The sequence below is a fragment of the Pan troglodytes genome, chromosome 6 (genome assembly GCF_028858775.2).
Source record: "Pan troglodytes isolate AG18354 chromosome 6, NHGRI_mPanTro3-v2.0_pri, whole genome shotgun sequence".
NCBI classification, from domain to species: Eukaryota; Metazoa; Chordata; class Mammalia; order Primates; family Hominidae; genus Pan; species Pan troglodytes.
Genome location: NC_072404.2, coordinates 110,674,807 through 110,729,976, shown reverse-complemented (window position 1 = coordinate 110,729,976; position 55,170 = coordinate 110,674,807). Strand labels below are relative to the sequence as shown.

The following is a 55,170-nucleotide window of genomic DNA, read 5'->3' as shown; positions in this document are numbered from 1 at the left end:
CCTTATTAGAGCAGGGGCAGCGCTGCACCCACCCGGGTCCCAGCTCCACACTTCCCTCTTCCTCCCCAGCCACCAGGATCAGCGTGGGGTGCAGCGCCTCCTGCGTGCAGAGGTCTGTGTGAATGTGCCTGGGTGTGCGCTGTGTACCTGGAGGTCTTTCTGCCTGCTGTCCCGTGGGGTACATTGTGGATTTAGGGGCGTTGTGCACCCGGGGAACCAGGGTGCTCAGGCACCCACGCAGTGGTGAGAAGATGGAGAGGTCTTGGCCTCCCTCTGCCCTTTTTAGCCTTTCAACTTCTGTCTCTTGATGTCTCTTCGCCTTCCCGGTGTTCTAGGGTTTCTGATTCCCTCTATCAGTTTCCGGGGACGAAGGCTCGGAGTCCCCTTCCCAGCCGCTCTTATAATGGAGAGAGGAGATTCCATTGAGGGGTGGCTCCTGGAGGAGGGGGACTTCAGGGCAGTGGGGGACCCCCGGACAGAGAACGGAGGTGCTGGGCGTGGGGTGGGGAGATAACTAAGCCAGCAACACCAGCATCACCACCACCAAAACCCGAGACACCACCATCCTCAGTCCCACTCCCCAGCCGGGACACAGGGCGGAGTCTCGCCAGTAGGGCTTGAGGCCACCCAGCTGCCCAGGGCGCACCCCGACCCCCGGCCCCGCCAGCAGGGCACGAGTCCGCTCCGGATCCGTCCCGGGTTTCTTCCGCGTCGCCGGGGTCTCCGCCCCTCGAAGCAGCCGCCGGAGCGTCGCCGGGGGAGCCACGCGTGCCACCCGAACCCCTGAACCGATGGGCGCCCCGGCCCGCGTCGCCAGCGGAGCTGCGGCGCTGCCCCAGCGCTGACCGACGTTAGAGTCGGGCTCCGACAGCGCGGCCGAGTCCCCGCGCGTCATCCTCCTTTGACTCTTGGGGGCTCCAAAGGGACCTCTCTCTTGGCACCGGGGGTGTCTGCGCCCGCCGCCCGCCCCGCTTGGCTTTGCGGCATCTCGGCCCTGGCTCCAGCTCCGGCTCCGGCGAGGTAGGGGGGCGGCCGGGCCTGGGGACTGGGGAGGGGGCTAGCGTGCTCCTCCACCGCAGAATGGGGCAGCAGAAGGCCACCGCCCCTCAGGGGGACCAAGCGGCTGCGCCCCCTTCTGCCCAGCCCCTCCCAGTCCGAAGACCCAGAAAACTGAGTCAGAGGCTGCGCTTCAGGTGTCCAGAAGCGCTCCCCCGCCCCCCTCTGTTGCCATGTCGCTCCCACCTGTCCCCAGGGTCCGGCGCCCAGGGGAAACCCCGCCAAGCAGATCGCTCCCTTTGCAATCTCCCTCTCCCCCAAGCCCAAGCCCCCAATCCGGGGTAGAGGCAGAGGGAAGACCCTCACTCGGGAAGACCCTGCAGGACAGCCCCCCTCCTCCACTACTGTGGCCCTCTGGGGCCCTCCCCCCACCCCCTTTGGCTGGGCCATCTTCCTCGGCCCCTGCCTCTGCCCACCCCCTAGGCCTTCTCTCCCGCCCCCACTTCATCGCCTCTCCCCTGTCTCTGTTTCCAAGGTTGTTCTCTTACAGCCTTTTTTCTGACTTTCTTTTCCCCTTGACCCCTTCCCCTCCACGGATCCCCGCCCCCCATACCCCGGGGCGAAGGGGGTGTGTCACGCTCCTTTCTATTTACAGTGTCCCAGGGGAGGGGGTGCGTGCTAGGATTTTTTTTTTTTTTTTTTTCATCTGCTGGGCCCAGAGTCACGAGGTGTCATGTCTGTGATTCGGTGTCGAAGCCTCCTCCCGCTTCCCTGCCTGTCCCCTGCGGCCGCATCTCCTGTCCGCTTTTGTCTGCTCTCTGCCTCCATTCCCGTCCTTTTCGCTCTCATCTTTGGGCGCTTTGTGCAGCTGCCTTCTTTGTCTCCGCCTCTCCGGCGACTGGGCTCTCCCTTCCCTCCCTCTCCTCCCTCCCCCAGTGTCAAGAAGCCATCGGCCTCAAGGGCATCGATATTTCAGGTGTGTGGGGTGTGGTGGGAGTGGGGTGCGGGTGGGTGGGCTCCCGGCATTCCCAGCTCTGACTCCGATCATGCCCAGCTATGACTCTGATCACCCCCTCCCCAAAGAGATCATTCATATTTATGAGATTTAAAGAATGTCCCCAAGGATGTGGGGATAGACATGAAGAGAGAAATGTTATTCCTCTTTTTTTTTTTTTTTTTTTTTTGACAGCGTTTCACTCTTGTTGCCCAGGCTGGAGTGCAATAGCGTGATCTCGGCTCACCACAATCTCGGCCTCCCGGGTTGAAGCGATTCTCCTGCCTCAGCCTCCTGAGTAGCTGGAATTACAGGAATGCGCCAGCACGCCCGGCTACTTTTGTATTTATTTTTATTTTTATTTTTTTAGTAGAGAGAGGGTTTCTCCATGTTGGTCAGGCTGGTCTCCAACTCCTGACCTCAGATGATCCGCCTCCCTTGGCTTCCCAAAGTGCTGGGATTATAGGCATGAGCCACCACACCCGGCCAAGAAATGCTGTCCCTCTTTTAGGAGGGCGCTTGGTCCAGGAGATACCTGGACTACATTTCTGACAGTGCCCTGGACTCACCAGCTGCCTCCGCCTCTGCCTAGACATCTGATGAGAGTTAAGAGTTCCATGGAGCCAGGCTGGAGGGTGCTGGACTGGAGGGTAGGAAGTGGTCACCATGTGAAGCAAGGGTTACAGGCTAGCCCACAGCTTTGGCTTGGCCTGGAGTCGCTGACCTGTTTTATTACTCACCTCCTCCAAGGTTTAAGGACCTGGGAACCTTTGTTCATGTCCCCCAAAATGGAACAGGGGTAGAGGTGGTGCCTGGATTGAAAGATGGGGGATGCATTGGAAAGTTCTTCCTTCCCCATGACTCTGGGAACTCCCCACGTCCACCCCTACCCTTACCTCCCACGACAAACAACCTTATCTGAGACGTATAAATGCCATTTGGAAAGGGTCTCCCCACTGTAAGCAAGGGAAGGAGACTGGAGTCAAATGTCTTGAATGAGTCAGGTGGGTTCCAGTCTACCGGTTGCTCACAACTTATCACCTTTGGGGGTAGTGAGGGTATTGCTGGAAGCACCACTGAACCACTAGCTTGCATTTTCCTGGGACCCATGAACAGCTGGTTCATGTTGCCTGGAGCTGCAGATGGAGTCAGGAGCTAACTTGCTCTTCTTTGGGACCCATTGTCCTCAGAGCGTGGTGCAAGAGGTCTGGGGCTTGGGCTGGTTCCAGGCATGGAGGCTTGTGTGTTGGCATAGGGATTGCTGACAGTGTGGGCCAGACAGTGAGGGAGTTCCTAGCAACCGCATCTCTGGTTCTTCATCAGTTTATCCCACCTGGGCCCTTCAACTCCTGTTCAAGGACCCAGTAGTTCCCCTCCTTGCTCTTCAGGCTGGGGTCAGAGATCCAGATACGCTAAAAACAGATCTTGGCCGGGCATGGTGGCTCACACCTAATATCCCAGCACTTTGGGAAGTGGAGGTGGGAGGATCACTTGAGCCCAGGAGTTCAAGACCAGCCTGGGCAAAATAGTGGGACCCCCATCTCTACAAAAAATTAAACATTTTAGAAAGTAGCCAGGTGTGGTGACACATGCCTGTAGTCCTAGCTACTCGGGAGGCTAAGGTGGGAGGATCGCTTGAGCCCAGGAGGTTGAGGCTGCAGTGAGCTACGATGATGCCATTGCACTCCGGCCTGGGTGACAGAGCGAGACCCCGACTCAAAAGAACAAAATAAAATAAACAAATAAGCAACAACAATAATAATAAGAGTTCTCGCCCCTGGCCTGGAAGCCAAGGAAACTTAACTTTTAGCCTGGCTCTGCCCAGACTGAGTCACCTCGGGCAAGGCTCTTAATCTCCTTGATTATGAAATGAATGGGTTGAACCTGATGGTCTCTAATGGCCCCAGCAGAGGATCTAAATCCTCTGAGCCTGGCTTCCTCCTCTCTGATAATTCTGGCTCCATATCCAGGTAATCTCCAGGTGTTGGAATCAGATGAGAAAGAATCAGAAAACAAAGAGGGAGATAGAACTCTTGTCTTGAAGCTTGGTTTGTATAGCAAGCATACCGCGTTTAGGCAAGCTCGGTTTATGGCTTGGAAGTGCAAACCACTCCTTGGTCCCACTGCTGTTCAACCTTCCCCAAACCTAGGTAAGACTTTTGTTAAAAAAAAAAAAAAAAAAAAAAAAATTCCAGTTAAGTCAATAAGTCAATATCACCCCCACAGAATAGCTGGTCTGTGTGCCCTTGGGATGTTGGTTAATGAGGCTTAACGTAGGTTATCTGAGGTGAGCATTATCATTGGCTGAAAGAGAGAGGGGGGATTTGATTGGTTGATTTGGCTGATCTGGAAGAGACAGGCCCAGAAATAGAAGTTGCTGGGACTTGGATAGGGGGCTTTCTCTTTCATTTTGGTGGAGCTCCGACAGAACACTTTTCAAACAATTCCTAGTCCTGGAGTGGACAGAGCCCAAGTCTCCCTATGGGGAAGAGGGGCAGAAGGAAGGAAAGGGGCGGGGGCGGGGGGCGTTGATTGGCTTAGAAAGAATGGTTTGACATTTTCTTCTTCTTCTTCTTCTTTTTTTTTTTTTTTTTTTCTTGAGACAGAGTCTCACTCTGTTGCCCAGGCTGGAGTGCAGTGGCTCAACCTCAGCTCAGGCTCACTACAACCTCCACCTCCTGGGTTCAAGTGACTTTTGTGCCTCAGCCTCCCTAGTAGCTGGGATTACAGGTGTCCACCACCATGCTTGGCTAATTTTTGTATTTTTGGTAGAGATGGGGTTTCATCACGCTGGCCAGGCTGGTCTCGAACTCCTGACCTCAGGTGATCTACCCGCCTCGGCTGAGCTGCCGTGCTAGGCTGGCTTGACATTTTCTAGTGGAGCTATCTATCTTGCTTATATTTGAATGTGTATGTCAAGAGGTGGAGGTGGGGGGACGGGGAACTGGGGCAGCAATATGGAGGATATTTGGGGTCTACACCCTCCCCCTTGGCCCTGGCTGGGATTGTAGCTGGTAGTGGCAGGAAATGGGGTGAGGGTGAGTCCTCCACTGTTCTCTGGGAACTTTCTTGTGGACAGAGGGGTGAGAGTGGGAGTTTCTTTCTCATGTTGTCCTTGCAGAGGTCTTAGAGAGGTGATGGGATCCTTGAAGGAGTGTGCCTCTTTTTTTTTTTTGACACAGGTTCTCTCTCTGTCACACAGGCTGGAGTGCGGTGGTGTGATCCCGGCTCACTGCAACCTTTGTCTCCTTGGCTCAAACGATCCTCCCACTTCAGCCTCAGAGCAGCTGGGACTACAGGCCCACTGCACCACCATGCCCGGCTAATTTTTTGTATAGACAGAGTCTCACTATATTGCCCAGGCTGTTCTTAAACTCCATGACTCAACCAATCCACCTGCCTTGGCCTCCCAAAGTGCTGGGAGTACAGGCATGAGTTTCCGTGTCCAGCCTTCTTCTTTTTTTTTTTTTTTAAAACTACCCCCAAGTGCCTTTTTTCTTTTGCCTGGGTCCCTGGATCTGGGGCTGGTCTATGGGGATCTCACAGGGTTCTAAGTTTCTGACTGTTAGGGAGCATCCCATAAGAGTGAGGTGGGTAGAGCTGAGATTTCTGGAAGCTGGTGGGAAACGGGAGGGAGCTGGGAGACCTCCACTCCCAGGGTCTGTGTGGACAGCAGAAAAGAAAGGGTGTGGGCCAGGTAGAGTGGCTCACACCTGTAATCCCAGCACTTTGGGAGGCCAAGGTAGGAGGATCTCGAACCCAGGAGTTCGAGACCAGCCTGGGCAACGTAGTGAGATCCCTATCTGTATTAAAAAAAAATAAGAAGAAGAAATGAAGAAAGGGGCCAATGTGGTGGCTCACACCTGTAATCCCAGCACTTTGGGAAGCTGAGGTAGGAGGATCACCTGAAGTCAGGAATTCAAGATCAGCCTGGACAACATGGTGAAGCTCCGTCTCTACTAAAAATACAAAAATTAGCCAGGCATGGTGGCACGTGCCTGTAGTCCCAGCAACTCAGGAGGTGAAGGCAGGAGAATAGTTTGAAGCGGGGAGGCAGAGGTTGCAGTGAGCCGAGATCGCGCCACTGCACTCCAGCCTGGGCGGCAGAACGAGACTCCGTCTCAAAAAATAAATAAATAAATAAGTAAATAAATAAATAAATAAATAAAAGAAAAAGAAAGGGTGTTTGTGTAGGAAGGGGCATTAGGACCGTTTGTGTGCAGGGGCCCAGATGTGGAAACAAAGGGGCTGATCCAGGTGCTGAATTCTCTTTTTTTTTCTGCAGGGTCATGAAGCTGGAAGCCAGCTATGGCACAGCCACCTCAGAGGTCCCTAAGCCGGAAAAGAAGACTGCCCGAGATGCAGAGCCAAGCTCTGAAACCCGGCCACAGGAGGTGGAGGCCGAGCCCAGGTCAGGATCGGGGCCTGAGGCTGAGGCTGAGCCCCTGGGGGCTGAGTCAGGGCCTGAGGCCAAGGCCGAGTTGTCGGGGGCCGATCCTGGGTCAGGATCGGGGCCTGAGGCTGAGGCCGAGCCATTGGACTTCGTGGTGGCCACGGAACGGGAGTTTGAGGAAGTGCTGGCCATCTCGGGGGGCATCTACGGCGGCCTGGACTACCTTCCTAGCCGCTACCACAGCTGGCTCCGGGACCCCGACCGCACGGTGGTGCTGGCCAAGCGCAACGGAGGCGTGGTGAGCCCGGGGGCAGGGCCCAGGTGACATGGGGTGAAGCCACCTGCGGGTGCGTGGATCTTAGGAAGAGGAGGATGAGAGCTTCTCCCCAGCCTTCCTCCGGAGGCTGAGGAAATAGAGCCTGCTTTGGGACCAAAGTGCAGGGCGTGCAGTGCGGATCCAGGGGCTATGTCAGTGAGGGTGGGGTGGAGGACTCCTAAAGCAGAGGAACCAGAGGGACAGGTGAGCGTTTGAAAGTTCGAGGATCCACCGGAGGAATTTCTGGGGGTAAAAGCAAAGGAGGTGGGGAGCAGGAGAGAGAGGGTAGGCTAGGGGTGGGAGCAGGAAGAGCTTAGAATTGGGCTGGGGGAGGAGCTAAAAGGAAGTGGGGCGTGGCAAACTCCCGGGGGAGGAGCCAAGGAAGGGGCGTGGTGAGCGGTCCGGAACTTGACACACTCGGAGCTGGAGCATCTCAAGAGGTGGAAGGGGCCGGGCGCGTCGGCTAACTCCTGTAACCCCAGCTCTTTGGGAGGCCGAGGCAGGAGGATCACTTGAGGCTAGGAGTTCCAGACCAGCCTGGGCAACATGCGAGACCCCTGTTTCCAAAAAATAAAAATAAATAAAAAGCCGAGAGTAGGGGTGCGTGCCTGTTGTCCCAGCTACTAGGAAGTCTTGGGGGTGGAGGGGATCGCTTGAGCCCAGGAGTTTGAGGCTGCAGTGAGCTGTGATCGCACCACTGCGCTCCAGCCTGGGTGAGGAGACCCTGTCCTAAATTTAAAATAAATAAAAATAAAAAGGTGGACGAAGCCCCGGCGAATGACTGTTCTGCCGGCTCTGTAATCTGAGGCCCAAGTGCCGTGCCACCCCAGGCCTGGCCTGGTGCCCGGGTGGTGACGCGGAGTGCTCAGCGTGTGGGAAGAGGAGAGCCCAGTGAACTGACAGCCCTGGCAGGGGCGCAGGCGGTGAGGGCCCCGCGCTAACGGCCTCGGTCCGCAGATCGCGCTGGAGTCGGTGAACGTGATCGACGCCGGGGAGACGGCGCTGGTGGAGGGGCTGCGCGTGGCGCCCTGGGAGCGCGGGAAGGGCGTGGCCGGGCTGCTGCAGCGCTTCTGCTCGCAGCTGGTCAAGAGACAGCACCCGGGGGTCAAGGTGGCACGGCTCACCCGGGACGACCAGCTGGGCCCCCGGGAGCTGAAGAAATACCGCCTAATCACCAAGCAGGTGAGAAGGACAGGGCGCTCGGATGGCTGGGCCTCTCTGCTGGGGCATACGGGGAGACCCTCCCCACCCCCAGCAGAACACGGGCTTGCTCTCTCTCTGGGCTTTACCGAGTGGCGCGGCCCATGAGCCTTGCCCTGGGACTCCCAGTCCTTACCAGACCCTTTGACCCAGGGGAAGTCAAACTCCCGACTCCCAGCCTGAAACCCTAGTCCTTACTTGCCAACTTCGGGGACCCTGCCTCCCCTAGGATCCTGCCTCTGCTCAGGGCCCCAAGCCATCTCCTCTGAGCCTTTGTCCTCCCTCTGCTCCTCCCCAATCCTACTGACTGATCGGCCTCCCTGGCTTTCACGTCCCTGGAGACCCGGGGACCCGTACCCTCAGTCCCTGGCTACTCCATACTGATCCCACCTCTTCTTGGGGATCCACGTACTGGGAGCCCGTGCCCCTGGTCCCTGTCTGGTACCCTTGAAACCCAGGCTTTCCCATACCCCACTCGGCCCGGAGCCCTCACGGTCGCTCCTCCAGAGGGACCCAGGTGGGAGCCCGTGGGCGCGAACGTGGGAGTGAAGATGCCTGCCGAGAGGCGCCGGGCTCGCCAGCCCTGCTGCGCCCCCCCTCCCCGCGCTCACTCGTGCCCCCCGCAGGGCATCCTTTTGGTCCGATTCAACGCGTCCGCGCTGCTGGCCGGGCTGGGCGCGCGGCTGGCGGCGCTGCGGACCTCTGGCACCTTCTCGCCGCTGCCCACCGAGGCCGTGTCCGAGGCAGGCGGCGACGTGGCACGCCTCCTGCTGTCGCCCTCCGTGCAGCGCGACGTGCTTCCAGGCGGGACCATCATCCAGGACTGGCAGCCCTACCGGCCTAGCGAAAGCAACCTGCGCCTGCTGGCGGCCAAGGGCCTGGAGTGGCGCGTGGACAGCCGCGCGCGCCCGCGCGTGCTCACGCTATGCACGCGCCCCTTCCCCATCCCGCACGGAGGGGACGGCACTTGGCGCTATCTCAACATCGACGCCTTCGGTAGCGACGGCGCGCAGGTGCAGAGCCAGCTGCTGTGGCACCTGCAGCGCCAGGCCCCACGCCTCGTCGGCCTCAACGTCATGTGCCAGCTCTTCCTGGAGCCCCAGCTGTGGTCACAGCTGGCTGACTTCTGCCAGGTCGGGCTGGGGCTGGAGCTGGTGAAGGGTTATACTGAACAGTACCTGTTGGAGGCCGACATCTGAGGCCTCTCCTCTGGCGGGGAGGGGGAAAAAGACCCGCCCCCTTCCGCAGTTTCCCCAGCCAGCCTCTTTCCTGTCATTTCCGACGCTGCGTCTCCTGGGAAGTCCCCTCTGACTCCTGCCCTCCTGCCCTTACCGGCGCAGGTCCCCCCACTCTGTCCCTTTTCCCCCTACTATCTTGCCTCTAGCTCCCCCAAACACCATTGCCCATTCCCTGACCTGAACTTGCGGACTATTAGGTGGGGGGTGGGGGTGGGGGCCTTGAGCTGCTGTTATCCACCCTCTGTTTTTCCAAAGAACTGGTCCCCGCACAGGCTTCAGAGTCCTTCCTTCCCTCTCCATCACCTCACCCGGGTCGTGAACTCCCCCTTTCCTGGCTTCTCCCTTCTGCCCCCTCGTGGGTGGAAGCACTCAGGAGTGTGTGGGATGCCCAGCCTCGTTCCCGAGCGCAGCCGCCCAATCCGCGTTTCTTTTCTTCCTTCTGCCCTTTCTAAAGCCCTAAAAACTGGTCCTGCATTGCCCTCCACACCCCAATCCCCTCCCCCTGCTCAAGCTTCTGGTGCCAGAGATCAGTGCCCTCTCCCCACTTCTCTCTAGCCCCTCATCCTCATCCTCTCTGGATCTCTACGACGCTTAACACCGCAGTGCCCATTTTTCTGTCCCTGTTTTCCTTCCCATCACCAGCCCAGTGTGCAATCCAGAGAGAGAGAGAGTGATACTGTAAAATGAAATGTATTTAGAATGCTCCCCCATTTGGGTCCTTGTTCATCTGGTGATGCACTTTCTGAGCCTGCCTCTCTCACTGGGGTTTCCTCCTGCTTTGCACAACGTTGCTATTTCGCAGGCTCCCCCGTGCCCCAGCTCACCCGAGCCGGGCGGGGGGGTGGTGGTGGTGGTGGTGTGTGTGTGGTGTGGTTCTAGCTGAAGAGTTTGGTACAGTGGAGGGCAGGTCCCTCAGCCTGGCATAGGGGCTGTCTCCTGGTTCCAACCAGGCAGCCTTCTAGTGCAACTGGAATTCCCACCTCCTGGTATTTCTGGACACCACTCCCTTTCTCTGGATCATTTATGCTTTTAGAACTTTGAGAGTCTTCTATTTAATTGCAAGTAGTAACAGCTGCATCTGCACAGCGCTGTCTCCAATACTGGTTCCCCACATCAAAGGCAGAGGGAGAAAACAGAAGGCTGGGAAAGATCAAAGTGACTTCTAAGTCATTCAAAGTAGCTAGGAGCCTCCCAGCGAATAGAACCCGGGTGTCCCAAGCCTAGAGCATGACCTAGAACTTCACTCTGTGGGATGATGTTAGCTTGAGCTTCTTGTTGGGCAATGCATAGGTGCTAGGAGAATGTTGACAGTGAGTTCGGGGTTCGCTGGGGATGGGATCCGAGATGTGGGCAGAGGTGGACACCAGCAGGTGGAAGAATGTGGACAAGGTGGGGAGTAGGGGCAGCCGCCGCTTCGCCACTTTCCGCAGCTCTGGTTTTGCTACTGTGCTGCTCTCCTTGGGTGCATCCTGTGCCTGGCCACGCTGCCACCCTCCTTGTCACGGTGACCACGATTGTATGACAATAAAATGGACCTTTTGGCCACCCTCTGTGTCTGTTTCACTTCCCAATGGGGAGAAATGAGACACATTATCTTCCCCTTTCCCCAGCAGCCTGTATCAGAGAGGATCTCTAAGCCCTGTGGCAATGGGGCTAATGACTTCCCGGGGAGAGGGGGGAGGTGGAGAGGGGTTCTGAGGAGGGCTGCTGGCTCTGCGCCCCTACCCCACCCCTGCCAAGCGGAGGAAAGAAGCCGCTGCTCAGGACCGAGGTGGGCAGCAGCACGGCCTCCTGACTCGCCCTGGGCCTCGCTTTTCCCTGGACCTGGGAGTCGGCTGCTACCCAAATTCTGTGAGTTCTTCTCCCAAGTCCCACTTGGCATCCAAGACCAACTTCCATCAGCCAGGATCCAGGCATCTAACCCCCAGTTCCAGACTTGCCCGTGGCCAGCCGGTATCGCTTTCCCCTTTTCTAGGTGGGCAACCCGTGGTGGGTGGAGGAGGTGGAGAGAGCCTGGGCACCGCCCCCGCGAAGCCTGCTCTGGATTGGCGGAGACTGCGATCCCCCAAAGTAACACACGGGGGCGCCAGGACGTGCGCGGACGCGGGCAAGGCAGCACAAGGTGGTTTTCGTCCGTGTGAGTGTGTCCGTGGGCGTCTTTGTGTGTCTGCGTTTCTGTACATGTGTGTACGAGTCAGGGGGTGTCTGGGTGGGATGGATTCGGGACAACGTGCCTGGTGTACCCCAGAATCAGGTACCTCAAGTGGTTTTTTTTCTGTTGCTTTTTGATGAGGACGATGCTTGATATGTTACTATGTGCGTGTGGACGGGGAGGCAGGCGACTTGTGTGTATTGTCGAGTGTGCACAGCGCAGCCTGTGAGTCCCTGCAACCGCGTCTTGGGTCTCTGAAGTCGCATTCCTTGAGGGTTTTGGCGCCCCTCCCTCCACCTGGTAAAAGGAATGAGTGAGAACACTTAGAGCACACCTCCATTGCCCTGCACACATCTCCAGCCTAGGTCTGGGTAACTGCTAGGCTAGGTGTGACATTGTGTTTGTGTAAGTGGGTGTGTCTCCGAATCTCAGTGTGATTCTGTAGGACAGTGTGTTATGTGTGTGACAGGTGGAAGTTGAAGGAGGCTGGTTCAGGATGACAGAAGTGGTTTTCTTTCTCTTGGTGGATACCACCTTGATGGTGTGTGTGTGTCTGTGTGTGTATTTGAGTGTGTGTGTGTGTGTGTGTGTGTGTTAGTCTCTCCAGTGGCTCTCTCTTCGTGTCTCTCCCCATCTCTGTCTCTTTCTCTCTCTCTTTCTTGGTGACTCATCTCTGCGGCGTTGCCCTCCCCCGCTTGCTGGGTCTCCCCTCCCCCACTCAGGAGTGGGTGGGGGTCTGAGGGCGAATGGGACCTCGGGACTAAAAATCAGGGTGGGCACCCCCTTCCCATCACTCATCATTCCAGACCCTCCCGTAGCCCCCAGCCCACCCCTCAGTCCCTTCCCCAGGACTCCCCAGCTCTGGGATGGAGAGAGGATAGGGCAAGAGTGTGTTCTAAATGGGGCAATTTTCAGGGGGCCTTCAGCATCTTCTGTAAGTTCAAAGTGGAGACCCCTTCCCCTCTCATAAAGTGCCCCCTCCCTGCCTGCCCCTCCACCATGGCTGACGCAGTTAAAGGCTGCAGAGGTGAGTCACCGGTTGGGGGGAGGGGGAGGAGAAGAGGGGAACGGTGAGCTTCGGGGTCCACAAGCCCCTGCTCTCTCTTTCTCTCCCAGACCTTCTCAGGGAAAAGACCCAGTGCTCTTCCCCACTCTCCTGGTTTTCCACATCTTCAGCTTGGAACCCTACGATGCTGGACCCCATCTTCTCCAGCTACCCTCTTGGAGGGAGATTTAGAAACAAATACAAAGAGAGATGGTGGATTCACACAAACAAGTCAGAACCAATACCAGGCATCCCCAACTAGGTCCCCATATGGGCTCTGCCTTTTCCAGCACTCTGTCTCTCCCAGTCTCTTCACTTCTCTTTCTTTTTCTACTGTCTCCCTCCTTTCCCTATCCCAAGAACCTGTGCCCAGTCCAGAAGCCCCTAGAGGCAGCAGGGTATGAAGGGCACAGCTCACCCCCAGTAGAGGCGAGTAGTGTGTGAATGAGCTGACCCAGGTAGGGAACTGGGATGGAGAGAGGCAGAAACAGAATGAGTCCAGAGACCATGCAGACAGAGTCAAGACCCAGATTGTGGAATCTCCAAGCCTTTTGTGCCCCAGGCATTCATATCCACCCCGCTCCCTCACGACAGGACGACTGGAGCCTTGGGGATGCTGATTTCTGAGAAACTCTCCTGGGCTTGTGAGCTTAAGTGGAGGAAGGAAGGGATGTGGAGTGGGGGCATGTGTGTGCTTACACACACATTGTTGTGTACCACCAAGCCAGGCACACTTTTTGGACACCAGCGGATGCCCAGAACTGGGTGTGCTCAAAGACTCCAAACTGCATGGGCATACAGGCATGCAGAAGAGATAAAAAAAAAAAAAAAAACAAACAAACAAAAAAAACAACCCAGCACACACACACGCGCGCGTGCACACACACCCACACCTGGAAGCAAACACAAACACAGCCACACAGACTGGAATAGAACATCACATAGTTAAATTGGAAACACTACCATGCCCATCCACTCTTGATCTGATTAAATACACAATTGCTTCCCCCCATTCCCTTTCTTTTTCTCCCCGCCCCGGCCATGTATCTCATTCATCTCCATACACACATAAACACACATGCACAAGCCATGTACATGTACACGCAGGTGTGTGTGCATACACAAGCCAACAGGCAAATACAGTTTCTCCAGGTGCCTGTCTTCTCTCATCTTGCAACTTGGTCTCTGATCCCCATCAGCCACTCAGTCAGCCCCCTTGGCTCCCTCCCTCCCCTCTCCCTTCTCTCTTGGATGGCTTCCCCTCCCCCTCTCCAGATGTCTGAGCCATCTCTCTCTGATTCATCCTCCTCAGGAAGGTAACGTGACCCCCTACCCATCCCACTGCTCTCTGTATCCAGGCTGGGAAGATGAAGGGGAGATGGGGGCGGGGAGAGGAAGGAGAGGAGGCCGTGGTTAGTTGTGCGTGGGGATGGGAGGCATTGCCTCGGGGTCTCCTACCCCCTCTTTTCCCTCCTTTCTTTGGAATCTCCACTGTCACCTTGGTTCTCAGTTTTTTTTCTCTCCTTTAGCCTGCTCCTTCTACCTGTTCCAGATCCCTTCATTCCTTCCTCCTCCCCTGCCCCCATCTCTTCTCTCTTTTCTCCCTCTCCACTCCTCCCCATTTCTTTCCCCGCAGAGCTGATGGGCTTTCTTCTGGGAAAGTCGAGCCACTGATGGAAGCGAGAAGCCACTGCTGGTTATAGAGAGAAAGCACGTGAGTGTGTGTGTAGGGAGGGGGAGGTTAGAAGGAGGGTCAGTGCCAGGAAGAGGTGAGGAGGGGGGCGAGGACCGTTTCTGAAAGAGTCTCTAAGACCCTGACAGACAGCCCTGACCTCGGTTTCCAGAGTCTCAGGGTGCGGGTGCCCTGCGTGTGCCCACGAGCACCCCTATGTCCGCAGTTCGTGTGTGTCTGGCGTGTGTCATTGTCATTCCCCCCTTCCCTGCCCACGCCCCCGCACCGCTCTCTGCCAGCACCGCAGCCCCCTCCAGGCTTCCTCCCTCCCTCCCCTTCATTCCTGCAGTGGCTGCCCCCCTTGCCACCCTCTCCTCTCCCCTGCCCCCTCCCCATTTCCGTCCTCCCCCCCACCCCCGCCCACGGCTGGTCTCCCTTCACCGGACCCAGCTCTCTGATGGATTCTCTTTGCGCAAATCTGTGCGTCATCGCCCCCTACCCCCGGAACCTCTAGCTGTCCAAGCCCCCAGCCCCAACCTCTCTGGCAGGAGATACGGTCGAAGGGGCTGGTGGCAGAGAGGGGCTATCTCTGACGTTGCAGGTCCCCCTCCCATCGCGTTCAAACCTTCCCTTTAAGCGGTGGAGAGAGCTGGAGTTGAGTCACCCCCCACCCCCCAACCTGCGCAACCCCCTCCCCACCTGCTCTGGTCTCGCCCTCCAAACGTCCTTGGGGGAGGGGAGCAGCAGGAGGGAAAGCGACTGGGGGAGTGTGGGAAGAGATGGGCCGAAGGGGGCACAGCGGGGGGCCTTGACACAAGCGGCAGTCAGGGGACAGAAGGACAGACACACCTTTTTCTCCAGACACAGCACGGGTCGTGAAACAGACACGACCCAGAGGCACACACATCCTCATTCTTTCCCTTTTCTCTTCCGACTCGGACCCTTCCCGATGGGATTACCAAAACCGCAAGATCCACCCATCTGCCCCTGTCAGGGGGCTGCCACCCGCACTGCTGATTCGCGGACAGCGCCCGCAGGCGTGCAGATCTGTCCCTCTGCACTCAGGTTCACGCCGTCCTTGGGCGCGTGGTCTCGGGGTGGGGAAACCGGCCCCCTGGTCGGCTCTTGAATCTTTATCCTTCCCCTCCCCAGTATTGATCTCCCACTGGTGCCCAGTCAGACGCTGGGACTACCCTTTTTCTATTCCACTCAGCAACGCGGGCTCCATCCAGCAGCTCCAAGTTGCTCTGCAACCCACCCTCCCGCCTTCCAGCGCCTCTGCCTCCACCCTTCCATTCATTCTCCCATTCATTCATTCATCCTTTTCTCCTCGTCCCTCCTTCATTCATTCATAGCCCCCCGCCCTGCCCGCTTCAGCATTTCATTCATTCATTCATTCATTCATTCATTTCCCGGAGCTCCGCTAGCGCACACCCCTTCAGCCGAAGGCCCCAGCGCGCAGGCGCAGGCCGGGAGAGGCAGGCACCCTCCAATCGTCGGGCGTCCTTCCTCCTCCGGGCGGCCGCCCGCTTCCCCATGAATGAACATTGACGTCAATGGGGCGGGGCGCGCCCACGTGACCCCGCGCTCTCCCCTTTATAAGGCGGTGGAGGCGCGGGCGCTGTCCAGCGTGCTGAAGCCGGAGCGAGCTAGCCGCCCGGAGCCGCGCCGACCCAGCTGAGCCCAGCCCACGGGACGCCAGACCTCGACCGTCGCTCCTACCCCGGCCACCGCTCGGAGCCGAGGCGGACGCGTCCCGATCTTCCCCTGTCCCCACCCTGCCCCGACCCTCCTCTCCACCTCTCGCGTCGTGACACCAGCTGGTAAATACTCCGCTGTTCGTCCCTCAAACCCTCGGCAGCCAGCCGTGGGCGTGAGGGAGGGTTCTCTCTCCTCTCGATGGGGGTGTTGCAAACACAGCGGGGAGCCCCCTGGTAAGGGTCCCCGGTAAACGGGGGAGTCGCAGCTTTTTCTCTTGCTGAAGTCGCCCACGCACCATCCGGGGAGTCCTATGGGGAGGGAGCACAGATTTTTTTTCCCCCATATTGCTGCTGCTTAGTACGTGGGCGATGGCAGTGAGATGGCTCAGGGAAGGGGGCGAGGAGGCCCTGGGTAAGCGAGGGCTTCGGGGGTTATTTTCCCATTTACACGGCTCCAGAGATCGGCACAACATCTTCCTCCTTTGCTCCTAAACGTTCCTCTTCTGGGTAAGGTTTGGGGGATCAGGGAAGCCCCGGGTTTCCTGCTGAAAGGTGGGGGAAGGGAACGTAGACCTAGAGAGGGGAATTCTTACAGAAATCCTCTTTTTTTGATCCCTTCTATTTTTCAGTCTCCGGCAGCCTCTTGGTCATGAAAGCCCTCAGATTGTCGGCTTCCGCCCTCTTCTGCCTTCTGCTGATCAACGGGTTAGGGGCAGCACCCCCTGGTCGCCCTGAGGCGCAGCCTCCTCCTCTCAGCTCTGAGCATAAAGAGCCGGTAGCCGGGGACGCAGTGCCCGGGCCAAAGGATGGCAGCGCCCCAGAGGCCCGAGGCGCTCGGAATTCCGAGCCGCAGGACGAGGGAGAGCTTTTCCAGGGCGTGGATCCCCGGGCGCTGGCCGCGGTGCTGCTGCAGGCACTCGACCGTCCCGCCTCACCCCCGGCACCAAGCGGCTCCCAGCAGGGGCCGGAGGAAGAAGCAGCTGAAGCTCTGCTGACCGAGACCGTGCGCAGCCAGACCCACAGCCTCCCGGCGCCGGAGAGCCCGGAGCCCGCGGCTCCGCCTCGCCCTCAGACTCCGGAGAATGGGCCCGAGGCGAGCGATCCCTCCGAGGAGCTCGAGGCGCTAGCGTCCCTGCTCCAGGAACTGCGAGATTTCAGTCCAAGTAGCGCCAAGCGCCAGCAGGAGACGGCGGCAGCAGAGACGGAAACCCGCACGCACACGCTGACCCGAGTGAATCTGGAGAGCCCGGGGCCAGAGCGCGTATGGCGCGCTTCCTGGGGAGAGTTCCAGGCGCGTGTCCCGGAGCGCGCGCCCCTGCCGCCCCCGGCCCCCTCTCAATTCCAGGCGCGTATGCCCGACAGCGGGCCCCTTCCCGAAACCCACAAGTTCGGGGAAGGAGTGTCCTCCCCCAAAACACACCTAGGCGAGGCATTGGCACCCCTGTCCAAGGCGTACCAAGGCCTGGCCGCCCCGTTCCCCAAGGCGCGCCGACCGGAGAGCGCACTCCTGGGCGGCTCCGAGGCGGGCGAGCGCCTTCTCCAGCAAGGGCTGGCGCAGGTGGAGGCCGGGCGGCGGCAGGCGGAGGCCACGCGGCAGGCCGCGGCGCAGGAAGAGCGGCTGGCCGACCTCGCCTCGGACCTGCTGCTCCAGTATTTGCTGCAGGGCGGGGCCCGGCAGCGCGGCCTCGGGGGTCGGGGGCTGCAGGAGGCGGCGGAGGAGCGAGAGAGTGCAAGGGAGGAGGAGGAGGCGGAGCAGGAGAGACGCGGCGGGGAGGAGAGGGTGGGGGAAGAGGATGAGGAGGCGGCGGAGGCGGAGGCAGAGGCGGAGGAGGCGGAGAGGGCGCGGCAGAACGCGCTCCTGTTCGCGGAGGAGGAGGACGGGGAAGCCGGCGCCGAGGACAAGCGCTCCCAGGAGGAGACGCCGGGCCACCGGCGGAAGGAGGCCGAGGGGACAGAGGAGGGCGAGGAGGAGGAGGACGACGAGGAGATGGATCCGCAGACGATCGACAGCCTCATTGAGCTGTCCACCAAACTCCACCTGCCAGCGGACGACGTGGTCAGCATCATCGAGGAGGTGGAGGAGAAGCGGAAGCGGAAGAAGAACGCCCCTCCCGAGCCCGTGCCGCCCCCCCGTGCCGCCCCCGCCCCCACCCACGTCCGCTCCCCGCAGCCCCCGCCCCCCGCCCCCGCTCCCGCACGAGACGAGCTGCCGGACTGGAACGAGGTGCTCCCGCCCTGGGATCGGGAGGAGGACGAGGTGTACCCGCCAGGGCTGTACCACCCTTTCCCCAACTACATCCGGCCGCGGACACTGCAGCCGCCCTCGGCCTTGCGCCGCCGCCACTACCACCACGCCTTGCCGCCTTCGCGTCACTATCCCGGCCGGGAGGCCCAGGCGCGGCGCGCGCAGGAGGAGGCGGAGGCGGAGGAGCGCCGGCTGCAGGAGCAGGAGGAGCTGGAGAATTACATCGAGCACGTGCTGCTCCGGCGCCCGTGACTGCCCTTCCCGGCGGCGCCCCCCTCCGTGTTGCCCGCTCCCCCTCGGTGTTTGCATGCGCCCCGGCCCTGCCCCTTGGCCCTGCCCCCGTCCCCGGGCTGCGTCGGGACCTGCCAGACCCCGCTCCCGGGTCCTCAGCCCGAACTCCCAGAGCTCACCCGCGGGTGACCGGGGACCAGCCCAGGAGGGCGGGTGGTTTGTGCGAGTTCCCTTCCCACGCGGGGCCCCGGCCCCATCAAGTCCCTCTGGGGACGTCCCCGTCGGAAACCGGAAAAAGCAGTTCCAGTTAATTGTGTGAAGTGTGTCTGTCTCCAGCCCTTCGGGCCTCCCACGAGCCCCTCCAGCCTCTCCAAGTCGCTGTGAATTGACCCCTTCTTTCCTTTCTCTGTTGTAAATACCCCTCACGGAGGAAATAGTTTTGCTAAGAAATAAAAGTGACTATTTTATTAGGACTTTGTTCTCGGTTATTCACCCGTCCCCTTGGGCCTGTGTGGTCCTTCCCAAGGGGCGGTGAGGGAAGCGCCAGCCACAGTCCCCATCTCCTCCTGCTTCCTGCCCCCAAACTAAGGCGAGGGGTAAGTGGGGAAAGTCCTCAAACTGTTTCTAGAGGAGAAGAATGTGGCTCGCACCCATTAAGAAACCCGAAATTCCACTTCCAGCTTGGGGGCTGGTGGTAAAGTCATCTTTCCCCAGGGCTTGACAGAGAGAGGCCCAGCGGAATGCAATAAAAGAGCCAATTGTCTGCGATCAGTCCAGCGACCTCTGGTTCAAAACAAAAAGGCGACCCGCAGAAGGTGCCACAACTCTGGGTGCCAGTGGGCTCCTTTTTCCCAAGATCCTGGGGCCGCGCGGGTAATGCCGGAGTTTCCTGTGTTCACCCACCCACCTCCCTCCACTGATCCCTACATTCCTGGTCCTAGGTACTTTGCAAGAAATGCGGGGAGGAGGGAGTGGCAGCCACAGAGACATGCTGGCTAAAGCCACTTCTTAACTTTTTTTTTTTTTTTTTTTTGAGACAGGGTCTCACTCTGTTGCCCAGGCTGGAGTGCAGTGGTGCAATCACAGCTCACTGCAACCTCGACTTCCTGGGCTCAGGTGATCCTCCTACCCCAACCTCCTGAGTAGCTGGGACTACAGGTGTGCACCATTATGCCCAGCTAATGTTTGCATTTTTTGTAGGGATGGGGTTTTGCCAGGTTGCTCAGCTGGTCTGGAACTCCTGGGCTCCAGCGACCTCCCCACCTTGGCCTCCCATCTTAAGCCTTTTCTAATCGCAGGTACTTGTGAACTGATTCAAATAAAACTAAACTGGGCAAACGAAATCACCCACAACAGACCCGCATCCTGAAGAGTTGCTCCTCCTTCCATAAAGGCAGCTCAGGGAGTTGGGGGCAGCCCGTTTGGAGACGCATTGGGCATAAAAATCCGTTTAAGGTAGGGTGGCCAGATAAAATACAGGAAATGAAATCTGAAATTCCAGATACACAACAGATGCAGTTTTAGAGTTAAGTGTGTCCCAAACACTGCATGCAACACATTTATCCCTAAAATGATTTGTTGTGTATTTGGAATTCTCATTTAACAGCGTGCTCTCCGTTTCTTCCCAAGGCTGGCAGGATCCCCTTGGCCTCCCGATGATGCCAGCAGCCCTGCCTTCCTTCACAGAGCCCGAGGCCAGCAAAGTCCAGAAATGCTTTTCCTTTTATTTCAGAAGAAAGGACATAAAGGCAGACACTTCCTCCTCCCCCTCCCCGCCCCTCCCAGCTCCTGCCTCACCCAGAACTGGAGTGAAAGAAGGCCAGGGCCAGGACCAGGGTCCCATAAAGCTCGCCCTTCCCCCAACCCTTCCTTCCCTCAAAGTGGCAAGGTTAGAAAAAAATTAACTATGTTGTTCCTCCCTGGCACTGGATAAAGGCCCCACTGCAGCCAAGGAGAAAGAGGGGGGTCCAGGCTCCCCTCCCAGGCAGAGAAGCTGCCTGGCTGGCTAGGGGGAGGGTGGAGGTAGGTTATGGGACAGAGAGGACGAGAAGTGCCCTGAACACCTTTTCCCTTTAACCTGACATATTTATATATTTACAGTTATTAGGGAGGGAAGGACGTCTGGGGTGACATCAGTTCTGCAAAGGCAGGGAATAAAAGCCAAATAGCACCCCCATCTGGGTCACATTTTCCTGCCTCCTAGCTTCTAAAACCTTCAGTGGGAAAAGGGGAAAGTGGAGGTAGGGGGTGGAGGGAGGGAATGTTTGAAGGGCCTGAGCCCACAGCTCACTCCGAAAGGTGAGGCAGCAGAGGAGGGGCAGCCGAGTCCCACCAAGAACAGGGCCCTGGGCAGAGGAGAAGCAGCCGTTCCCGCCACGCTGCCAGGACCCCATCGCCACACCCCAGCCCAGCAGGGGCTATGCCAAACCCATCTCCTCCAGCACACTCCGCGGCGACTCATCCTCCTAAGGCAGAGACAGACAGAGGGTGACGCAGAGACACCAGGAGAGGCCGACAGGGTGGGCAAGACAGCAGTCACGAGGAAGAGTCAGACGGGGGAGGCACAGACACGGGGGAGGGGGAGAGAAGCCAATGTGAGCCCAAGGCCGGACCAGTGAGCCCTTTATGGGGCGCCCACCAGCCTCCCAGGGCCAGCCCCAGAGCCAGCCAACAGTGGCAGGGGGGGTCCAGGTTGAGTCCGTCACCACCCAGAGAACCCAAAGCCAGGACCTTGGTAAGCAGGGGCCCCGCCTTGACACCTGGGGGTAAAGGGAGTGAAGCCGGGACAAGGAGGTGGGGGATCTTTCTGGGGCCCTGGGGGGTACAGCTGACTGGGTCCTGTTTTTCAGAGTGGGGAAAAGGCAGAGGGACGTGAGTGCCAGGTCCCTGAGGGAAGGTGAACCAGGCTGCAGGGAGATGCGTCATTAGGGTCTGAGCGCAACACTGGTGACACGATGGGTGTGTGTGCCAGGGCATGTGTGTGTGTGTGTGCCAGGGTGTGTGTGTGTGTGCGTGTGGGAAGGTGAAGCTCGACCAGTGAGGTGGCAAGTTCAGTTCTGCCCTCTCCCCCACTGCAGAGATGAGCCCTCCCTCGCCCCCCATCTCTCCCCCTCCTCAGAGCCAGCTCAGGCCGGGCTCGCTCATCACTGCAGATTCCGGTGACTCATCTCCCTGCACCAGGGCTCGGTGATGGCACAGCAGAGAGGGGGCAGGCAGTAATGGGGTGAGGGTGGGGGCGCTGGGGAGCAGGGAGAACCAACATCCAGGTGCCCTCTGCCAGCCCCCAAATCCCCATAGCCTTTTCCTCCTGAGACGCAGAGGCTTTGGAGTATGTGTGTGTTAAAAAAAAAAAAGAAAAAAGAAAAAAAAAAAGAGAGGTGGGGGAAGAAATCAGGGAAGAAAAGAATGACCTACCAGGTGCCCCTTCTCCAATTCTCCAAGCAACCCTTAACTCCAGAGCAAACCCTTAACCCTTTGGTGTTAAGCCTTGCTCAGAGAATTGGACAAAGGAGACTGGGTGGCCACGAGACATCTGGGGGCTTGGGAGAAGGACAGAGCTTGGAATGAGGGGTGCACAGGTGGGCTATCTGCCACCCTAACTTCCACCCCATGGGGTCAGGGCTTGAGAGTAAGCTGGAGAGCTGGGCGTGGTGGGGGTCAGATACCACAGGGAGGGGGGGCTCCTTGGCGATGGTGGGCAGGGCAGGCAGGGCGTCCAGGGGAGGGAGGACCCTGTCCGCCACTGTGCGCTTCCTCCTCCTCCTCACTGTCCCTGGCCCGTACCTCCTGCAGTAGGTCAGCCTGCTCGATGGCTTTCAGCACACTCTTCTTGGAGGTGTCCTGGACATCCCCCCCCATCAAAAACTCATCCAGGATGAAGTAGGCCTTCTCAAAGTTGAAGATGATGTCCAGCTCGCACACCTGGGAGGGCGGGGAGAGGCTAAGTTGAGCATGGAGGGGCAACTGGAGCCACTTCCTTTTCAAGACGGTGCCTCCCACCTTGGGTTCTGCCCCCAACCTCCAAGCCTTAGTCATTGGTCAGCTTTTTCAGTTTTTTTGTTTCGTTATTTTGTTAGAGACAGGGTCTCTTGCTCTGTCGTCCAGGCTGCAGTGCAGTGGCATGATCACAGCTCACTGCAGCCTCAAACTCCTGGGCTCAAGTGATCCTCCTGCCTCAGCTTCCTGAGTAGCTGGGACTACAGGTGCATGCTATCACGCCCACCTCATTTTTAAAATATTTTGTAGAGATAGGGTCTTGCCATGTTGGCCAGGCTGGTCTCGAACTTCTGGCCTCAAGTGACCCACCTGCCTCAGCTTCCCAAAATGCTGGGATCACAGGCGTGAGCCACTGTGCCTTGCCTTGGATCAGTTTTTTTCCCTCTTCCTCTTGCATCTTTCCTCCTGATCATGAAACATTAGTTGCCTTATCTACCTTTGTCTATGGTTCCCCTTGCCTTCCCCCCAAAATCTGTGACGTTCTTCCCACCAAAGGCTGTGGTAGCCCCGCTTCCTGGACACTGTGGGGCAGGGAAGGAGGGAATTCTGGACCATGGGGTGGAAGACTTGAGTTCCAAGCAGGGCTCTGCCACTAACCATCTAGCTAAACAAGTCATGAAACATCTCTAAGTCTCAGTTTTCTGGCCTCAAAAATGGGGATACCAACACCTACTGCTAGGATGGGATAAGGAGCAAACGAGAGGACGCAAAAGCACTTTATAACACAAATTATGGAGTTACTACTACGCCCCATCTAAGATCTGAGCTGTCCCTCAGATAAGTTAATTCAGAATCTCTGGGAGTGGAACCTGGACATTGCCATTCAAAAAAATTCTCCAGAAAACTCCAATGCAAATCCAAGATCAACAACCAGTGATAAAAATCTGAATATGGGGCTGGGTACAGTGGCTCACGCCTATAATCCCAGACTTTGGGAGGCTGAGGTGGGAGGATCACTTGAGCCCCAGAGTTAGAGACCCAGCCTGGGCAACATAGCAAGACCTCATCTCTTAAAAAAAAAATAGAAAAATTAGCTGGGCATAGTGGTGTGCACCTGCAGTCCCACTTCCTCAGGGGACTGAGGCAGGAGGATGGCTTGAGCCCAGAGGTTAACGCTGCAGTGAGCTACGATTGTGCCACTGCACTCCAGCCATAGGCGGCATTCCTCCAGGTGACAGGGTGAGACTGTGTCTCTAAAAAAATAAAAATTTGAACTAAACAAAACATCTGAACTTGGTCTCTGTGTGAAAAGTCCGAGCTAAGCTCTAAGTGGAGATTAAGTGCCTGATCCTGCCCCCAGTTTCCCCACTCAGGGACGATTATGGGACATGGTTAATAGGCTTAAAGCTTAAAAAGGGAAATTAATTACTGTTCTTACTGCTCCAACTTCACCTCTCCCCTGAGACTTCCAGGGCAGAGACTGGAGGGGCCTCAAAGTTTGGTGGATTACCAAAGGGGATTGCTGGGAATGGAAACTGGTGGGCAGAGGAGACTTACACTGCCAAAGTATTTGTCTAAGAGCTCCACGTATCGGTGGATCAGCTCCAGTGTGATGAGCTCATTGTCTTGGCCCTCGATGGCGCAGCAGAAGTAGAGGCTGGCATATCTGCGGAGAGGAGCGCATGAGACATCGCTACAAGCTTGCTTCAGGACCCAGGCATTCTGGTCTCAAACCTCTCACCAGCCTGGGGGTGGTCTGTGCCCTGGCTGGCCACAGGTGAGGTGGCCCTAGGGCATGTAAAAAGTAACTCACCTGCCTCTTTGTGCTGTCTTAAAAACATGCAAAGAACGCATGCTTTTTCCTTCCTGCCCTCTGACCTCCTAAGTTTGACTCAGCAAAAACCCGAGCCAAGTAATTTACCTGCTCCGAGGAGAAGGAACCGGAAAGGGTGTGTGTGTGCGTGTGTGTTAGGAAAAGTAGGGCAGGACCTTTGACTGCAAGGGACATGCGCAGTGGGGCAAGACAGGGCCCAAAGGGACACGTGAGTGAGGCAGGTGTTGCACGTGAGCAAAACCAAGTGGTAAACAAGAACTTCTTTAAGAGTTTGGGGAGAAAAAAAAAAAAAAGTAAGCTGACATTCATTACTGTCCTCCAGATGTCCTCAGCTCCCAGGTCTCCCTGACCTAAGGGACGACCATTTCTCAGACATTTTAACCCACTGCCCAACTTGAATCTAGGCAGGTCTGAAAGTAGGTGGGGAGTCACCTCTTATAGACAACTTTGAGATCCCTCCACTCCAGGAAGCTGCACATCTTGGGCTTGCGAGCCAGGACAACCTGCATAAGCTCGCGCACCATCTTCTTCCGTTCCTTGTCCGAAGTGGCCAGGTACCATTTTTGCAGCCGCAGTTTTCCCTGCCGGCTGAATAATAGCATGAACCGCATCTGTGGGGGATGGGAGGGCAGAACGGAGGGTAACCACACATTCCCCAAACTTATCTCCAGCTAATTCTTCTCTACTTTCTTCCAACATCCAGCCCCTTGCTCTCAAGGCTGGGTGTTTCCACCAGCAGGGGGAAGTCAGAGCTTCTGAGTCTGTCAGCTGGGTTCAAATCCTGGCTCTACTAGTTATGCAAGGCTTTGGGCCAATTACTACTGTAAGTCTCTGGGCCTCAGTTTCCTTATCTGTAAAATGGACATTGTACCTGCCTTGCACAGTTGTTAGGTGAGACTAAATGAGTTGATATATGCAAGTCCCTAGCACAGGCAGGCAGTATAACATGTTAGCTATTATTATTATTATTTTTGAGACAGAGTCTCTCTCTGTCGCCCAGGCTGGAGTGCAGTGGTGCAATCACTGTTCAGTGCAATCTCCGCCTCCCAAGTTCCAGCGATTCTCCTGCCTCAGCCTCCTGAGTAGCTGGGATTACAGTCACGTGCCACCACGCCCGGCTAATATTTGTATTTTTAGTAGAGACGTGGTTTCACCATGTTGGCCAGGCCCTGGTCTCGAACTCCCGACCTCAGGTGATCCACCCACCTAGGCCTCCCAAAGTGCTGGCATTAAGGCATGAGCCACTGCGCCCGGTCGTTAGTTATTACTATTATTACCATGATTCCCTGACCTCTTGCTTTCTGGTCTGCTTTCTAAAGGTAAGTAAAATGCCTAGCACAGTGACAAGACGACAGTAACTGACGCCAAAGAAATGCCTGTTTTCTTCCACCCTCTCTCTATCCATCACCATGCTGAAATCTGGTATTTTGTCCCTGGAGAAGCTACCTCAATTTTCCACCCCATCATAGCCATAAGATCTTAATGATCTCCCAAACATATCATCCTCCAGTGCCAGGCCTATGCCCAGGGGTATCCTCCTCTGTAGTATGTATCTCCAACACCACACAGGGTATGCAGATGCCCAAATCCTATCTTCCTCTCTGCAGGCACCCAGGCATTTGGTCTTCGACATTTCTCTTTAACTTTTCTTCCTTTTAGGGTGCCTCCTGCTAAGCGCCCACTCCTCCCCAGACACCAGGTGACCAATTTCCCTCAGTTAGGGCCCCGCCACCCAGGGGGTTCCCCTAAAAGAATGTCTACAGAACAGACAGCAAGCTGGGTCAAGTGGGATGGAAGACAGAACCCTCACTGCCCAGTGTACCCCAGCTTCCCAGTTCCGGGGGGTCTGGGCCACATCCTGGAGTCTTCTCCTTCCCCCAATAGCTCTTCTATTCATGGACACGCCCAGGCTTGGAATCCCTGGGTGTGTGGCACTGTACTAGCTTAGTAAGTGAAAAATCAGAATTCAGGAGAACTGATTTTTTTGGAGGAGGGGAAAAGAGGGGCGCTGGGGAGCCTCGTGCGGCGCTCAGATAGGGGGGTGGGGAGCAAGCAGGAAGACGGAAGGCCTGGATTCCGGAAAGAGAGTGGGAAGGGGGGCAGAGAGCGCCGGAGCCCGGGATCCCAAAGCCTGGGTCCCTCGGAGAAAAACCACGAGTCCACTTCGCTTCCCTACCTGGGCCCAGCCTCTAGGCAAGCACGGCCACGAACCCAGTAGGGCGCTCCCTTTTCCGACCCGGAAACTCCCCTCCCACACCCCTCTCCCCACCCGGGTCCCCGCTCCCGCCTGTGCAGCCCGGGAAGGGGGTCTCGGTGACTGGTGACCCCCGCTCCCTCCCTCAGCAAAGAGACTCCCGCAACCCTCTGCTTCGGGCGGCTTCCCTGCAGCGGGGATCGAGGGACCCCAGGGGCCAAGACCAGAGCGCCCCTCCCGGCTCGGGACGGCCCCGCCGCCCCTTCGTCAGCCCCCGCTCGCCCTGCAAATGCGCCCCCTCCCCGCCCCTCTCCCGAATGCCACCTCCCCCTCTTCCTCCCGAGCCCGGCTCGCCCACCCGCCGAGGCAAGGGAGGCCTCTGAGGACCAGAGGGAAGACAGGGCGGTTCACCCCGAGGGCGGCCCCCGAGGACCCCCGCAGGTGCAGCCCACGCCCCTCGCTTCCCCCTCCCCTCCCTCTTCGCACAGCCTACCATCCTGCAGCCTCCGGCTCGGCGCGTCCCACTTCGGCCACCGTAGGCGCCAGTCCCACTCCCTTTCTTATCCTTTCTCCGGCTTCCCTCCCTCTCGCCCGAAGCCCCGCCCCGTCCCGCCCAGGCTCTGACTCCCGGCGCGCCACGCACTGCGCAGGCGCCGACGCCGCGGGGAGCGCGGGCGGGGCTGGAGGCGGAGAAGCGGAAACCATGGTAACCAGGTCCTTGACTGCAGCTTCTAGGAGCCCGGTCGTCATGGTAACGCGGCTGTCCTGTGGGCTGGTTGGAGGATGGGGGAGGAGGACAATAAGGTCCTCGCGCTTTGGAGCCTTGTGGGGCAAAAAGGCGGGAAAAGGGGTGAGAGGTGAATGGGACGATCATTGGAGTTCGAAGCAGCAGGCAGGACTCCTGGGAGGGGAGTGGGCCGTGAAAAGGGAGCAGGGTGGGAATTAAGTGTAGGGGAGGAGGAGTGACCTGGAAAACAGAAAGACAAAGGGTCATGAGAAAAGTATAGAACCCAAGCTAAATATCTATTGAAAGCGTGATAGATACACCCCTCTAGTTTTTTTCTTTTTAGAGACAGGGTCTGGCCGCGTCACCCAGGTTGGAGTGCAGTGGTGGGATCGTGACTCTCTGCAGCCTTGAACTCCTGGCCTCAAGCGATCCTCCCGCCTCAGCCTCCTGAGTAGCTGGGACTACAGACGCACGCCGTCATGCCCAGCTAATTTTTAATTTTTTTTTAGTAGAGACGGGGGTCTTACTATGTTGCCCAGGCTGGTCTCGAACTCTTGGGTTCAAGAGACCCTCCCGCCTCGGTTTCCCAAACTGCTGGGATTACAGGCGTGAGCCACCGCGCCTGGCTTCTGATCTTACAGTAAGAGAAATGTGTAGAAAAAGAATAAAAGAGAAAAGGAGAGGCTGCTATAAAAGGCATGTAAGGAGAAGGGGGAGGAACGTGAACTGAGGCAAAAGGGGAAGAAATAAAGAGCGTCTTAAAAGGTTAACTTGGGTCAAAACTCAAAAAGGGACAGATGTCACCCAAATCTCAGTGTGAAGATGAGGTGGATGTACGTTGTAATATGGGCTTTTAAACTGAATGTGTGTGTGTGTCTACGTGTTACTGGAAAAAGCGGTCCCAATCCGGACCCCAAGAGAGAATTCTTGGATCTCATGCAGGAAGGAACCCAAAGCAAGTCGCAGAGTGCGGTGAGAAGAGAGAGTTTATTGAAAGCTACACGCTTACGGAGTAGGGCGTCCTCAGAAATCAAACAGAGGAACACACTGTCTTAAGTTTTTCTTTTCTTTCTTTTTTTTTTTTTTTCTTCTTTTTTTTGAGACAGGGTCTTACTCTGTTGCCCAGGCTGGAGTGTAGTAGCATGATCATAGTTCACTGCAGCCTCCACCTCCTGAGCTCAAGCGATCCTCCCACCTCAGTCTCCCAAGTAGCTAGGACTACAGGCATGCACCACCACAGCCAGCTAATAGTTGTATGTTTTGTAGAGACAGGGTATTGTCATGCTACCCAAGCTGGTCTGGGACTCCTGGACTCAAGGTATCCACACTCCTCAGCCTCCCAAAGTGTTGGGATTACAGGTATGAGCCACCGCCCCTGACCTTTAAGTTTTTCTTATATAGGGGTCTTGTTTTTGTAGAGACTAAACTAAGCCGAGTCAATGTGCAGATGGGCCAATGGCATGACAAAATTTATTATTCTGTTAATTTAACTATCCTTGACATTCTAGTAGGTAAGTACATCAAAGCAAAACTATAATTATCTTTCTTCCTTTTTTTTTTTTTTTTTTTGAGACAGAGTCTTGATCTGTCGCCCAGGCTGTAGTGCAGTGGCGTGATCTCAGCTCACTGCAACCTCCACCTCCTGGGTTCAAGCCATTCTTGTGTCTCAGCATCCCTAGTAGCTGGATTACAGCTACATCCTTTCACCTCAGCCTCCCAAGTAGCTGTGACTGCAGGCATGAACCAGTGCATCCAATTAATTAAAAAAATATTTTGTTGTAGAGATGGGGTCTCACTACTGGGATTGTAGGCATGTGCTACGACGCCCAGCTAATTTTTGTATCTTTAGTAGAGAGGGGGTTTCGCAATGTTGGCCAGGCTGATCTCGAACTCCTGGCCTAAAGCAATCCTCCTGCCTAAGCCTCCACACCCAGCCAGAATTATAATTATCTTAAAAGCACATATTGTTATGGGTATTGGGGCATCTGGATTTTCTGTAGTTGGAGGAGTCTGTCCTTGCAGGTATCTTTAAGCTGTTTCCCCAACTGTAAACAGCTATGGGTTGTGACTGACAAGGAATGTGCCTTGTTAGTTTCAAGATGGAGCTGAACTTAAAATGGCTTTATGCTGGCTCTCTGAGGCTCCTGCTTCCCTAGCACAAATGATAAAGTAAAGAGGTCTGGATAGAAGGATAAGAGAAAATCTTAAATTTTGTCATGCAGAAAAGTTAATGGTAGATAATTGTTGGCAACTAATGTGCTATTATTTTTGAGTAGCACATGATGCAATTGTTGGTAAGGCCTCACCTCCTGTCTCCACTTTATTTATTTATTTTGTGTATTTATTTTTTTGAGATGGAGTCTTGCTCTGTTGCCCAGGCTGGAGTGCAGTGGCACAATCTCGGCTCACTGCAACCTCCACCTCCCGGGTTCAAGTGATTCTCCTGATTCAGCCTCCTGACTCAGCCTTCTGTCTCAAAAAAAAAAAAAAAAAAGAGGACAGTAGTACATATCTTGCAAGGTGGTTCTGAGGATTAGAGGTAATGTATAGCAAGTATCTGTAAACACTTCATAATGGTACCTGTCATTTCCTCTTCCCAGCCTCTTCCTTTTTTTTTTTTTTTTTTTTTGTTGTTGTTGTTGTTGTTGAGACGGAGTCTCGTTCTTGTTGCCCACGCTGGAGTGCAGTGGCACAATCTCGGCTCACTGCAGCCTCCACCTCCCCGGATCAAGCAATTCTCCTTCCTCAGCCTCCCAAGTAGCTGGGACTACAGATATCTACCACCACACCCCGCTAAGTTTTATTTTTTTAGTAGAGATGGGGTTTCACCATGTTGGCCACGCTGGTCTCAAACTCCTGACCTCGAGTGATCTGCCTGCCTTGGCCTCCCAAAAGTTCTGGGATTACAGGTGTGAGCCACCGTGCCCGGGCCCAACTTCTTTCTTCTTTTACTTTTTCTTCTTCCTTTTGCTTTTGTTTTCTTTTCTCCTCTGCCTCCACCTTAGGCTTTTCAACACCATCGTCTAAGATATATGACATATACTAGTGGAATATCTTACCAGTGGCATAGATTATTGGCTGCCTGAACTATTGTGGTGCTACTTATTTATTTATTTATTTATTTATTTTTTGAGACAGACTCTTGCACTGTCGCTCAGGCTGGACTGCAATGGTGTGATCTCGGCTCACTGCAACCTCCACCTCCTGGGCTCAAGTGATTTTCCTGCCTCAGCCTCCTAAGTAGCTGGGATTATAGGTGCATGCCACCATGCCCAGCTAATTTTTGTATTTTCAGTAGAGACGGGGTTTCACTATGTTGGCCAGGCTGGTCTCGAACTCCTGACCTCGTGATCCACCCACCTCGGCCTCCCAAAATGCTGGGATTACAGGTGTGAGCCACCAAGCCCGGCAGCTATTTATTAGGTCAAGAATAAGATGGCACAGACAGTTAGCTGGCTGGACTATCCTGGTTGTGGGGAAAAGCAAGACAGATCAGATTGTTACTGTGTCTGTGTAGAAAGAAGTAGACATAGGAGACTCCATTTTGTTCTGTACTAAGACAAATTCTTCTGCCTTGAGATTCTGTTAATCTATGACCTTACCCCCAACCCCGTGCTCTCTGAAACATGTGCTGTGTCAAACTCAGGGTTAAATGGATTAAGGGTGGTGCAAGATGTGCTTTGTTAAACAGATGCTTGAAGGCAGCATGCTCCTTAAGAGTCATCACCACTCCCTAATCTCAAGTACCCAGGGACACAAACACTGCGGAAGGCCGCAGGGACCTCTGCCTAGGAAAGCCAGGTATTGTCCAAGGTTTCTCCCCATGGGATAGTCTGAAATATGGCCTCGTGGGAAGGGAAAGACCTGACTGTCCCCCAGCCCGACACCCGTAAAGGGTCTGTGCTGAGGAGGATTAGTATAAGAGGAAGGCATGCCTCTTGCAGTTGAGACAAGAGGAAGGCATCTGTCTCCTGCCCGTCCCTGGGCAATGGAATGTCTCGGTATAAAACCCGATTGTACGTTCCATCTACTGAGATAGGGAAAAACCGTCTTAGGGCTGGAGATGGGACATGCGGGCAGCAATACTGCTTTGTAAAGCATTGAGACGTTTATGTGTATGCATATCTAAAAGCACAGCACTTGATTCTTTACCCTGTCTATGATGCAAAGACCTTTGTTCACGTGTTTTTGTCTGCTGACCCTCTCCCCACTATTGTCTTGTGACCCTGCCACATCCCCCTCTCGGAGAAACACCCACGAATGATCAATAAATACTAAGGGAACTCAGAGGCTGGCGGGATCCTCCATATGCTGAACGCTGGTTCCCTGGGTCCCCTTATTTCTTTCTCTATACTTTGTCTCTGTGTCTTTTTCTTTTCCAAATCTCTCGTTCCACCTAACGAGAAACACCCACAGGTGTGGGGGGCAACCCACCCCTTCACCTGCTATCATTTGTTAGGTCAAGAATAAGATCAATAAAGCAAGTTGTTAGGATTAGAAAGGATAAATCATATGGAATGAAAGCAAGGACTAGAAGTATGGCCGGGCGCGGTGGCTCGTGCCTGTAATCTCAGAACTTTGGGAGGCGGAGGCAGGTGGATGACCTGAGGTCAGGAGTTCAAGACCAGCCTGGCCAACGTGGTGAAACCCTGTCTCTACAAAATACAAAAAAAATTAGCTAGGGGTGATGGCGGGTGCCTATAATCCCAGCTGCTCGGGAGACTGAGGCTAGGGAATCACTTGAACCCGAGAGGCAGAGGTTGCAGTGAGCCTAGATCGTGTCATTGTACTTCACTCCAGACAGAGCAAGACTCTGTCTCAAAAAAAAAGAAAAAAAGAAAAAAAGGAAACGTGCTTAGGAGAGAGATGAGAAGGTATAAGGAAGGAATGAGTGGTATGAGTGGTGAGATAAATAAAGCAGGCTGGGTGTGGTGGCTCAGGCCTGTAATCCCAGCACTTTGGGAGGCCGAGGTGGGCAGATCACCTGAGGTCAGGAGTTCGAGACTAGGCCTGGTCAACATGGTGAAACCCATCTCTACTAGAAATACGGGTGCCTGTAATCCCAGCTACCCAGGAGGCTGAGGCAGGAGAATTGCTGGAACTCAGGAAGCAGAGGCTGCAGTGAGCAGAGATCACGCCACTGCACTTCAGCCTGGGCTAAAGAGCAAGACTCTGCCTCAAAAAAAAAAAAAAAAAAAAAAAAGGGAAAAGAAAAAGAAATAAAGCAGAGGGCCGGGCAGCAGCTTGCAGAAGTTTGGAAGCTCGAGAGATATCAACTCCTACACTTCTTGGAAAGCCGACACTCTTTAAAATTCCTTGCCTCAATGTGATACGCCTAACTGCAGAAAAGATAGGCTTCATGAGAGAATTGTTAGAAATGTGGGTTTTGCAGCCAGGCACAGTGGCTCACGCCTGTAATCCTAGCACTTTGGGAGGCTGAGGTGGGAGGATTGCAGGAGCCAAATAATTCAAGACCAGCATGGGCAACCTGGCAAAACCCTGTCTCTACAAAAGATACAAACATTAGTCGGGCATGGTGGTGCACACCTGTGGTCCCAGCTACTCAGGAGGCTGAGGTGGGAGGATCGCTTGAGCCTGGCAGGTGGAAGTTGCAGTGAGCCGATATCTTACCACTGCACTCCAACCTGGATGACAGAGCAAGAACCTGTCTCAAAAAATTAAAGAAATTACAAATGAAAAGAAATATGGGTTTTGCTTGTAGGGAGTCATAGAATTCAAGTGGTTGAAACTAGAGTCTTGCCCTGTCTCCCAGGCTGGAGTGCAGTGGTATGATCTCGGCTCACTGCAACCTCTGCCTGCCAGGTTCAAGCGATTCTCCCTCCTCAGCCTCCTGAGCAGCTGGGACTATAGGCATGCGTCATCACACTCAGCTAATTTTTTTGTATTTTTAGTAGAGACAGGGTTTCACCATATTGGCCAGGCTGGTCTCGAACTCCTGACCTCAAGTTATCCACCTGCTTTGGCCTCCCAAAGTGCTGGGATTACAGGCGTGAGCCACGACACCCGACTTGGATTTCTTCGTTGTTAGCGAATGATGAATGTGGAGGATCTATGAGTTAGTTGATCCGATACAGCTTGTGCATGGAGATGAATTGAGATTTGATGCAGTTGGCAGTTTAGGGTCATTATGGTTGTGTGAACCAGTGAATAACTTGGTGAAAACAGTGTTAATAAAGTTAATCTTGGCCAGGCACATGGTGGCTCAGGCTCGTAAGCCCAGCACTTTGGGAGGCTGAGGTGGCAGAATTGCTTGAGCTTAGGAGTTTGAGACCAGCCTGGGCAACGTAGACCCTGTTTCTAGAAAAAATAAAAAAAATTAGCCAGGCATGGTGGCACGTGCCTGTGGTCCCAGCTACTTAGGAGGCTGAGGTGGGAGGATCGCTTGAGTGCAGGAGGTAGAGGCTGCAGTGAGTCGATTTTTCCACTGCACTCCAGCCTGGGTGACAGAGCGATACCCTGTCTCAGAAAAAAAAAAGATTAATCTTATAGTCATATGTGGGAGAATTTGAAAGGACAATTGGAAAGCTGAAAGATCGTCTGAGAGTTTTGGGAATCCTGACTCCAGGATGAAATGGGAGGGACAAATCAGGAGAGATGCCTCAAAGGAGCTGGTGATCTGAAGTTGATCATCATCTAAGTAGAGAGGAAGGGAGAAAAATCCTGGAGGGTTAGTGGTGCCACTTGTATAAATGGAAACATGGAAGAGGTGAGATTCTTCTTCTTTTTTTTTTTTTTTTTGAGATGGCGTCTCGCTATGTCACCCAGGCTGGAGTGCAATGGCGCGATCTCAGTTCACTGCAACCTCCGCCTCCTGGGTACAAGCAATTCTCCTGCCTCAGCCTCTTGCGTAGCTGGGATTACAGGCGCACGCCACCACACCTGGCTAACTTTTGTATTTTTAGTAGAGACGGGGTTTCACCATGTTGGCCAGGCTGGTTTTAAACTCCTGACCTCAAGTGATCCACCCGCCTCGGCCTCCCAAATTGCTGGGATTACTGGCCTGAGCCACTGCGCCTAGCTGAAGAGGTGAGATTCTTCTTCACTATTAGGAATGGTGTTTGTACTGTCATCCTACAAACCACACTGACACCTCCCCATGCCTTTTCTCATGTGGTTGTAGAGGTGGTTCCTGCGGTGGTTGAGAGGTGGCCAGATGGATTCTGAAGTCTCTCATCTTTGTGAGTCTATGATCCATGTTCCTCCCCACCTTTTTTTTTTTCAATTTTTTTAGAGTCAGGGTCTCACTCTCTTGCCCAGGCTGGAGTGCAGTGGTGTGATCATGATCACTGCACCCTCAAACTCATGGGCTCAAGTGATCCTCCTGCCTCAGCCTTCCAAGTAGCTGAGACTGTAGGCATGCACCACCATACCTAGCTATTTTTAAAAATTTGTTTGTAGGGCTGGGTGTGGTGGTTCACGCCTATAATCCCAGCACTTTGGGAGGCCGAGGTGGGTGGATCACTTGAGGTTAGGAGTTCAAGACCAGCCTGGCCAACATGGTGAAACCCTGTCTCTACTAAAAATACAAAAATTAGCCAGGCGTGATGGCGCACACCTGTAATCCCAGCTATTTGGGAGGCTGAAGCAGGAGAATTGCTTGAACCCGGGAGGCAGAGGTTGCAATGATCTGAGATCTCGACACTGCACTCCAGCTTGGGCAATAGAGTGAGGCTCTGTCTCAAAAAAAAAAAAAAAATTGTTTGCAGACACCAGGTCTCGCTATGTTGCCCAGGCTGGTCTCAAACTCCTGGGCTCAAGTGATCTTCCTGCCTTGGCCTCCCAAAGTGCTGGGATTACAGACGTAATCCTATACACCACACCCGGCTGGAACACTCTCTGTGGTTGATGTTTGTCATTCTTTTCAGCACTCAGGTTCTAACCCCCCTTCTTGGAGTGTGGGAATCCCATGTCTTATGAATTTAGGGAGCAGATAGACCAACCTCCCAGAGTAGTATTTGCAATTTCCAGATATTCACTTTTGCAGCGTTGTTTCTGGGCATAGCATGGGCATGTCAGCTGGACTCTGCCCATCTGTGCACCTGCCAGACTTTGCTCCAGGAGAGACTGGGGTGGGCATGAGGAGATGGAAAGTAGTTAAGGCCCTGGCAGAAGGACAGAGGATCAAGTTCCTAGGGTGGCAGTGGAGTGGCGCTATTAGCGGTGTCTTGCATCCACAGGACAGGCAGGGGCACAGGTTTGATGTGGGGCATTGTTCCTAGTGCAATAGTGTGAGACCTCCCTCCAATTTGGTTCTCTGGCTGCCCCAGCGATTCCCTGAAATGCCCAATTTCCTTCCTTCCTTCCTCCCTCCCTCCCTTCCTTCCTTGCTTCCTTCCTTCCTTCCCTCCTTCCTTCCTTCCTTCCTTTCCTTCCCTTCTCCTCCTCCTCCTTTTTTTTTTTTTTTGGAGCCTCACTCTGTCGCCCAAGCTGGAGTGCAATGGTGTGATCTCGGCTCACTGCAGCCTCCGCCTCCAGGGTTCAAGCAATTCTCCTGCCTCAGCCTCCCGAGTAGCTGGGTTTACAGGTGCCCACCACCATGCCCGGCTAATTTTTGTATTTTTAGTAAAGACGGGGTTTCACCATGTTGGCCAGGCTGGTCTCGAACTCCTGACCTCATGTGATCCACATGCTTGGACTCCCAAAGTGCTGGGATTACAGGTGTGAGCCACTGCACCCAGCCGGTTTCCATTTTTTAAAAATAAAATGAAATAAAGTAAGTATTCCATTGTCATCTCAAACTTCACTTGCCAAAAACGTGTTGCCACTTCCTTCCCCTGAAATTATCCCCTCTTGGTTTTCCATTGTGGTTGTTGTTACTGCCTTTTTCTAGCCTTGCAAGCTGTAAGCCTGGGACATGAGGGGGGTAACACGAAATTGTGGCTTATTCAAGGGCCCCAGGGAAGACTTGCTGGACTAGATTAGGTGAGGGCCTAGAGAGGAATGGCTGGGTTATCAGGAGGGAGGAGGGGACAGGCTGAAACCAGCTGGAGATCTGAGAGTTCATTCTCACGTGTCCCTTGCATCTGCCCTGCTATACGTTTTCCTTCGTGATTTTGTTCATGCTGTTTTCTGGAATGCCCTGCCATTCCCTCCCTATAGACCCCAAACCCATCTGATTTATCCTTTATGGTTTCTTTTTTTTTTTTTTTTTGAGAAGGAGTCTCGCTGTGTCGCCCAGGTTGGAGAGCAGTGGCACAATCTCGGCTCACTGCAAGCTCCGCCTCCCGGGTTCATGCCATCCTCCTGCCTCAGCCTCCTGAGTAGCTGGGACTACAGGCGCCCGCCACCACGCCCGGCTAATTTTTTGTATTTGTAGTAGAGACGGGGTTTCACCGTGTTAGCCAGGATGGTTTCGATCTCCTGACCTCGTGATCCGCCCGCCTCGGCCTCCCAAAGTGCTGGGATTACAGGCGTGAGCCACTGCGCCCAGCCTATCCTTTATGGTTTCAAACAGCCCCTCCTCTGATGAGTCTACACTCTATTTCAGACTATAGCGATCATTTATACAGTGTTCCTTTCCATTATTTTTGCAGTGACTTGCATAGCTTTTCTTCCTTTTCTTTTCTTTTTTCTTTTTCAAGACAGTGTCTCACTTTGTTGCCCCGGCTTGAATGTAGTGGTGCAATCACAGCTTACTGTAGCCTCGACTTCCCAGGGCTCAAGTGATCCTCCGGCCTCAGCCTCCAGAGTAACTGGCATGCACCACCACGCCTGGCTAAGTTTTTTGATTTTTAGTTGCGTGTTTCGCCATGTTGTCCAGGCTGGTCTCAAACTCCTGGCTGCCTCAAGTGATCCTCCCACCTTGGCCTCTCAAAATGTTGGGATTACAGGCATGAGCCACTGCACCTGGTCAGCATAGCTTTTTTTCCCCAGCTTTTTGATGTCCCTTGTCATTAGATATCTGCTATTAAGAATAGCTGACACTTTCTTTTTAATGCTTCACAGTACCCAGTCTAAAGGTCAGCTTTTAAATAAATACTCGTTAAATTGAATGGAGTTCCAACTTGGCAAGATTTTGGTGGAAGCCACAGCTGCTTTGCTTCAGGGAAGAGCTTTCCACTGGAGCGAAAGCGACCTCTGGTGGCGAGGAGATCAAAGACCTGGTTCAGGAAGCAAGTGTTCAGGCTGGCCCCGCGGCTGGTGGCAACACAGAAGCTGCTGATGACTGGCACGTGAGGGCAGCACTTTTTTTTTTTTTTGAGCCGGGGTCTTGCTCTGTCACCCCAGGCTGGAGTGCAGTGGCGTGATCTTGGCTCACTGCAACCTCGACCTCCTTGGCTCAGGCAATCCTCCCACCTCAGCCTCCAGAGTAGCTGGGACTACTGGCGCCCGCCACCACGCCCAGCTCATTTTTGTATTTTTTTTTTTGTGGAGACGAGGTTTTGCCATGTTGCCCAGGCTGGTCTCGAACTCCTGGACTCAGGTGATTCACTTGCCTCGGCCTTCCAAAGTGCTCAAATTACAGGCATGAGCCACTGCCTGGCCAGCACCTTTATACTCGACCACGTCTGAGCCCTTCTTTTCTCTCTTTCTTTCTTTCTCTTCTTTCTTTCTTTCCCTTCTTTCTTTCCCTTCTTTCTTCTTTCCCTTCCTTCCCTTCCTTCTCTTCATTTTCTTTCTTTTCTTTCCTTTCCCTTTCCTTTCCCTTCCTTTCCCTTTCTTTCTTTCTCTTTCTTTCTTTCTTTCTTTCTTTCTTTCTTTCTTTCTTTCTTTCTCTCTTTCTTTCATTCTTTCCTTTTTTCTCTCTCTCTTGATGTCTTGCTCTATCGCCCAGGCTGGAGTGCAGTGGTGCGATCTCAGTTCACTGCAGCCTCCGTCTCCTGGATTCAAATGATTCTCCTGCCTCAGCCTCTTGAGCAGCTGGGACCACAGTTGTGCGCCACAACGCCCAGCTATTTTTTTTTTTTTTTTTTTTTTGTATTTTTAATGGAGATGGGGTTGTACCATGTTGGCCAGGCTGGTCTCAAACTACTGACCTCAAGTGATTCGCCACCGCGTCCTGCCTACGTCTGAGCCCTTCTTGGTATTTGGGGAGACCTGTTCCTGTTCACACGTGCCACAGAGAGAGGCAATATGGTGTAGAGGCAGGGAACACAGGGTGCCCAACTACCTGTGGCTGTTAAGTAATAATGATGATAGCAGCAGCTGGGCACAGTAGCTCATGCTTGTAATCCCAGCACTTTGGGAGGCTGAGCCCCGGAGTTCAAGACCAGCTTGAACAACATAGTGAGACCCTGTCTCTACAAAAAATAAAATTAAAAAATTAGCTGGGACCGGGTGCAGTGGCTCACGCCTGTAATCTCAGCACTTGGGAGGCTGAGCCCAGGAGTTCGAGACCAGCTTGGACAACATAGTGAGACCCTGTGTCTACAAAAAATACAATTAAAAAATTAGCTGGGGCCAGGTGCAGTGGCTCACACCTGTAATCTCAGCACTTTGGGAGGCTGAGGCAGGTGGATTACCTGAGGTCAGAAGCTCGAGACCAGCCTGGCCAACATGGCAAAACCCTATCTCTACTAAAAATACAAAAATTAACCGGGCATGGTGGCACATGCCTGTAATCCCAGCTACTCAGGAGGCTGAGAAAGGAGAATCTCTTGAACCTGGGAGGCGGAGGTTGTAGTGAGCAGAGAGATCAAGCCATTGCATTCCAGCGTGGGCGACAGAGTGAGACTTTTTTTTCAAAAAAAAAAAAAAGAAAACGAATTAGCTGGGTAGTGAGTGGTGCGCACCTGTAGTCCCAGCTGCTTGGGAGGCTGAGACAGGATTGTTTGAGCCCAGCAGTTCAAGGCTGCAGTGAGCTGTGATTGCACCACTGCACTCCAGCCTAAACAACAGAGACCCTCTCTCTAAAATAATGATAATAATGAGATCAAGTTACTCAACCTCTCTGTGTCTCAGTTTTCCTGAGTGCTTGCTACTTTTTTTTTTTTTTTTTTTTGAGACGGAGTCTCACTCTGTTGCCCAGGCTGGAGTCCAGTGGCGTGATCTCGGCTCGTTGCAAGCTCTGCCTCCTGGTTTCACGCCATTCTCCTGCCTCAGCCTCCTGAGTAGCTGGGACTACAGGCGCCCGCCACTGCGCCTCGTTAATTTTTTGTGTGTTTTTAGTGGAGACGGGGTTTCACCAACCTGGCCAGGCTGGTCTTGAACTCCTGACCTCGTGATCCACTCGCCTTGGCCTCCCAAAGTGCTGGGATTACAGGTGTGAGCCACCGCACCCAGCCTAATTTTTGTATTTTTAGTAGAGACAGGGTTTCACCTTGTTGGCCAGGCTGGTCTCAAACTCCTGACCTCAGGTGATCCGCCCACCTTGGCCTCCTAAAGTGCTGGGATTACAGGCCTGAGCCACCGCGCCCAGCCGCTTGCTACTATTATTTCAACAAACCTTACTTGAGAAACCACCTAAAAAAATGATTTCAAAAAAAGATGGTGTCTCCTTGACAAATTTGCTTTTGACTGAATATTTTTACCGTTAAGGGATTTACAACATTCACACTCTTTGCCCACAGATGAGCAGATAAATAATTCCACTGTTTGAGGTTTACAAGAAATGTACAATAATGGTAGCTGGAGGCAGATCTTGTTAATTTTTCATCCCTAAAGAACAGCGGGCCAGGCATGGTGGCCCAGCACTTTGTGATCACAGTACTTTGGGAGGCCGAGACAGGTGGATTGCTTGAGCCTAGGAATTCGAGACCAGCCTGGGCAATATAGTGAGACACCATCTCTCCAAAAAATGCAAAGATTAGCAGGGCTTGGCGGCGCACACCTGTGGTCCCAGCTACTCGGGAGGCTGAGGTGCGAGGATGGCTTTGGGCCCAGGAGATGGAGGCTGTAATAAGCTAAGATTGTGCCACTGCACTTTTGCCTCAGCAACAAAGCGAGACCCTGTCTTAAAAGAAAAAAAAAAATAGAGAAGGGAAGACAAACTTAGAACAGGCAAGGGACAGGGCCAGGCAAAGTCAAACAGGGCTGGGCAGGTCTCGTGCTGTGAGTCTACATCATTTTTGTCCTCACAATAGCTGAGAGTCTGTTAAATGGGGCATTTCCTGGAACAAGCCTTCTCTGTGGTGAGGGGGCTTTTTGAAGAACTCTTTTTCCTCTAGAGCCATCTCAGCATGGATGAGCAGTTTTTGAACTGTATACTGCAGAGTTAGGGCTAATTTGTTCTGCTTTTTGAAGCATTTTGTGCAAAAAGAGGCTGTTTAGCTTTCCAAGCAAATCTGTTAGAGACAGGTAACTTTTCAGCCACTAGCCTGGGGCCTGGAATTAGTCATACTTTCAGGGTATAAGGAGGTTGAAAGATACACCTGAGCCAAGCTGGGCATGGTGGCTCACAACTGTAATCCCAGCAATTTGGGAGGCCAAGGCAGGAGGATTGTTTGAGCCCAAAAGTTCAAAACATGGTGCAACCCCGTCTCTACAAAAAATTGTTTAAAAAGCAATAGAAATGAGCTGGGTGTTCAGGGGGCTGCATCTCTGAATCCTATCTTCAGGGTTCTGGAGTTAGACAGTATACAAGTTCGACAGATGGTTATTGGTCTTTTTTCAGTTTAAAAAATTATTTTTGAATATTTGAACAGAAACTAATGGAGGGAAGTGTGCCCTCTGCCAAAAGCCTTCGAGATGCTGGAGGAAGATAATAAAAGACTTTTCAGGAAGCCATTTTCAAGAAGATGCTAGAGTATATATAACAAGAGAGCCTTGTTTTCAAGAAACCTGATAACTTGATGGGCTTGGGGAGGGTAAGACACACACACACAAAGCTAAAGAACACTCGAGAATCCAAGCACTGTTACAGACCAGGGAGAAGAAAACTCAGTCAGTGTCGAGTTGAGAGTGATGATGTTTTGATCCCCTCCCTTCCTTCCTTCCTTCCTTCCTTCCTTCCTTCCCTCCCTCCCTCCCTCCCTCCTTGCTTTCCTTCCTTCCTTCCTTTCTTTCTTTCTCTTTCTTTCTTTCTTTCTTTCTTTCTTTCTTTCTTTCTTTTTCTTTCTTTCTCTCTCTTTCTTTCTCTCTTTCTCTTTCTTTATTTTTCTCTCTCTTTCTTTCCTCTGTCTTTCTCTCTCTCTTTCTCTCTTTCTTTTCTTAGAGGAAGAGTCTCACTATGTTGTCCAGGCTGGTCTGAAACTCCTGGCCTCAAGCAATCTTCCTGCCCCGGCCTCCCAAAGTGCTGAGATTACAGGCGTGGGCCACTGCACCGGACCTGAGAGTGATATTGGCTGGATCCATGGGAAGTCCTAGGTGGAGGAACTGGAACTTGAGCTGGGTTTGAAGAATGGGGAGTGGGAGTAGAGGGGTGGGAAGCATTTGGTGCTGGAAGGAAGTGTCATGAACAGAGTTGGGAACCCACAGTGACAGTGACTTACGAGCAGGCCCATCTGCGTAAGTGGAAAGTTTATGGCAGGGGAACATTTTTTTCCTTTTTGAGGATGATTCCCAGGGGCAGAATCAACTTATCCCTGGGGCTTGTGGCAGAGCTGAGGTGACCATTTCATGGACTCCCCCATGTTGGGCCAACCTGGATGTAGGAAGGTCCCTTCCACCCATGAGGTCTATGGACCAACAGGATTTTGATTCTGGGTTTGTTGTTGTTGTTGTAGTTGTTGTTTTTTGAGAGGGAGTCTCGCTCTGCCACCCAGCCTGGAGTTCAGTGGTGCAATCTCAGCTCACTGCAACCTCTGCCTCCTGACTTCAAGTGATTCTCCTGCCTCAGCCTCCTGAGTAGCTGGGATTAGAGGCGCCAGCCACCACGCCCGGCTAATTTTTGTATTTTTAGTAGAGATGGGGTTTCACCATGTTGTCCAGGCTGGTCTCAAACTCCTGACCTTAGGTGATCCACCCACCTCGGCTTCCCAAAGTGCTGGGATTACAGGCATGAACCACCACACCTGGCCTAGGCTTCTGATTTCTTGTACCACTGGTGTGAAATGGAGAAGGTGAAGGCAGTGACTGTCCTGACATATTCTTCGTATTTATTTATTTTATTATTTTTTTGAAACATTTTTACATGTTTATTTATCAAAAGTGAAAAAGCATACAATTCAACACAATTTCAATAGCATTTGACACCACCCCTGTGGATCCTGTACATGGCTGACATCACCGTCCAGTGCAAAATCAAAAAAGAAAGAAAAACCCCAAAGAAAGAGGATTTTTCAGTGGAGAACATGGTGGGCTGATTAGGCTTCTATTAGATTACATTCATTTCACATCTGTGTGCAATTCTCCCATAAATTGGTCTTTTATATATATATATATATTTAAAGATATTAGAAATATATATTTAAGTATATTTAAAATATATATATTTTTAAAGAGACGGGGGTCTTGGTATGTTGCCCAGGCTGGTCTTGAACTCCTGGGCTCAAGCAATCCTCTCGCCTTGGCCTCCCAAAGTGCACTGCATCCATCTTTGTGCCCTACCCTCTGGCTGGTAGGTTTTCAGAAATATTATCTAAGGTAGTTGAATCCGAGCTGCCTGTCTCTCTCACCCACCCCCCTCACGTGTCCACTGCTCACACACAGCAGCCGGAAATGACACATTGAAGTGAGTCACCAATGCGGCTGTGAGTCACCCTGTAATTGGGGAAAGTTCTGTCCTGGTAGGTCATGCAGCCCCTTGCATTTCTGCTCCTAAATCTATTGAACACATTGGAAACCACTCTGTCCTCAACTGAGTCTCTGTCCCCCCACTCCGTCCTTTTGATCCCCTGAAGGAGGCTGAAATTGTATGGTCAATTTCCATCAAGGGGAAAAAGACGAGAACAAGAGGGGCGCGGGGGGCGCGGGGGGCGCGATGGTCTCAGGCGGCCACAAGGTGGCAGTGTGGGCTCCGTCACGCTGGATGTCCGGAGGGGTGTGTGCCAGTCAAGTGGCCGGACTTCCTGAGATACGGTGACACAGACCACAAAGAAACACTAGGAGCGAGTTTAAATAATATTATTTTCCTTAGTAGTTCTCTTTCTCTCTAACAAGCACTCAAGGGCAAGGATATGATAAATATTTAGGTACACCCCTCCCCACCAAGAGATTGGGGGGTGAAGAGCTGGGCACGCATCTGACCTTTCTTCCTCTATTCCTATAAAAATAAAAGGAAGCAGAAATCTGCTTCAATGAGTAAACAAGTCACCTACACTCCAAAATAACCCATGCACACTGTTTCTGGGGAGGGAGATGGCCAGGCCAGGAGAGTTGGGCCACATGATGGGGGACATTCACTCTGCCACCTGCAGCACCCCTGTACTGGGGAGGGGTGGCCAGTGCCACAGTGGACTCTGAGATGAAAGGGTGTTTCTTCCACTGGCCTTTGGCCTGTCACCAGCCTCCTCCGCGGTGGCAGGCAGTACAAGAGTGATGGCAATGTGACTGGAACAGAAATAGTTTCTACCAGGCACACAAAAGCTCCTGTAAGCCCCGTAGTTCCGTCCTGCAAAGGGCCTCAGTGGGAACCAGGTCTGCAGACCCGAGTGGGCAGAGAGACGGGTGGAAGCAGGTGCCCCAGATGGTCCCGCAGGCGTCACCGTCTGGTTTGGAGACCTTAAGGGAGTTGTGCTTCAAACTTCTCTCCCAGGGTCTCAGGTGGAGACTAGGGAGTTTGACCTAAAGGTCCTCCAAGGAGAGGCCGAGGTCTTGGAGACAGATCTGGTTTACCATCTTTTAACAAAAGGCAAATGTCTTCTCTTCCTTCAGAAAGAGTCATTAACACTAAAATTCTTTTCTTCGGAGTTTCTTCTTTCCTGATGCATCTCCAGTTTTGTCCCAGATGAAGGCGTCTTTCCCCAGGGTCAGGGTTCCATCACTTGGCCCATGAAAAGGACTGTTCCTGAGGGTGGAAGAACCATGGGGGTTGAGAAGCAGAAGGAGTGGGACAGCTCATCAGGCTGGATGTGGGTGGAAGGACTGAGATCTAGGCAGATGAGTGAGCTGTCTGGAGTCGCAGCTGCCTGAGTCACAGAGCGGGGACCCGGCACTGTCTGTGGGTGATAGAAGGTAGCCTCCTCTTGGGACAGGAAGCAGGGTAGGGTTATGGGTTCCCTGCCCAGAGCCCTCTCAGGGATAGAGGGATGTCTGCATCTGTCGGGACTAGTTCCTGAGAGAAAGAATGGGTGGGAGGATGTGGAACGTGATGGGTTCCAGGCTCACCTGTGGGGTTGTGCCGGACCACAAAGAGGAAGGGTCTGTCCATGATGATCTCCTCGGGGGCCATGCGGGCTGAGACTATGACAGCTGCAAGAGAAGGGACAATGTCTTAGAACAGAGGGATGCTGGCACTGGCACCACCCCCACCCCCGCTGTTTTTCTTAGAGACAGGGTCTCCCGCTGTCGCCCAGGCGGGAGTGCAGTGGCACCTTCATGGCTCACTGCAGCCTTGAACTCATGGGCTCAAGTGATCCTCCCACCTCAGTCTCCCAAGTAGCTGGGGCTACAGGTGCATGCCACCATGCCTGGCTAATTTTTTTCTAATTTTTGTAGCGACACAGTCTCATTATATTGCCCAGGATGGTCTCAAATTCCTGGGCTCAAGCGATCCTCCTGCCTCGGCCTCCCAAAGTGCTGGGATTACAGGTGTGAGCCACTAAGCCCAGCTGGAAGTTGTTTGTTTTCCTGAATATGAACCTTAAAAGTTTAGGGACATCCTCTGAGACCTGGTTTCCTCCAGGAGCTTGGTAGCAATGGATCAGCTCTTCCCTTACACACATTTATCTAAATCCTTTAAGGGCTTATTGATAAGCTCTTTTTCTTTTCTTTTCTTTTCTTCTCTTTCTTTCTCTTTCTTTCTTTCTTTCTTTTTCTTTCTTTCTTTCTCCTTCCTTCCTTTCTTCTTTCTTTCTTTCTTTTCTCTCTCTCTTTCTTTCTTTTCTTCAGAGTCGTGGTCTATTGCCCAGGCTGGAGTGCAGCAGCGTGATCTCGGCTCACTGCAACCTCTGCCTCCTGGATTCAAGTGATTCTCCTGCCTCAGCCTCCCAAGTGGCTGGGACTACAGGCACATGCCACCACGCCTGCCTAATTTTTGTATTTTTAGTAGAGATAGGGTTTTGCCATGTTGCCCAGGCTGGTCTTGAATTCCTGACCTCAAGTGATCCACCTGCCTTGGTCCCCCAAAGCGCTGGGATTACAGGTGGGAGCCACCACGCCCAGCCTGATAAGCATGTTTCTTAAGTTTACTTCCCACTGTGGGAACAACTTGGGTTTTCCTTTAGGAGGCCTTTTCACAGTCAGGGAACTTAGGAGCCATCAGGTGAGGAAACAGGGTTCCATGGTCCCAAGCCCGTTTTCCAGGCTGAGAAACAGGTGGGGAGCGGGTGATGGCTGAGCACAGACAGAGCTGCTCTGTGCCGAGAGGGCTGCGGGGTCCTTTCCGGGTCTGGGGACCAGTTATCCTGAAGGGCGATGGAGGCGACACCCGTGGAGCCTCACCTGAGCCAGACTCACCTGTGGATGAGGAGGCCACCGTGCCACTCTCGTTCACCTCGATCTTCACTTTCTGCAGCGCCTGCGCGACGTGGAGAGGCTCTTGGTCTGAAACAGATGTGGATACAGGATTAGATCAGCTGCCGCTCTCAAGGAGAGGTTCCTTTTTCCTCTTAGGGGCCCCCGCAGTCCACTGGGGTGAGAAAATGCAAAGGAAAGTCTTCTTACCTGAAAGACTCGTGAAGTCAGCCCGAAACTGTCTGAACATGTCGGTCATTCCCAGGTTCTCTAGGGGCTTCCTGAGGTCGACTTCAGTCTCCAGGGAGAACCTGCAGATAGCAGCAAGAGGCTGCTCAAGCCGGGGTCCCCTCTGGCTGGCAGCTCCCACCTTTCCCCATCCCCTACCAGGTGTCCCCCGAATCAAGTGGCCAGAATAGGGACGGAGGTGAAGGTTGGAGAGGGAGGCCTGGTTCGTTCCTTCCTTCCTTCCTTCCTTCCTTCCTTCCTTCCTTCCTTCCTTCCTTCCTTCCTTCCTTTCTTTTTCTTTCTTTCTTTCTTTCTCTCTTTCTTTCTCTCTCTCTTCTTTCCTTTCCTTTCCTTCCTTCCTTCCTATTTTTCTTTTTTTTTTTTGAAACAGATTCTTGCTCTGTCCCCCAGGCTGGAGTGCAGTGGCGCGATCTCGGCTCACTGCAGCCTCCACCTCCCAGGTTCATGTGATTCTCTGGCCTCAGCCTCCGGAGTAGCTGGGATCATAGGCGCTCGCTACCACGGCCGGCTAATTTTTGTATTTTTAATAGAGACAGGGTTTCACCATGTTGGCCAGGCTGGTCTCAAACTCCTGACCTCAAGTGATCCACCCGCCTTGGCCTCCCCAAATGCTGAGATTACAGGCATGAGCCACCACACCCAGCCGGCCTGGTTCTTCTTCTAAAGCTGTTTACAAAGTCCCCCCTTAGAGCTGAAAATCCTAATATTCATGAACATTCTTCTGCAATCTCCCCACCCCCTCGCACCTATGACTAATTACTTTCCTCAAATAAGACAGTAGTTTCAGCATAATTTTATTCAGCCTGGCTGGGGTGGGGGAAGCTAAGGGCAAATTCTCCTGCAAGGATGTTGGAACAAAAATCTGTTCTGCAGATTGTGTTTCTGAGAGCTAACCCTGAAGAGGACTCAAGCAGGGGGCCTTTGTGCACTCTCTGCTTCTCACCAGGGCACAACTAATTACCTCCATTTTTATGAGCCAGAGAGAGAGGAGAAAAAAAAAGGAGGAAGAGAGAGGATGCAAGTGAGAGCACGCACCAGCTAACCAACTAAATTCTCCTCTTTCCCCAAGCCTGGCATTATAGCATCCGGAAATTTGGGATGAGCGTGGTGGGAGGCTTCCCTATAATTCTGGAGTTCCCCAGCTCCAGCCTTCTCCTTCTGCAGAAAGATTTCAAAAAATCTCTTTGCTTCCTTCTGCAGAAGGATTTCGAAAAATCTGCTTTCTTGGAACCCCAGCTAGAAGCTGCGCTTTGAGCTGCTCCATCCTTGGAAGTGATTTCTTTTGTTTGGATGTTGACTTGAAAGGGTTGGGGATGGAAGTGCTGATGGGGCAACCCTAAGTAGATGTGGACTGATTGGGCCCCCACCTCCCTCATTTCTCTGACTCTCCTTTTGGGGGCTTTTGCTGGGTATTCTGGGGATAGTCAATGTGGGGGTGTGGTCAGGAAGAGCTGTCTCCTGCCCTCCAGCAGAAACAGGGGGAGGGATGATTGCAAGACTCATAATCAAACCCAGGCCACAGTTTCCCATCAGCCTCCCACACATGCATGTCCTGCAAGCGTCACAGATCTGGGAAATTCAACCTGGGGGCGGTGACTTTAGGGAGCCAGGAGAGAGGGGTTGGTAGGTCGGGGAGATAGCGGGGTGGCTTACTTGGGCAGAACCAGGAGGCGGGGCAGCCTGGTCATGTTGCCTTTCCAGTGGCTGATGAGCTGGGCACTCAGAATGTTGGTGAGGGCAGAGAGAGGCACCTCTTTTTCATAAGGGGCAGCAATGAACATGCTGAGGGTGTCCCCGTGGTAGGGCAGTTCCAGGATGTCGTAGTAATGGCCATCGGGCGTGGTGAACTCAGCTGTGAAGACAAGATGGTTCGTTGGAAATGGCTCCAGCTCTCGCTGATGGCAACCCAGCACTGGGTTTTCACCTAGTTCTCCTGGCTTCTCCACTATTTCTGGAAGCCAGGCTCTCTCTCGCTCTTGGCTTTTGGGTATCCCCTGTTCACTGCTCCCCTATTCAGTATTTTAATTTCTATTTCCCTTCTCTTCTGCCAATTCAGTATCTTCTAATTTCTCTTTCTGTGTGTGTGCATGTGTGTGTGTGTGTGTGTGTGTGTGTGTAAGAGACAGGGTCTCACTGTCACACAGACTGGAGCGCAGTGGTGCAATCATAGCTCACTGCAGCCTCCGAATCCGGTTCAAATGTTCCTTCCGCCTCAGCTTCTGTATTTTGTTTGTTTGTTTGTTTGTTTTGAGAAGGAGTCTCACTCTGTCGCCCAGGCTGGAGTGCAATGGCATGATCTCGGCTCACTGCAACCTCCCCCTCCCGGGTTCAATAGATTCTCCCACCTCAGCCTCCTGAGTAGCTGGAATTACAGGCACCTGCCATCATGCCCAGCTAATTTTTGTATTTTTATACAGATGGGGTTTCACCATGTTGGCCAGGCTGGTCTTGAACTCCTGACCTCAGGTCATCCACCCGCCTTGACCTCCCAAAGTGCTGGGAATACAGGCGTGAGCCACCGTGCCTGGCCTCACCTCAGCTTCTTGAGTAGACTACAGATGCATGTCACCAAGCCTGGCTAATTAAAAAAAATTTTTTTTTGTAGAGGCAGGGTCTTGCTATGCTGCCCAGACTGGTATTCAACTTCTGGCCTCAAGCAATCCCCCTTCTCAGCCTCCCAAAGTGCTGGGATTATAGGCGTGAGTCGCCGCGCCAGGCCTTCTCTGTCTCTTTTGGCCTTCCTTCACTTCCATTTTCCCCACACCCAGCCACCAATTCATCCCAGTCCTCATCCTTTTTTTTTTTTTTTTTTTTTTTTTTTAATGGAATTTCACTCTTTCACCCAGGCTGGGGTGAAGTGGCTCAATTTCGTTCGGCTCGCTGCAACCTCCACCTCCCGGGCTCAAGTGATTCTCCTGCCTCAGCCTCCCGAGTAGCTGGGATTACAGGCGCCTGCCACCACAACTGGCTAATTTTTGCATTTTTAGTAGAGACAGGGTTTCACCATGTTGGCCAGGCTGGTCTCAAACTCCTGACCTCAAACTCCTGATCCACCTGCCATGGCCTCCCAAAGTGCTGGGATTACAGGCATGAGCCACAGCACCTGGAGTCCTCATCCTCTTAACCTCAACTCCCCCAGCAGGATTTCTCATCCCCAGGTAATCACACTAGCAACACACGAAGGTGAGACCCTGGAGTCAGGTGGACAAATGTGGCCCTGAGGGAATCTCTGGATTTCAGCTTCTTCATCCTTCATGGGATAAACCTCCTGTCTTCTGTTCCCATTATCCTGATGTCTCCTGCTTGGGAAATCTTTGTCAAAGCTGGAGTATATTCTAGGGTCTCTCCTCCCTTAAAGGGGAGCATTCCCTGTGGTCTTCCTCCCTCAGAGGGTAACATTTTGGGTATTCCTTGGGAGACCCCAGGAATGAGATGCAGTTGCTGTGGGCTGTGGGGAAGGGGCTCTTGGACTTACTATAGTTGAACTTGTTGGTCTGAGCCATCATGGGCACAGAGACAGTGCTGCCGTCTGATTTGTGGAAGAGGCGGCGGTGGGTGCTGGAGTCGGGGAAGGGAGTCTTCCACTGGCCGTTGAAGTAGAGGGCATTCACCAGCACCAGCCGTGTCAGCTGGTCCACGGCTCCTTTCCCAAGCAAGTTGCTGATCATACCTATGGGAAAATCAATGATCAGGAAGAGCAGGAAGTTAGACGATTTTGTTGTTGTTGTTGTTGTTGTTGTTGTTTTGAGATGGAGTCTCACTCTATTGCCAGGCTGGAGTGCAGTGGCGCGATCTCGGCTCGCTGCAACCTCTGTCTCCAGGGTTCAAGCAATTCTCCTGCCTCAGCCTCCCGAATAGCTGGGATTACAGGCGCCTGCCACCATGCCTGGCTAATTTTTGTATTTTTAGTAGAGACGGGGTTTCACCATGTTGGTCAGGCTGGTCTCAAACTCCTGACCTTGTGATCCACCTGCCTCAGCCTCCCAAAGTGCTGGGATTACAGGTGTGAGCCACCATGCCCGGCTGAAGTTAGACAAAGTTTTTAAGCCTTTTAGATGTTTCCCGGAGTCCCCAGTCCTCAATTGGATGTATGTCAAAGGGCTGCAGTCAGGGGTTTAAATGAACCCGTCTAGTTCCTTTTTTTGGAGACAAAGTCTTGCTCTGTCACCCAGGCTGGAGTGCAGTGGCATGATCTCAGCTCACTGCAGCCTCTGCCTCCCGGGTTCAAGTGATTCTTTGAACCTCATCCTCCCGAGCAGCTGGGATTATAGGCACGCGCCAACACACCTGGCTAATTTTTTGTATTTTTGACAGAGACAGGGTTTCACCATGTTGGCCAGGCTGGTCTCGAACTCCTGTGCTCAGGCAATCTGCCCGCCTTGGCCTCTCAAAGTGCTAGGATTAGAGGCGTGAGCCACCGTGCCCAGCCTAAGATTTGGTTCTTAAAGCATCCAGCCCTCTGTCCATAGAGAAGAGAATGCTGAAAAGGAGCATTTTTTAGGATATGTGGATTTGGTTTTTGTTTGTTTTTTAGAGATGAGGTCTTGTTCTGTGACCCAGGCTGGAGTGTGGTGGTGCAAACATAGCTCACTGCAACCTTGAACTGCTGGACTCAAGTGATCCTCCCACCTCAGCCTCCCAAGTAGCTGGGACTACGGTGTGCACCACCATGCCCGGCTGGTTTTTAAATTTTTTGAAGAGATGAGGTCTTGTTATGTTGGCCAGGCTGGTCTCAAACTCCAGGCCTCAAGCCTTCCTCTCGCCTAGACCTCCCAAAGTGTTGGGCTGGGATTACAGGTGTGAACTACTGCACCCAACTGGGATATGTGGATTTATTTCCAAATTCCCTTTCTCTTGAGGCCCAGGGAATGGGTTTCCTTTCCCTGCCTGCTCACCTTTTGTGTGTGTCTTCACCCAGTCATTGATGATGAATCTGGCTCTCTCCACCTCTGAAAAGTCCACTTGCTTGACCGTGCTCCGGAACAGCCTGAAGAAGTGGGGCATGAAGCCCTGGACCAGCTTCAGATCCCGCTGGACGAAGATCGCGTCTGTGGTGCTGATCTCATCCTTGTTCCATGGCCCCATGAGCTCCTTGTACAGATGCCGGAGGGCGGGGGCCATGCCCTTGTCTGCACCGGGACAGAGAGGAGAGGACATGTGAGGCTTATGCTGAATTGAGGGTTCCCAGCCGAGCCCACTTCCCCCACAAGGGGCTCCACTCTGATGGATGGGGGCTACCGTGCTTTCCCAGGGCTCTCTGGAGGGAGATTTCATTCCAGGATGAAATCTCTTTTCTGTATCTCCTTCCTTTCTTCAAAAGTCTCAGATCCCAACCCTTTCTTTGGGCTAGAATATTTTTCTCTGTTCTTAAGTTATGAACCCTAAATATTTTCTTCCTGTTTTTTTTTTTTTTTTTTTTTTTTTTTTGAGATGGAGTTTTGCTCTTGTCTCCCAGGCTGGAGTGCAATGGTGCGATGTCAGCTTACTGCAACCTCTGCTTCCTGGATGAACCCTAAATATTTTCTTTCTTCTTCTTTTTCTTTTTTTTTTTTTTTCAGACAGGGCTTCCCTTTGTTGCCCAGGCTGAAGTGCAGTGGTACAATCATAGCTCACTGCAGCCTCCAGCTCCTGGGCTCAAGCCATCCTCCCACCTCAGCCTCCTGAGTAGTTGGGACTACAGGTATGTGTCACCACATCTGGCTAATTTGTAAATTTTTTTGTAGAGGCAGGGGTCTCCCTGTTGCTCAGTCTTGTCTCGAACTTCTGGCCTCAAGTGATCCTCCTGCCTCAATCTTCCAAAGTGCTGAAATTACAGTCATAAGCCACCTTGCCTGGCCTTAGTTTTTTTTTTTCTTTTCCTTTCTTTCTTTGTTTCTTTGTTTGTTTGTTTCTTTCTTTCTTTCATTCTTTCTTTCTCTCTCTTTCTTTCTTTCTTTCTTCTTCTTTCTTTCTCTCTCTTCTCTCTCTCTCTTTCTTTCCTTTTTTTTTTTGACAGGTCTCACTCTGTCACCCAGGCTGGAGTGCAATGGTGTGATCTCAGCTCACTGCCACCTCCACCTCCCGGGTTAAAGTGATTCTTGTGTCTCAGCTTTCTGAGTAGCTGGGATTACAGGTGCACCACCTCATCAGACTAATTTTTATATTTTTATTAGAGACGGGGTTTCACCGTATTGCCCAGGCTGGCCTTGAACTCCTAGCCTCGGGTGATCCTCCTGCCTCAAACTCTGAAAGTGCTGAGATTACAGGCATGAGGCACTGTGCCTGGCCTTAGATTTTTTTCCTATAGTGATGGCTATGCTAAGTATTTCACAAGTGTAATTCCATGAATTCTTTTATTTTTTTTTTTTGAGACGGAGTCTCTCTCTGTCGCCCAGGCTGGAGTGCAGTGGCGCGATCTCAGCTCACTGCAAGCTCTGCCTCCTGGGTTCATGCCATTCTCCTGCCTCAGCCTCCCGAGTAGCTGGGACTACAGGCGCCTGCCACCACGCCTGGCTAATTTTTTTTGTATTTTTAGTAGAGATGGAGTTTCACTGTGTTAGCCAGGATGGTCTTGATCTCCTGACCTCATGATCTGCCCGCCTCGGCCTCCCAAAGTGCTGGGATTACAGGCGTTTGAGCCACCGCGCCCGGCTCATGAATTCTTTAGGACAGCAAATAATCCTCATTTTGTAGATGGGCAAACTTAACAAGGTTAAGATCACACGGTGGTGAATAAGCGGTAAATCTACTGGTCAGACACCCTTGGAGATTCAAGGGTCCAGTGACTTGGAGTGTAGTGGGAAGAAGATGGGGTGGCCCCTGCAGCACAGCTGTATGGGGCTTGGCTCGGCTAAGCCAGAGCCAGCCTTTCCTTGGCTTCTGGTAGGTCTGTTCTGCATGCCACCCACCTCCCCTGGTGTCCCGTGGCTCACCATCAATCTTGAATCCCATAGCTGCTTGAATCTGCTGCTGGGTTTCTCCTCCTGTTGTCAGCTGGAGCATGGCCAACACCGAGGCCACCCCATAGGGTGAGAAAACCACGTTGCGGTCCTTGGAGGCCTGCGCCACCTGCTGAAACACCCTCACCCCGAAGTCTGAGGCCAGGTGGGCCACGTAGGATGGGGGATGGTGCACAGCAGACCCTTCACCAAAGACAAGGGCCAGGCCCAGGACTAGGCAGGCGAGGGCTGGAGACATCTGCATCCTAGAGCAATGGAAAGAGGGCTGGTGAAGGAATCGTTCTGGAAGACAGGCGGGAGGGGAGGGGAGCTGGCCAGCTGTGGGCCCTGCTCTTCTTGTTTCCTGCAAGCAGGTGGTAAGTGAACACTAGGGCAAGGTGCAGGAAGAGACCATGACACGTTCAGGTTCTAAGCCCATCCCACTCCGTCTCACTCAGACTGACTTATCCCCGGGCAGTGGCAGGGAGTCTTCGCCCATCTTGCCCTGTGGGAATCTTGGAATCCAGTCCATCTCCCTTCCCTCTGTGTCCCGTAAAAAAGCCTTAGAAGAAAAGCAGGTGAGAAGTCATTACCACTCTCTGCCTTTGCAGCCCAGGGGGAATTTAGCCCAGACTCAATTATCAGTTATCACAACATCTTTGATTTGCATAAGCTTTAAATTTGCTTTCTTTTCTTTTCTTTCTTTTCTTTCTTTCTTCCTCTTTCCTCTTTCTTTCTTTCTTTCTTTCTTCTTTCCTTCCTTCCTTCCTTCTTTCCTCTCTTTCTCTCTCTTTCTTCCTTCCTTTCATTCATTTTTAGAGACAGGGTCTTGCTCTGTCACCCAGGCTGGGTGTAATGGCTCAGTCTTGGCTCCCTGCAGCCTCCGCCTCCCCAGCTCAAGCAATCCTCCCACCTCAGCCTCCCAAGTAGCTGGGAATACAGGCACACCAGCACGCCCAGCTAATTTTTGTATTTTTTTGGGAGTGCAGGGTTTTGCCATGTTGCCCAGGCTGGTCTCAAACTCCTGGGCTCAAGTTATCTGCCTGCCTCAGCCTCACAAAGTGCTGGGATTACAGGCATGAGCCACAGTGCCCAGCCTTAATTCTCTTAATGCTTTCCCAGCGATTGTTTCATTCAAGTTAGCAGGCATGAGGTGGGAAATGGGTAAGTGTCTTGATGCAGAGGGACTGAGAGTGTCAAGGTTCTTGTTACTGGGTGATGGGGTTGTTGGTGACGCCTGACCATCCTCCCTGCTCTCCTGCAGTCACCCCTAGGGCAGGGTCGACCCAAGGCTGCAGGTCCGAGGAAAAGAAAATAGAGGAATAGCGGGGGATCATGGAGGGAGGAGATTCTGGGGAGGCGAGTTCTCTGCCTTAAGCCCGAAGTAAGAGGTTGGAGGGAGTTTGCTTTTCTCCTACCTGAAGTTCTCAGAGGTGCCTTGCGATTGGCGGTTTGTCCTGCTCTGGCGGCGGCTGCTGAGCTGCAGGAATTCAGCTGCTGGAGGGGGGCGTGTGGCTCTTCTTGACAGCGCTCTTGGCCCTGCAGCCAAACACAGCTGTGCTCCTCTGTGGGCCGCTGCCTCCTTTTATACCAGATGTGGGCAGGAAATAGATGAACTCATGTTCCAGCCCCACCCACTCACTGGCTCTGGGAGTCTGTCTGAACAGCCAGCGGGTCCCCCTCGACACCTCCCTCTCTGGGACTTGCTGAGGCATGTGTGTGTGTGTGTGTGTGTGCTGCTCTGTGTGTGTACGTGTGTAAGAGCATTCAGGAACAATTGAGCAAACCCCAATAGCCTTGGCCTGAGAAGCTCCCTTGACCTTTCTGCCCTCTGCCTGTGTCTGTCTCTCCCGGATGTCCTGCCAGGTTGACTGTCTGCCATGCCGGGTGACCCAAAAAGCCCAGGACCCCTAGTGTTCAGCTTGGAGAAAAACAAAAACAGCTCACGTTGCCTGCTTTTCCTTTGGAGAACCAGGTCACTGTGGAGTTATCAAAGATAACCTCCATCAAAACGTGGAAGTTTTCCCCCAGGGCTGTCCACCCGGTGCTCTGGACCACCTCCAGGAAAGAGCGCCCCTCCCTCCTCCTGGGCCCAGCCCAACAGCCACAGGGCATGCAGCCAGCCACGTGATTGTCTAGGTTTTGTCTGTCTAGGACTTGGGCCCAACAGAGGACTCTTGGTCTTTCCCTCATCCCTGCCATGTGCCCGGCCGCCTCCGATGATACACGGCTGACTCCCCCACGTGTCCAGACTCTCTCTGTGCCCCTGAGGGCTCTCTTGTGTCAACAACCTTGTCTGGCTGAGGTTGGAGGTGTGCTGGGTGGGGTGGTGGTGGCTGAACGGGACCAGGGGTTACCATGGTAAAAGCTTGGTAAGGAAACAGGAGACCAACGTGTAAGTTTCACTTCTTCGAGCTGCCCGCTAGGACTTGGGGCAGCTTGTCCTTTATCTTCTTCCTCCAGACACAGACACAAGGGGAAAAGGGATAGAAACAGAGTGTCAATTCATGGCAGGTTTGCAGGGTGTGCTTTTAGGGCAAGGGGGTGAGGGGAGGAAGAGTGACCGATAGATTCTGTGGAGCAGTGGTCCTCAACGTTTTTGGCACCAGGGACCGGTTTCATGGAAGACAATTTTTTCACAGACCAGGGTGGGATGGTTTCGGGATGATTCAAGCGCA

The 55,170-nt window shown here is 53.4% G+C and overlaps 4 protein-coding genes across 6 annotated transcripts; 2 read left to right on the top strand and 2 right to left on the bottom strand.

The window, feature by feature from the left end:
• The first annotated feature begins 470 nt into the window (after positions 1–470).
• On the top strand, positions 471–14,048 carry NAT16 (N-acetyltransferase 16 (putative)). Of its 2 annotated transcripts, XM_009443530.4 has the most exons (6): positions 471–1,020; positions 1,933–1,972; positions 6,276–6,681; positions 7,657–7,881; positions 8,526–11,274; positions 13,971–14,048. In XM_009443530.4, the coding sequence occupies exons 3-5, from the start codon at positions 6,280–6,282 to the stop codon at positions 9,096–9,098; spliced, it is 1,200 nt and encodes a 399-aa protein (XP_009441805.1). In that variant the 5' UTR covers positions 471–1,020; positions 1,933–1,972; positions 6,276–6,279; the 3' UTR covers positions 9,099–11,274; positions 13,971–14,048. The 2 variants fall into 2 exon arrangements, with proteins under 2 accessions (XP_009441805.1, XP_016813402.1); XM_016957913.4 differs by lacking the exon at positions 1,933–1,972.
• Positions 14,049–15,742: 1,694 nt separating this feature from the next.
• On the top strand, positions 15,743–18,655 carry VGF (VGF nerve growth factor inducible). Of its 2 annotated transcripts, none has more exons than XM_009443551.5 (2): positions 15,743–15,829; positions 16,336–18,655. In XM_009443551.5, exon 2 carries the CDS (start codon positions 16,356–16,358, stop codon positions 18,201–18,203), a length of 1,848 nt encoding a protein of 615 aa, XP_009441826.2. In that variant the 5' UTR covers positions 15,743–15,829; positions 16,336–16,355; the 3' UTR covers positions 18,204–18,655. The 2 variants fall into 2 exon arrangements, with proteins under 2 accessions (XP_009441826.2, XP_003949272.2); XM_003949223.5 differs by lacking the exon at positions 15,743–15,829 and adding an exon at positions 15,836–16,213.
• Positions 18,656–19,886: 1,231 nt separating this feature from the next.
• AP1S1 (adaptor related protein complex 1 subunit sigma 1) lies at positions 19,887–26,812 on the bottom strand. The gene is made up of 5 exons (XM_001153078.7): positions 26,640–26,812; positions 24,385–24,563; positions 23,676–23,784; positions 21,966–22,103; positions 19,887–20,647 (listed from the first exon to the last, which is right to left on the bottom strand). The coding sequence occupies exons 1-5, from the start codon at positions 26,640–26,642 to the stop codon at positions 20,600–20,602; spliced, it is 477 nt and encodes a 158-aa protein (XP_001153078.2). The 5' UTR covers positions 26,643–26,812; the 3' UTR covers positions 19,887–20,599.
• Positions 26,813–41,857: 15,045 nt separating this feature from the next.
• SERPINE1 (serpin family E member 1) lies at positions 41,858–54,949 on the bottom strand. The gene is made up of 10 exons (XM_527841.7): positions 54,850–54,949; positions 53,911–54,074; positions 52,487–52,758; positions 50,471–50,704; positions 49,051–49,245; positions 47,229–47,427; positions 45,537–45,637; positions 45,330–45,416; positions 44,040–44,123; positions 41,858–43,719 (listed from the first exon to the last, which is right to left on the bottom strand). The coding sequence occupies exons 1-10, from the start codon at positions 54,850–54,852 to the stop codon at positions 43,682–43,684; spliced, it is 1,377 nt and encodes a 458-aa protein (XP_527841.4). The 5' UTR covers positions 54,853–54,949; the 3' UTR covers positions 41,858–43,681.
• Between the last annotated feature and the right edge of the window lie 221 nt (positions 54,950–55,170).

Coding starts and splice junctions, on each gene's coding strand:
- NAT16 (XM_016957913.4), top strand. CDS start 6,280: ATGAAGCTGGAAGCCAGCTATGGCACAGCCACCTCAGAGGTCCCTAAG. Junction 6,682..7,656: donor CCAAGCGCAACGGAGGCGTG/GTGAGCCCGGGG, acceptor CTCGGTCCGCAG/ATCGCGCTGGAGTCGGTGAA. Junction 7,882..8,525: donor ACCGCCTAATCACCAAGCAG/GTGAGAAGGACA, acceptor TGCCCCCCGCAG/GGCATCCTTTTGGTCCGATT.
- VGF (XM_009443551.5), top strand. CDS start 16,356: ATGAAAGCCCTCAGATTGTCGGCTTCCGCCCTCTTCTGCCTTCTGCTG.
- AP1S1 (XM_001153078.7), bottom strand. Junction 23,785..24,384: donor CTCAAAGTTGTCTATAAGAG/GTGACTCCCCAC, acceptor TCCTCTCCGCAG/ATATGCCAGCCTCTACTTCT. Junction 22,104..23,675: donor TAGACAAATACTTTGGCAGT/GTAAGTCTCCTC, acceptor CCGCCCTCCCAG/GTGTGCGAGCTGGACATCAT.
- SERPINE1 (XM_527841.7), bottom strand. Junction 52,759..53,910: donor GGCACCTCTGAGAACTTCAG/GTAGGAGAAAAG, acceptor CCATTGCTCTAG/GATGCAGATGTCTCCAGCCC. Junction 45,638..47,228: donor CGCCTCCTGGTTCTGCCCAA/GTAAGCCACCCC, acceptor TGCTATCTGCAG/GTTCTCCCTGGAGACTGAAG.